Source organism: Lolium rigidum, chromosome 5, assembly GCF_022539505.1.
Source record: "Lolium rigidum isolate FL_2022 chromosome 5, APGP_CSIRO_Lrig_0.1, whole genome shotgun sequence".
Lineage (NCBI taxonomy): Eukaryota > Viridiplantae > Streptophyta > Magnoliopsida > Poales > Poaceae > Lolium > Lolium rigidum.
Window position 1 is genome coordinate 202,481,721 of NC_061512.1, and position 65,915 is coordinate 202,547,635.

Here is a 65,915-nt window from a genome sequence, read left to right on the forward strand (position 1 = left end):
GTTTCTACCACTTAGAACAAGCATGCAAGCTCACTAAACATGTTACCTACAGCAGCAAAATATTCAAGATATACTCAACCAAACAAAATTCTAATTGGATAATCAAAGGAGTCACATACCGGAGAGCAAATGTGCCAAATTTCAGACAGAAATCTGGGCTGAGCAAAGAGATCGAGAAATCACAAGTTCTTGAGCAGAAACGCGAGTGAGAGAAAGTGAGTACGAGTTTTTTCGGGAGAGAGAGTGCAGTGAGTGAAAGGGATGATGGAGTGGGGCAAGGAGGGGCCCACACACCAGGGTGGCGCGCCCCTTGCCGGCCGCGCCGGCCTGTGGGGTGCCACCAGGGTGCCCCACTGGTCATCCCGTGTGCTCCCGGTGCTCCTTCGAAAAATAAGACTACCGAGTATAATTTTTGTAAATTTTTGAGAACTTCGAAAAATGCACATTTCTGGGTGTTAAATTAATTATTACTGCGCACGAAAATGATTTCCAAAATCTTAAACAACTAAAGCATATTGCAAGACAAAAAGATGCTACAGCAAGTAAAACAAATGGAGGGAGAAAGAAAGAAAGAAAGAATTGTTGTTTAGCTCTCTTATGCATTAAAATATACTTGTTAACAAGGTTGATCAAGTCTTGTTACTGATACGTCTCCAACGTATCGATAATTTCTTATGTTCCATGCTACTTTATTGATGATACCTACATGTTTTATGCACATTATATGTCATATTTATGCATTTTCCGGAACTAACCTATTAACAAGATGCCGAAGAGCCAGTTCGTTGTTTTCGCTGTTTTTGGTTTCAGAAATCCTAGTAAAGAAATATTCTCGGAATTGGACGAAACTTTCGCCCGGGGTCCTATTTTTGCACGAAGCTTCCGGAAGACCGAAGACCTAACGAAGTGGGGCCACGAGGCGGCCAGGAGGGAGGCCGGCGCGGCCCGGGCCCCGGCCGCGCCGACCTACCCCCTGGGCCCCTCGTGTGGCCCCCGCGTTGACCCTCCGCCTACTTAAAGCTTCCGTCGCGAAACCCCCGCACCGAGAGCCACGATACGGAAAACCTTACGGAGACGCCGCCGCCGCGAATCCCATCTCGGGGGATTCCGGAGATCGCCTCCGGCACCCTGCCGGAGAGGGGATTCATCTCCCGGAGGACTCTACACCGCCATGGTCGCCTCCGGAGTGATGAGTGAGTAGTCCACCCCTGGACCATGGGTCCATAGCAGTAGCTAGATGGTCGTCTTCTCCTTGTTGTGCTTCATTGTTGGATCTTGTGAGCTGCCTAACATGATCAAGATCATCTATATGTAATTCTATATGTTGTGTTTGTCGGGATCCGATGGATAGAGAGTACTATGATTATGGTGATTATCAATCTATTGTTTATGTGTTGTTTATGATCTTGCATGCTCTCCGTTACTAGTAGAGGCTCTGGCCAAGTTTTTACTCTTAACTCCAAGAGGGAGTATTTATGCTCGATAGTGGGTTCATGCCTGCATTTACACCTGGGACAGTGACAGAAAGTTCTAAGGTTGTGTTGTGCTGTTGCCACTAGGGATAAAACATTGATGCTATGTCTAAGGATGTAGTTGTTGATTACATTACGCACCATACTTAATGCAATTGTCCGTTGCTTTGCAACTTAATACCGGAGGGGTTCGGACGATAACTCTGAAGGTGGACTTTTTAGGCATAGATGCAGTTGGATGGCGGTCTATGTACTTTGTCGTAATGCCCAATTAAATCTCACTATATTTATCATATCATGTATATGCATTGTTATGCCTTTCTCTATTTGTCAATTGCCCGACTGTAATTTGTTCACCCAACATGCTTTTATCTTATGGGAGAGACACCTCTAGTGAACTGTGGACCCCGGTCCTATTCTTTACATAGCATACAATCTACTTGTTTTACTGTTTTCTTTGCAAACATATTTCCACTCGATACGCTTAATCCTTTGTTACAGCAAGCCGGTGAGATTGACAACCTCACTGTTTCGTTGGGACAAAGTACTTGGGTTGTGTTGTGCAGGTTCCGCGTTGGCGCCGGAATCCCTGGTGTTGCGCCGCATCACATTTCGCGACCATCAACCTTCAACGTGCTTCTTGGCTCCTACTGGTTCGATTAAACCTTGGTTTCTTTCTGAGGAAAAACTTGCTACTGTGCGCATCATACCTTCCTCTTGGGGTTCCCAACGAACGTGTGAGTTACACGCCATCAAGCTCTTTTTCTGGCGCCGTTGCCGGGGAGATCAAGACACGCTGCAAGGGGAGTCTCCACTTCTCAATCTCTTTACTTTGTTTTTGTCTTGCTTTATTTTATTTACTACTTTGTTTGCTGCACCTAAACAAAACACAAAAAAATTAGTTGCTAGTTTTACTATATTTACCGTCTTGCTCTCTATATCGAAAACACAAAAAAATTAGTTACTTGCATTTACTTTATCTAGTTTATTTTACTTACTGTTGCTAAAATGGCCAACCATGAAAATACTAAGTTGTGTGACTTCACAAATGCAAATAATAATGATTTCCTATGCACACCTATTGCTCCACCTGCTACTACAGCAGAATTCTTTGAAATTAAACCTGCTTTACTGAATTTGGTCATGAGAGAACAATTTTCTGGTGCTAGTTCTGATGATGCTGCTGCCCATCTCAATAATTTTGTTGAACTTTGTGAAATGCAAAAGTATAAAGATGTAGATGGTGATATTATTAAATTGAAAGTGTTTCCTTTCTCATTAAGAGGAAGAGCAAAAGATTGGTTGCTATCTTTGCCTAAGAATAGTATTAATTCATGGACTAAATGTAAGGATGCTTTTATTGGTAGATATTATCCTCCCGCTAAAATTATATCTTTGAGAAGTAGCATAATGAATTTTAAGCAATTAGATACTGAACATGTTGCTCAAGCATGGGAGAGAATGAAAACTTTGGTAAAGAATTGCCCAACCCATGGACTGACTACTTGGATGATCATCCAAACCTTCTATGCAGGACTAAATTTTTCTTCGCGGAATTTATTGGATTCAGCTGCTGGAGGTACCTTTATGTCCATCACATTGGGGGCGGCTACAAAACTTCTTGATGATATGATGATAAATTACTCCGAATGGCACACGGAAAGAGCTCCACAAGGTAAGAAGGTAAATTCTGTTGAAGAAACCTCATCCTTGAGTGATAAGATTGATGTGATTATGTCTATGCTTGTGAATGGTAGATCTAATGTTGATCCAAATAATGTTCCTTTAGCTTCATTGGTTGCTCAAGAAGAAAATGTTGATGTGAATTTCATTAAAAATAATAATTTCAACAACAATGCTTATAGGAACAACTCTGGTAATAACTATAGGCCATATCCTTCTGCTAATGGTAATGGTTATGGTAATTCTTATGGGAATTCTTAAAATAATAATAGGAATGTACCCTCTGGTCTTGAAGCTATGCTTAAAAAATTTATTAGTACACAAACTGCTTTTAACAAATCTGTTGAGGAAAAGCTTGATAAAATTGATACTATCGCTTCTAGAGTTGATAGACTTGCCTCTGATGTTAATCTTCTAAAATTAAAAGTTATGCCTAATAATGATATTGATAATAAGATTACTACTACAGCAAATGCCATCCAAGTTAGAATTAATGAGAATATAAGATTAATGGCTGAACTGCGTGCTAGGTGGGATAGAGAAGAAAATGAAAAACTAGCTAAAGAGAATAATGTAGCTAAAGTTTGGACTATTACCACCACTAGTAATGCTAATTCTTCACATGTTGCTGCACCTCCTACTATCAATGGTAATATAATTGGTGTTGGCAATGTTTCTACTCCTAGTGCAAAGCGTACAAAACTGCCTGAAATTGCTAAAGCTGCTGAAATCGCTTGTGATAAAACTCGCTGAAATTTTTTCCAACCTTGGGAACAATGATCCCATTGCTGTAGCTCATAATGATTTAAATTTTGATGATTGCCACATCTCTGAAGTTATAAAGTTCTTACAAAAACTTGCTAAAAGTCCTAATGCTAGTGCTATAAATTTAGCCTTTACAAAACATATTACAAATGCTCTCATAAAAGCTAGAGAAGAGAAACTAAAACTTGAAACTTCTATTCCTAGAAAGTTAGAAGATGGTTGGGAGCCCATCATTAAAATGAAATTCAATGACTTTGAATGTAATGTTTTATGTGATCTTGGTGCAAGTATTTCGTTATGCCTAAAAAGATTTATGATATGCTTGACTTGCCACCATTGAAGAATTGTTATTTGGATGTTAATCTTGCCGATAATGTTAAAAAGAAACCTTTGGGGAGGATTGATAATGTGCATATTACGGTTAACAATAACCTTGTCCCCGTTGATTTTGTTATCTTGGATATCGAATGCAATGCATCTTGTCCTATTGTGTTGGGAAGACCTTTTCTTCGAACTGTTGGTGCTGTTATTGATATGAGGGAAGGTAATATTAAATATCAATTTCCTCTCAAGAAAGGTATGGAACACTTCCCTAGAAAGAGAATGAAGTTGCCTTTTGATTCTATTATTAGAACAAGCTATGATGTTGATTCTTCTACTCTCGATGTTACTTGATTTGCACTTTCTGCGCCTAGCTGAAAGGCGTTAAAGAAAAGCGCTTATGGGAGACAACCCATGTTTTTACCTACAGCAATTTTTTGTTTTGTTGAGTCTTGGAAGTTGTTTACTACTGTAGCAACCTCTCCTTATCATGTTTTTGTGCCAAGTAAAGTTTCTATGTTATAGTTGATGTTATATTTGGGATCGCTGCGCAGAAGCAGCATTGCTGTCTGTCACGAATCTGGGCACAGTTCTCTGTAGAAAATTCGAAAAAATCTGCAAATTTACGAGCGTGATCCTCAGATATGTACGCAACTTTTATTAGTTTTGAGTTTTTCCATTTGAGCAAGTCTGGTGCCATCTCTAAATTCGTCTTTACGGACTGTTCTGTTTTTGACAGATTCTGCCTTTTATTTCGCATTGCCTCTTTTGCTATGTTGGATTTATTTCTTTGATCCACTAATGTCCAGTAGCATTATGCAATGTCCAGAAGTGAAAATAATGATTGTGTCACCTCTGAATGTGTGAATTATTAATTGTGCACTAACCCTCTAATGAGTTTGCTTGAAGTTTGGTGTGAAGGAAGTTTTCAAGGGTCAAGAGAGGAGTATGATATACTATGATCAAGAGGAGTGAAAGCTCTAAGCTTGGGGATGCCCCCGTGGTTCACCCCTGCATATTTTAAGAAGACTCAAGCGTCTAAGCTTGGGGATGCCCAAGGCATCCCCTTCTTCATCGACAACATCATCAGGTTCCTCCCCTGAAACTATATTTTTATTCAATCACATCTTGTGTTCTTTACTTGGAGCGTCGGTTTGTTTTCGTTTTTGTTTTTGTTTGAATAAGATGGATCCTAGCATTCACTTTGTGGGAGAGAGACACGCTCCGCTGTTGCATATGGACACATGTGTCCTTAGGCTTTACTCATAATGTTCATGGCGAAGTTTCTTCTTCGTTAAATTGTTATATGGTTGGAATTGGAAAATGCTACATGTAGTAATTCTAAACTGTCTTGGATAATGTGATACTTGGTAATTGTTGTGCTCATGTTTAAGCTCTTGCATCATATGCTTTGCACCCATTAATGAAGAAATACATAGAGCTTGCTAAAATTTGATTTGCATATTTGGTTTCTCTAAGGTCTAGATAATATCTAGTATTGAGTTTTGAACAACAAGGAAGACAGTGTAGAGTCTTATAATGTTTACAATATGTCTTTTATGTGAGTCTTGCTGCACTTGTTCATCCTTGAGTTTGCTTCAAATAACCTTGCTAGCCTAAACATTGTATCGAGAGGGAATACTTCTCATGCATCCAAAATCCTTGAGCCAACTACTATGCCATTTGTGTCCACCATAACTACCTACTACATGGTATTTCTCCGCCATTCCAAAGTAAATTGCTTGAGTGCTACCTTTAAAATTCCATCATCCACCTATGCAATATATAGCTCATGGGACAAAATAGCCTTAAAAAAACTATCGTAGTATTGAATATGTACTTATGCACTATATCTTTTATTAAGTTGCTTGTTGTGCGATAACCATGCTTCTGGGGAACGCCATCAACTATTGTTGAATATCATGTGAGTTGCTATGCATGTCCGTCTTGTCTGAAGGTCTATCATTTTAGTGGTTGGAGCATGCAAAATTGTTAGAGAAGAACATTGGGCCGCTAACTAAAGCCATGAACCATGGTTGAAGTTTCAGTTTTGGACATATATCCTCAATCTCATATGAGAATAATAATCATTGCTACATGCTTATGCATTTAAGAGGAGTCCATTATCTGTTGTCCATGTTGTCCCGGTATGGATGTCTAAGTTGAGAATAATCAAAAGCGAGAAATCCGAAATGCGAGCTTTCTCCTTAGACCTTTGTACAGGCGGCATGGAGGTACCCCTTTGTGACACTTGGTTGAAACATGGCATGCGAAGATCCGGTAGTCCAAGTTAAGTAGGACGAGGTGCGGGCACTATTAGTATACTATGCATGAGGCTTGCAGCTTGTAAGATATAATTTTCATAACTCATATGCTTTATTACTACCGTTGACAAAATTGTTTCATGTTTTTAAAATAAAAGCTCTAGCACAAATACAGCAATCGATGCTTTCCTTTTGAAGGACCTTTGTTTTACTTTTATTGTTGAGTCAGTCTACCTATCTCCTTCCACCTAAGAAGCAAACACTTGTGTGAACTGTGTATTGATTCCTACATATTTGCATATTGCACTTGTTATATTACTTTATGTTGACAATATCCATGAGATATACATGTTACAAGTTGAAAGCAACCGCTGAAACTTAATCTTCCTATGTGTTGCTTCAACACCTTTACTTTGATTTATTGCTTTATGAGTTAACTCTTATGCGAGACTTATTGATGCTTGTCTTGAAGTACTATTCATGAAAAGTCTTTGTCATATGATTCACTTGTTTACTCATGTCATTACCTTTGCTTTGATCGCTGCATTCATTACATATGTTTACAAATAGTATGATCAAGATTATGATGGCATGTCACTTCAGAAATTATCTTTGTTATCGTTTTACCTCGCTCGGGACGAGCATAACTAAGCTTGGGGATGCTTGATACGTCTCCAACGTATCGATAATTTCTTATGTTCCATGCTACTTTATTGATGATACCTACATGTTTTATGCACATTATATGTCATATTTATGCATTTTCCGGAACTAACCTATTAACAAGATGCCGAAGAGCCGCTTGTCATGTTTCGCTGTTTTTGGTTTCGAAATCCTAGTAAAGAAATATTCTCGGAATTGGACGAAACTTTCGCCCAGTGGTCCTATTTTTGCACGAAGCTTCCGAAGACCGAAGACCTAACGAAGTGGGGCCACGAGGCGGCCGGAGGGAGGCCGGCGCGGCCCGAGCCCCGGCCGCGCCGACCTACCCCCCGGGCCCCTCGTGTGGCCCCCGCGTTGACCCTCCGCCTACTTAAAGCTTCCGTCGCGAAACCCCCAGTACCGAGAGCCACGATACGGAAAACCTTACGGAGACGCCGCCGCGCGAATCCCATCTCGGGGATTCTCGGAGATCGCCTCCGCACCCTGCCGGAGAGGGGATTCATCTCCCGGAGGACTCTACACCGCCATGGTCGCCTCCGGAGTGATGAGTGAGTAGTCCACCCCCGGACCATGGGTCCATAGCAGTAGCTAGATGGTCGTCTTCTCCTTGTTGTGCTTCATTGTTGGATCTTGTGAGCTGCCTAACATGATCAAGATCATCTATATGTAATTCTATATGTTGTGTTTGTCGGGATCCGATGGATAGAGAGTACTATGATTATGGTGATTATCAATCTATTGTTTATGTGTTGTTTATGATCTTGCATGCTCTCCGTTACTAGTAGAGGCTCGGCCAAGTTTTTACTCTTAACTCCAAGAGGGAGTATTTATGCTCGATAGTGGGTTCATGCCTCCATTTACACTGGGACAGTGACGTGAAAGTTCTAAGGTTGTGTTGTGCTCGTTGCCACTAGGGATAAAACATTGATGCTATGTCTAAGGATGTAGTTGTTGATTACATTACGCACCATACTTAATGCAATTGTCTGTTGCTTTGCAACTTAATACTGGAGGGGGTTCGGATGATAACCTGAAGGTGGACCTTTTAGGCATAGATGCAGTTGGATGGCGGTCTATGTACTTTGTCGTAATGCCCAATTAAATCTCACTATATTTATCATATCATGTATATGCATTGTTATGCCTTTCTCTATTTGTCAATTGCCCGACTGTAATTTGTTCACCCAACATGCTTTTATCTTATGGGAGAGACACCTCTAGTGAACTCGTGGACCCCGGTCCTATTCTTTACATAGCATACAATCTACTTGTTTTACTCGTTTTCTTTGCAAACATATTTCCACTCGATACGCTTAATCCTTTGTTACAGCAAGCCGGTGAGATTGACAACCTCACCTGTTTCGTTGGGACAAAGTACTTGGGTTGTGTTGTGCAGGTTCCGCGTTGGCGCCGGAATCCCGGTGTTGCGCCGCATCACATTTCGCGACCATCAACCTTCAACGTGCTTCTTGGCTCCTACTGGTTCGATTAAACCTTGGTTTCTTTCTGAGGGAAAACTTGCTACTGTGCGCATCATACCTTCCTCTTGGGGTTCCCAACGAACGTGTGAGTTACACGCCATCAGTTACCAAATAAATTTTATATGACATAAGAAGAAATAAACCTCAAATCAATCATGTTACCTTATATTAAATTGATACAGATCCAATCACAAGAGTTTGATATTCTTCTTTAGGCTCATATATAGGACAATCAATGGATCCCACTTTGATAGTTTTCACATTAAAAATTGTATTAACTCCATATACTTTATCAATCCTCTTGGGAAAATAGTCAGTATGTTCCTTGTCATCAACATTGAAAGTAAGCTTTCCTTTATTGCAATCAATAACAGCCCCTGCAGTATTAAGAAAGGGTCTTCCAAGAATAATGGACATATTATCATCTTCGGGCATTTCCAACACAACAAAATCAGTTAATATCAAGCAATATTGAGTAACTTGAACAGGAACATTTTCACATACACCAACAGGAATAGCGATAGATTTATCGACCATTTGCAAAGATATATCAGCTTGGTATCAACTTATCTAAATCAAGTCTCTTATAAAGAGAAAAAGGCATTACACTAACACCTGCTCCCAAATCACATAGAGCAGTTCTAACATAATTATTCTTGATGGAAGAAGGAATAGTCGGTATACCTGGGTCTCCCAGCTTCTTTGGAACCTTACCATTGAAGGAGTAATTAGCGAGCATAGTGGAAATCTCCTCATTGGGAATTTTCCTTTTGTTAGAGACAATATCTTTCATATACTTTGAATAAGGAGGCAATTTAATAGCATCAGTCAAAGGGATTTGCAAAAATAAAGGTTTGATCCAATCACAAAATTTATTATAATGTTCCTCCTCCTTTGATTTTAGTTTCTTAGCAGGAAAAGGCATTTGCTTTTGAACCCAAGGTTCTCTTTCATTACCATGTTTCTTTGTAATAAAATCTTCTTTAGTGTACTTTTTATTCTTATCATGTTTTTCAGGTTCTTTTTTCAATTTCTTCTTTATCAGGGGTATCATTCTTATCATTATCTTCATCATGTTCATTACCACTTTCAGTTTCAGCATCAGAAATAGAAATACTATTAGGATCATTAACAGGTTCAGAGGATTCTACAACAGTTTTATGTTTCTTCTTCTTTTTCTTAGAAGGACTACTAATTTCTTTAGTTTGTTGAGAATCTTGTTCAATTCTTTTGGGGTGCCCTTCAGCATATAGAGGATCCTGGGTAGAAACACCGCCTCTAGTTCTTACTTCATAAACTTGTTTCTCTTCATGATTATTTTTTAACAAGTCATTTTGCACTTTAGTAAGTTGATCAATTTGAGTTTGAATCATATCAAAATGTTTAACAAGCATCTTAACATCATTGGAGGTTCTCTCCACAATATCATGCAATTTACTAATAGCTTGAGAATTTTCCATTAGATGATTCTCTACTCTCATATTAAAATTACTTTGCTTAACAATATAATTATCAAATTCATCTAAACATTGATCAGGAGGTTTTGAATATGGAATATCTCCTCTATCAAAGCGTTGAAGAGAATGTACCTCGATTGTGGATGAAGGGGGAATTATCTTACATAGGTCTTCTATAGGAGGTAAATTCTTCACATCTTCAGATTTAATACCCCTCTCCATAAGAGATTTCTTGGCTTCCCTCATATCTTCATCATTTAATTCAATCATACCCCTCTTCTTCAATATTGGTGTCGGAGTTGGTTCAGGTGTAGACCAATCATCATGATTTTTGCTTATCTTTGCCAATAATTCTTCGGCTTCGTCCGGAGTTCTCTTCCTGAAAACACAATCAGCACAACTATCCAGGTATGCCGTAGACTCAATGGTTAGTCCACTATAAAATATATCAAGTAAATCATGCTTTTCCAAATCATGTCCAGGCCGAGCTCTAATAAGAGAGCAAAATCTTGCCCACGCTTCAGGCAATTTCTCTCCATCTTCTTGATCAAAACTATAAATTCTCTGCAGAGCCATATGTTGAGCACTAGCGGGAAAGTATTTCCGAAAGAAAACATCAACCAAACAACTTGGACTATTAATAGAATTAGGAGGCAAATTATTATACCAAATATTAGCATCATCCTTTAATGAGAAAGGGAAAATCTTAGCAACAAAATAAGTACGCATCTTAACATCATCAGAAAACAAGCTACTTAAAGTAGAAAGCTCATTCATATGTTCTACAACACTCTCTTTTCAGTACCACAAAAGGGTGTTTTCTCAACAATAGATATATGAGATAAATCAAGAGAAAAGTCATAATCCTTATCCTTAATGTTTATAGGAGATGTGGCAAATTTAGGATCAGGAGACAGTTTATATCTAACAGCATGTTGTGCAATAAGCTTTTTAAGGTTACTTGTACTAGTAGTAGGATTGCATTTATCAATAAAATCATCATCAAGTTCCACATAATCTTCATCAAGATCATCAATATCAGGTGAATTAACAGGTGTAACAGTATTTTCATTAGGAGTTTCAGTAATTTCAATTTGTCTAGACCTAGCAATTGTAGCATCTAGAAAAGGACCTAATGAACCAGCATTATCAAGCACAGTAGAAGCATCATCAAAATTATCAGAGGAATTTTCAGATTCAGCAGAAGTACCAACACGTGAAGTTTGTGGTGGTGAAACAAGTTGACCTATCACAGATGGTGAATCAAGAGCAGCAGAGGTACTCAGAGTTGTACCTTTTCTTGTAGTGGATGGTAATATGGCGACTTTAGTATCGCGAGGTTTACCCATGATAGATAATTTGCAGCGAACAATATCAATCCAAGTGAACTTCCAAATAAAGCTATACTCCCCGGCAACGGCGCCAGAAAATAGTCTTGATGACCCACAAGTATAGGGGATCGCAACAGTCTTCGAGGGAAGTATTACCCAATTTATTGATTCGACACAAGGGGAGACAAAGAATACTTGTAAGCCATAACAGCGGAGTTGTCAATTCAGCTGCACCTGGAACCAGACTTGCTCGCAAGAGTTTATCGATAGCGTACAGCTTTATAGCAGTAGGAATAGTGAAATAACAACGACGGTGAAATAAACACATGCAGTAGTGATTATAGTAAACGAGCAGGATTAAAATATCGTAGGCACGGAGACGGATGAACGGGCGTTGCATGGATGAGAGAATTCATGTAACAATCATGGTAGGGCATTTGCAGGTAATAATAAAGCGGTATCCAAGTACTAATCAATCAATAGGCATGCGTTCCATATATAGTCGTACGTGCTCGCAATGAGAAACTTGCACAACATCTTTTGTCCTACCAGCCGGTGGCAGCCGGGCCTCTAGGGAAACTACTGGAAATTAAGGTACTCCTTTTAATAAAGTACCGGAGCAAAGCATTAACACTCCGTGAACACATGTGATCCTCACATCACCGCCTTCCCCTCGGTTGTCCCAATTTCTGTCACTTTGGGGCCTCGGGTTCCGGACAACAACGTGTGTATACAACTTGCAGGTAAGATCAATAAACAATGCATATAATGATGAAACAATAACATGTTCAGATCTGAGATCATGGCACTCGGGCCCTAGTGACAAGCATTAAGCGTAACAAGTTGCAACAATATCATAAAAGTAACATCTATGGATACTAGGCACCATGCCCTAACAATCTTGTGACTATTACATGATCAATCTCATCCAATCCCTACCATCCCCTTCAGCCTACAGCGGGGGAATTACTCACACATGGATGGGGGAAACATGGCTGGTCGATGGAGAGATGTCGGTGGTGATGGCGGTGAAGATCCCCTCCAATTCCCCGTCCCGGCGGAGTGCCAGAACGGAGTTTCTGGTCCCGAGGCGGAGTTTCGGGATGGCGGCGGCGTACTGGATGGTCTCTGGAAATATCGACGTACCCCCTGGCGTTTTTAGGTCGAAAGACGTGTATAGTCCAAAGGAGAGCGTCGGGGGGCCGCCGAGGCGCCCACACAACAAGGCGGCGCCCCCCCTGGGCCGCGCCGGCCTAGTGTGTGGGGGCCTCGGGCCCCCACCTGGCTTGCCCTTCTGGCTCCGTCAGTATTCTGGGAAAATAGGGCCTTTCGCATAAATTCCGAGGATTTTCCTGAAAGTTGGATTTCTGCACAAAAACGAGACACCAGAGCAATTCTGCTGAAAACAGCGTTAGTCCGTGTTAGTTGTATCCAAAATACACAAATTAGAGGCAAAACAATAGCAAAAGTGTTCGGGAAAGTAGATACGTTTTGGACGTATCAGAGCTCTGACTGGGGGAACCCTTGATCGGTGGTGGCGGTCAAGACAGCGACGCAACACACCGCTCCCCTTCTCGAAGGCGACGTTGAGGTCTATGACCCTCCCTCACCCTCCCCTGCCCTTCTTCCGGATGAAAACCCAAATCCCTCGGATTGGGTTGCGGTGGCGTGATGGTGTCGTTTCCTCCTTGGAGGCGTCCCTTTGGAATAGGGTGGTGGTGAAGGAGCAATGCGGCGAGGGGTTTCTGGTGGCAGCATTTGTATTGAGGCGATGTGGCACCGTGTTTGTTCGGTTTCCTTGGCACGTTGTGCTCTATGTCCAAGTGTGGCCTGTGTCCATCGGTGATGCGGCACCCTCGATCCTGGGCGAGAGGGGACCCCCTCTTCGGCGGCAAGGCCGTGCTAGCTGACGTGAGGCTGAGGCATGTGTCCTTTCCTTTCGTGGCGGCTTAATTTGCTGCCATTATTCATGTTGTGTCTTCTTTCACCGATTTTAGACTAAAGCTTGCATCTTGATACACAGACTCATGGATGTCCAATTAACGAACAATGACGTGTTCGTTTGGAAGCTATCTCGGTTGTGTATACACTAAAATCTCTTTATTTAAATCATATGAATGGTCATACTACTTATTTCCGAAAATATATTTGGAAAATTAAGGACCCTATGAAAAGTAGGATTTTATGTGGCCCTTCATCAAAAAGTGGTTCTACCTAAAGATAATCTTGCAAAAGAAATTGGCAGCGCTATATGAAATGTTGTTTTGGTAATCAAGATGAAGAAAAACTATATAACATTTATTTTTTTATTGCCCACTTGCTAAATTTGTTTGGCATGTTGTTCATATAACATTAAGTATAATACCCCCTAGCTAATATGATGATTTTTTCGGAAATTGGGCGCTTGTGTTTATTATGGGATCTATGGAACACACACAATGATCTCATATTTAACATATTCAAACAAATTTTCTTTTTACAGGTTATCCCGCTGGTTTCGCATTGGATTCGTATGTGGCGATATCTCCAGCCAGAGGGGCTGCATCAGGCCATGGTTCTGGGTGCAACAGATTGGAAACGGTAGCACTGAAATTATGCAACCTGGGTGGATGATATCACTATAGTACTTTTCCATTTTCAAGTGGTTTCATGTTTCAACTCTTTGTGATCCATAAATTGTAAACGCTGGAACTGTTAATAATAAAATGAGGACATGCTCTCGTTTTGAAAAAAAAAACCCAACCCATCCGGCTGCTTCTACAATTCTCATCTCCTTGGTACTTGCTATCAATCAAATAATAAACATATTATAGCTTCCAGTTTCAGAAATTACAACCACGTTGCACAATGCAAAATTGAAAATCAATCAAACACGTTAGAATCTTCAAAAAAAAAAACAAATTTTGCTTACCCCATGCTTTTGACACTTGTAGAAGACCCACCAGTCGTGCTGGAGCATGAGTCTGCCACCATGAGACCATAGACGGGACAAGCGATGATTGGGATGAAGAGGCCATGGCGGTGTTGGGCAGAAAGGGAAGAGCTCGTGGTCAACATGATGAAAGCAGAACAACTCCGGTGGCAGCAGACCAACTCTGGTGGGACGCGGAAGGGACTGGCTGGACGACAAGGGTTTGTGATGCTAGAGGAGGAAAGGGAAATTTCCTCAAGGAGTGAAAGGGAACATAGATTTCCCGTTTTGTAAATAAACCCCTCATGTAGGTGTGCATGTTTCACTTAGCCGCAACGTGGCCTGACAAGCGGGGTCCAAATGATGCCACATCAGCGTACCATCGATGAGACAATGATCCATACTTAACTACCGCAAGTTTATATTCCTAAGGTGGGTATCTATATCAAAATCGCGTGTCAACCATTTTTTACTGATTGTAGAAGGGTTTATTTGCAAAATGTATTTATATTAATCGCCGACACTCTTTTCGAATCGGAGGGAGTACTTTTGATGAATTTGAATTTTTTTTCCCGAAAGGCCAAGTCTGAAATCGTTATAAAAGACTTCTCCACGGCAGCCAAAGTACCAACAAGACAAGCTAACGCACTGACTCATAAGTTATATCACAGATTTTGTGCCGAACTACCAAATAGTAGCAAGATCTTTTCAGAATAGTACACTGAGTTCCTTGTGAAAAGACATTTTCCATATGCGGTGTATCGAATCTTCAGAAGATTTTCATCGGACACACGAGAGAGTACTGTTCTGTGTCATTCCAGTGATGCGACTTTACACATCTACGGCAGTGCAGACAACCTAGTATTTCTTCGCTTTACCTGCAAATGGAGTCGGGATTAAGCATGGTTAATGTCTTTATCCAAATGAACATAATAGAGATAGATTCTTCGCCGAGACTACTTCAAAAAAGGTTTGATTATAAGAACCTTGTTTCTTTGTTGCTGTTGTTGGCATTATTAATTTAAAAATTTGCCGATGACCTTTTATGTAAAAATAAAAGTAAAAGTTGGGAAATGAATAATGTAGAGCTGCAATGGGAGAGGACCCCACAATTTGAAATTTAGCCGCACAAAAGTAAATGTTATCTTGCATTATGGACATGGTAGTCTGAGTATCTGAAAACATAGCAGCCCAAGTTTTCAATGCTTCATATTAAGCTTACAATCGGAAAGCTTAATATGAAGCATTGAAAACTTGGGCTGCTATGTTTTCAGATACTCAGACTACCATGTCCATAATGCAAGATAACATTCAATATAAGTAAACTTACAATAAAATCTTGTGTGAACCTCACTAGAAACTCTCAAAAATAACTGAAATTGACAAAGCCATACATTCGAGCACAAAATACAATAGAAACGTGTTACCTAAAACTAAGATGGTTTACCTTCATATAGAACCTTTGCATGACTTGAAGCTCTTGGGTAGTTTAGTAGCTTGTTCACTACACCCTCATTAGACATTGAGCATTTCTCACCATGACTTACAGATAATGTGCGAAGAAGCCTTGTCTTAGAAAGAATAAGCTCTATAAAACACAATTCATTTGAAAACCAATGAATACCAGTTATCTGCACAAACTGAAGTTTCGCACACATGCCATCAGTCCATTGTGCATTTTGAAACTCTCCATTTGCCTCATATTTTTGCCCCACACCATCATCGATCTTCATGCATAACATAAGTAAGAAGTCATTCATTGGAAATAGTCATTATATGATCTTCAAATAAGGAAGCGGACTTTTGGCTCTCGGGTGCAACGCACCCCCATAGACCAAAAAAATTATAGTAATTTTAAAAAGTAAAAAAAATTGAATCTTCCTGGAAACCAAGGATGATCAAGTTTGTACTCGTAAAAAAAAGTTTGGAAACAAAATAATTCCCATGGTCTCCAGGGCAAAAAAGACAAAATTATGACGAATATAAAGTGAATAGTACCTGGTCATGAGGTATTTCGAGTTCTTTTTTTACCCAGGATACAATAAAAGTGATTTCCTAGGGAAATATTTTGTTTCCAGTACAATATCTGATCATCTTTGATTCACAAAAAGTTTGTATTTTTTTTAAAAAAATTAATATATTAATTTATTTTTCCAAGTATAGAGGTGTGTGCCACCCGGGAGCCAATCTGTATTTCCCCTTCAAATAATGTACATACAAGTTATATGGTACGTCACCATTCAACATTACCATTATTTTGAGTCTTTCAAGGTTTGGAGCATTCCTCAATAAGCAGAAGGTTGACATAATGGAGGAAAGTTCCGAGAATTGTGTATACAGTTTTAAGCTCTTTAAGTTGCCAAAAGTGCATGGAAGTGCCTCTAGTATATTAGCCCCATTTAACTGAAAAAGATAAAAGACATAATGTGAGAAGTTTGAAACTTGAGGCAAATTTAGAACAGTTGAGCAAATGTTTGCATTCTTTATTCACGCGAGCAAAGCTATTATATTCATGAAAGAACTATATGAGTTTAGGATGTTAAAATTTACAAAGGCACTCAAGTCTCGGGACCCTAGAAACAAAAAAAGGTTAGTTAAACTACTTTCTTAAAAAGCAAGGTATTGTATTAGTTCGGTGCACATAGTTGTAATATTGGTAACAACAATCAACAATTACAAAAAATGTATCTGCAAATCCATATTAAATATGAATACAAAAGGATTTCTGGGAAACCGATATATGCTGGATTATTGAATATATGCAGCTCTATGACTAAATCTCATTTAGTTGGGGGCTTGGAGCTCAACACCAACCACTTTGTATCCTGATTGTCCCTAGCAGGTCAAATACTTCAGCAACCACGCATCATTTTAATTGGGCATCAAGGGAATATGCTGGGAAGGTAATGCACAACATATAAGAAAGAACGTACAACATATCTATGATGTTTATCTGAAAGGAAATTCGAATATATCTCTGATGATTCTAAAGAAAATAAGCATAATTAATTATCTACTCCGTATATTAATAAGATATGGTAAGTTAAGAGCATTGGCATGTACCGGCGAATGACGAGTGCATAGCACGAGCTTGGTAACACTCGCAAATCCGGCGAGGAATTTGGCGAAGTCTCGGTCCGGTAAATAATCCCGGATATCAATATCGGCAGAGTGCAGCGACGGGAGCTCCCCAATGTTCCAGCCTAGATCCCCAGCTGATCGAATGTTCAGGTCCCGGAGATTGGGCGCCTGAATCACCCACTCGGTGAAGTCACCCGCTATTTCCACGTCCCAAAGCAGCAGCTTCTCGACCGACGGCGAGGTCGCGATGATCTCCTCCAGCTGGTGGTACGCGCCGTTCTCCTGAAACCGGACGTTGATGAGAGCGAGGTTCCTCAGCTCCGGGAAACCCTCGAAGCCCGCGGGCAGGAGCGGGAGCGCGCAGCCGTAGAGGCGGAGGACGGTGAGCCGGCCGCAGGAGAAGACGGCGGAGGGGAGGGCGATGAGGCCGTCGACGGAGATGAGGTTGAAGACCTCGACGGCCCGGCGGGAGAGGACGATGAGCCAGTCGTCGATGCGGCCCGCGTGGAGCTGGTCGAGGTAGGCGTAGAAGCGGCGGACCCGGCCGGGGCAGCGGAGGAGGACGCTGTCGACGGCCCTCAGCCCCTTGGACGCGCCCCTGTGGCCCTTGGGGCGGGGGAAGTCGAGGTCGAGGGACGGGAGGGCCTCCCATCGGCGTCGCCAGGCGCGGGAGAGCGCCGACGTGCGCACGGCGTCGCGGAGGCCGACGCGGGTGAGGATGTCGTCGAGGACCCCCGTTGGCAGGGAGATCAGGGCGTCCGCCTCCGCCACCACCACAGCGACCTCAGTCAGCCGACGAGGCGTGCAAGGGCGGGGCGGCGCCGACATTTCTCCGTGACCTGCGTGGCGCTGTTCGATGGTTTTGAGGAAGGCCGATTTGGTGGCTTCGCCTCCTTTCGGCACAAAACCCCAAATGCTGATGCGAGTGGGTCAGGCAGTCCGCCCATTCACTTGACAAAAGAACTAAAATAACAACATGAGAAAAAAAAGTCTAATACTATTGCTTTTGCTTTTCAAGGCAAAGTAATAAAATGCGTGGCATACTAAAAGTATACTACTCCCTCCATTGCAATGAATAAATCACGCTTTTTTCATGTTTTTCTTTAATAAAAAATTATTATAAATACATAAGAATTGTTATTGTTCGTATAAAATTAGCTGGACTTCTAGTGCTATCTTGGTGGTGTTAGAACATCTCCAACAGATGCCCAAAAAAGTTTAGGTGCACTAAAAACGTCTTCTTTTTGGATACAGAGGTGGAAACCGGTGCTCCAGCTGGCACGGCAAAAAACAGCACGAGGTAAAAAAAATTCAAGCGTGCATCGCGAGTGGCATATTTGGCGCGTTCGTTCCATTGCGCGGCAAAACGACTCGTTGCATGGGGCAGTCGGGTTGAGCTTCCCCGATAGGTGCCTGTAGGGCTGAGTTTGCCCGATAAAGTCTGTCGGGTTAGCTGGTCTACTGAATTTTGACTAGTCGGGCTAGCCTAACCCGAAAAGTACTAATCGGGAAACAGTACCCCGATATCTTCTAATCGGGATACTAGTCCCCGACGGTGTATTATTTATGGAAAATTTTAAAATCGAATATTATTTCTGAAAATAAAGAAAAAATATATATTATTTTAAAAAAAATCGCAACATCGGCAAGAGTACCAACACCAGTTTACCAGGGAATAACAACCGACCAGCTTGTCGATGTCGCTAGAGAGCCAATAGTATGAATCATCATTGTCGAGGACATAGCAGCCGAGATAAAAACTGCGAGGATAATCCTCCTCACGGCAACCTTGAAAAAAGATCCAGAATTGATCTGGCGAAGCAAGATCTGAAGACCCATACATAGAGAATTGTAATCTTTTAACATCACCATTGATGTTGGGAAGGAGATTTTGTTGTCGAACGCAAGACCGAAGATCACCTATTGCAGACGATGTCATCTCTATTAAGGGGAAACCAACAAAAAGGCGGCTACCAAAATCCTAACATAATCTAATAAAAACACTATTTTTATTGAAAACTTCACGCATAGATCGGGTTTTCCACTCCTTCCAACCAGCCGGAGGAGGGGGAACCAATCTACGGAGGAGGCTGAAGTGGAGGCGGCTAGGGTTGAGGCGGCGGCTGTTTTCTTACGCGTGCATGTTTTTGGTTTCTCTCATGGTGATGAATGATAAGTTGATAACCCTATATCAGACCAGCGTGATGTTTGGACTTATACCTGGGGAGAATTGTATGCGCCGGCAAAAGTTGTATGCTCACATCCGTACTAACATTTCAGTGTCCCAAACGTTTTTCGGTGGCTTTTGGAAATATAGTTGTGTCATTATGACAAAACAGATGTTTGGTTTCTCTTGTTTTTTTTTGTTTACTCCTTAATCTGCTTTGTATGTTTTGCATGAGGGTTGTCTCTTCACCTTGTATTCTTTCGGTCATTATGGCTTTATTTATAAAGAGGTGTAAAAGCATATTTCAAGGAGGAGGGACGAGGGCATTTGTTATCTCAATTACAGCTTATTTGACTCCCAAGTCATGAGTAAATTCAGACACTGGAACTACGGAGTACGTTCTAAAAAAACGTAAGTGTTTGGCTCTCACATGAATCGTGAATTCCGAACTGGCTACCCCAGATATAACAATTGTTTGTCAGATTTTGGTTGATTTCCTGGAAATATTATGCCGTGGACGCAGGGATGAAATTATAAATGTTGAAGTTTTACAAGATGGAAACTCTAATTTAAATGTGACATCCAAACATAAAAATTAGAACTAGAATGCATTTAAAATAAAATTTCAATTCTACTAAAACAGGATTTGGTATTGAACTACATAGATAATTGTAGTGAACCACGAGGCCGGTAGGGACCATTAGACACCCAACTATCAAGTCAGGCAGATAGCCTTCTTATTAGAACATCCACTATCAAGTCAGGCACATTCAGTTTTGGAAAAATTTGCTACAGGATACTGTTATTTTCTGGCATTTGCTGAAACACACCGTTCGATTGTGTCTTTGCCAGGTACCATTACAACTTTGTGGCACATTTGCCAGAACACACCACCTAACTAAAAACGGAAAGTTTTGCTCTTTTTAGCCAGGTGGTGTGTTCTGGTAAATGTGTCACAAAATTGTAATGGTACCTAGCAAAGACATAATCGGATGGTGTGTTTCAGCAAATGCCAAAAAATAACGTCCTGTGGCACAAGAAGCATTAGCGTAAGTCTAACATCAACTAATTAATCAACCAGTCGTATATCATTAATAACGTCCAATGAGGACATAATACAACAGAATAATACCCAAGAAGCAAAAAAAAATACAAATGCGGAGATTGAGTAAACTGGAAGTAGAATAGCTCTGTCCTCTTACAAGAGAATTTTATTCTTTCTTTTTGGGTTAAAAAATTGCAGTCCCTCTGTTCATAATTCCTTCCTCACACTAAAACCTGACAGGAATTATGAAATGGAGGGAGTATTTATCTTGAGGATTCATGAGACAACAACTTCAAGTAGGTTTTACTCGCCAAAAGTTCTCGTTGGACCTGCAAGGAAAAAGGTGATAAACAAGTGAGATGACAGCGTTCCTTGCATTAACATATACACAAGATTTTATTTAACTATAGAAGATAACAAAATGGTGAAGATTCAGCTCGGTATAGATTCTTAAAATTCATATAGAAATTACACAAAATTATGCAGTACACCATGCGGCAATGAACTTTTAGTGTGAAACTTTGTAGAATGTGGTAAATAAAGAAAGACAAAGTAACCCTCAACGTGTTTTTTCGGGTATATCACAAATATGACGAAGTAATCGTAACAATAATATCATGTAATCCTTATAGAATGTTCGAACAAACTATAACGATGGTACAAGTAGAGTATATATGAATCAAGCTACATAAAAATGTAGGACTAGTTGGATACTTCTATAAATTACAGAAACAGCCGAATGAGAAAGGAGAAAGTTAATTAACCTGAGCCATCAGCTGTCATCATCCGTGGACTCCTCCAGATCAGTTTCAATCCCCATATCCATGTCATCATCAAGATCTAAACAAGTCAAGAACATCAATTAGGCAAAAGGAAAGCGAGTACAAGACCAGCGGCTTCTGCACTTAGGCCAGTACATGAACAAACATCTAGAAGTCACTTTACCTTCAAGGCCGACCTCGACATTAGGTGAAGCTTTGCTGTACTTCAATAACACGTCCAAAACCTCCTCTTTGGGTATTAAGCATTCCACATCAAGTCTAATACTCAGTCTGCGAAGAAGCCTTGCTTTAGAAAGGACAAGCTCTATGAAAGACATCTCATTAGAGTAGAAACCAATGTCCTTTATCTGCACTTCCTGAAGGTTGGCAAACATGCTCTCACTCCACTGTTTGTTTTGGAAATCTCCATTTGCTTCTACTATCTGTTTCTGATCACTACCTACCATGATCTTAAATGAGGGCAGAATAAAAGAAAAGAAGTTAGAATGAAGCAGAGACGATAACCCCTCTATTCCCTATGTCCCAAATTAATTGACTCAACTTTGTCTCCATACACCAAAATGATGTACAAAGAGATAGTTTCTAACCTGAATGCTCTAAGAGCTGTGGCGGCTAGGTCAGGAAGAAGGGAACGAGTCCCTTATAAAGCATCTTCAGAACACTCTCTAACATGGGCCACATGGGCCAAGTAGGTAAGTCACACAGCCAGGCCCAATACCTCTTCAACACTCCCCCTCAAGATGGGTGATAGATATCTATCATTCCCATCTTGTCACATGCCAAGTTGCATTCTCTGGTTCCCAAACCTTTGGTTAAGCAATCTGCAATTTGTTGCGCTGATCTGACATGCTCTATCTTGATGATCCCATCATCGAGTTTTTCTTTGATGAAGAATCTGTCTATCTCAATATGCTTTGTTCTGTCATGCTGCACTGGGTTATGTGCTAGGTTAATAGCAGACACATTTGTTACCCTCCAAAACCCCCCGACGGGCTTTGGTTAAGCAACACGAAGAGCCGGGAAGCTCCCAGGGCCGCTTAGTGGATCCCTGGCACCTCGCGTCGTCCCGCAAATCTTACGCGCGCGTCACGGCGGTTGCTAGGGCGTGCCACACGACCTAGACCTGGTCGGGGAAGGTGTTAGTGCTTCGATTGTTCCTGCATGGTAGACACGTGCACATTAAATACGAGCCTTATCGGCTCTCGGGTTTCCACTGTGGATCGGCTCAAAGAGCCGATCGCCCCATGGTCCTTGATGGATTAGCAATGGCATGGGGATCACGCTTGATCGAGGACAAAGCTAAAGCGATCCACGACGGTTTAGGGTTTTCACCGCATAATCGGAACGTCCTACGTGCGATCGGGCCTAGCGGCTACGAGAGGTGATGCAAACCACCCCTACGAGAGGCCTAAAAACCAACATACGTTGATTCCCGGAACATCCTCGCGAGGACGGTAAACAACGCCTAACGCACTACCGGATCGTCCGACCCCGACATAAGGCCTAACTATGCGGATATTAAACTAATCCTTGCGGATGCAAGGAGCAACTATAACGGATCGGATCTACTAAGCATGATCAAGCAAGATGCTGCCCTTACGTCTAGATAGACGTAAAGGGCAGCTAGGTGTCCAGGGACGGCATTGCCACGCAGATATGCACGTGAAAGCACCAATGCGAGCCCCTAAACACCTAAGGATAAATAGTACCGCTCGCCATCAACAAGGCTTCAGCACGAGCAGTACAAGGTTAACGAATAAACTTACGCTGCCTAGATCGCTAGATGCGATCTAGGCAGCATGGTGCTTACCCGGGAGAAACCCTCGAAGAGAAGTGGTGACGATGCGCCGTATTTTGTGTTTGTTGAACGATGATTGTCCTCCTTTTCCGATAACCCTAGATACATATTTATAGTCCAAGGGACTTTCTAATTGAGGCGTGCACCTAACCGTGCACGGGCCAGACTCTATCTCCTTAATCTAAATTACAACGCGATCTAATATGCTACAGATACATGGGCAACTTGGCCCAAACTCTCAGTGCAAGGCCGCTTCAAAGACGCTCCACATGTAATCTTTTAAGCCCATCTTCACTTACGGCCCATCTCCTGATTTGGCCAAAATCAGGTGATAACACATGCCCCCCTGGTTTTGGTAATGATAATATCAAAACCATCTGTCTTTTTTCCTCGAGGGGTCATGTCGTTGCAGAACCGTAGCAGTTTTCTTCGTGATGATGTCTTGCCTTCTCAACTTCTCTGCTTGATTTGACGGTTCTGGCACCACGTCCTCGGGAACTGCTTAGGCATCAAATCGCTATACCCCTTTTTATTTGGCCTCTTCCCGTGGTTTCTTTCTTCATCCCCCTGCTCCACAGTAGCCATCGGCAAACCGAAAAACCCTCCTCCGCCGCCATGTCTTCCTCTTCGTCTTCTCCTTCATCGGGTTTTTCCACCCAATCCTCCACCTCCCGTGAGCCAACGCCTGAACGGGACCCACAGGAGGTCCACGCGGCCAACATTCGCCGCGCCATAGCCAACGGGGACGAGTCGACCCACGACTCATTCGTCTGGTCAGAAGACGACCAGTCCTTAACGGACGGGGAGAGCGACCTTCGCTTCCTTGCCGTTGGGCAATCGGAGGAGGAAAGCGACGACGACGGCTTCTCTGGGACGGCTACTCCTCCGCCGAGGAGGTGAAGGAAGAGGAGGAGGACACCACCTCCTCCGACGAACCGCCGGCCAAGCGTCTCTCGCCCTCGGCCCGGCAACATCGGCGACTTCGACGGCGACTATGGCGACGCTAGCGAAGAAGATGAGGACAATGAAGGTCCCGCCGGTGGTCACTACGAGCGGTGACGACGAGCCGGCCGGGAGCAAGCGCCGGCGACGGCGACGGCGACGATGAAGGCAGCTGCGGCCCTTAGATAGGATAGAGCTAGGGGTAGTAGATGGGGCAATGTTCCCCCTAGCAATTCCTTTTGAGAGCAATCAGCTCTTTTATGTAAGAAACCCTTGTTTATCAATGAAAAATTCCCCATTTGATTTTACTGATTCCTTAGTGATGATTTAGCCGATTGCCCTTCGTACTGAGTCTGCCGATTGTCGATTCGGTAGATGCACAATGAGCCGATGGCAAAGCATCAGCTTTTCCAATAGATTGCAAAACAGGTCGATCCAATTACCTTCTCAGATATTAACTTGCAATCCATGAAATTCAGATCCAAACCTCCAACCGGACAGGTCCGACGTGCAGCTGTGAGACCCCTAGATCCTTAGACTTCGAAATCATCCGATTGTAGTGTTTGTCCTGACAGCAAAATCTCCTGGATTAATGCCTCCAGGAAAGCTCCTTAGTCCGCTGCTGACCACCTTGATTTTGAAGCCGTTACTCCTGTAAAACAGGTGTCACTCGTTCACAGCTTCCCTTGTTTCCTTGCAGCAACGGGCTGGTTCAGAGCCTGATCAACGATGATGGCTCCTTCTACAAACTCTTCCTGCCATCCTAATGGCTTTCCTCTGCCAGAGTCCTCCTGTTCCACATGGTCATGATGCAGAGATAGCCAATGCCAACACCACGGGCCCTTCAGAATGAGGAATTTTTTAGGGCTAGCTGCCCCACGAGCCTTGGTCCAGGCGAGCACAGAAGTGGACCAGCCACACGGGTCATCATCGGCTTTCCAACTGTAGCGCAACGTTAGCCGATTCTAACCGAATCGGATGTCAACAGCAGAGAACCTCCAAGGTGAGCTGCCCCCCGAGCCATTCCAGCTCTTCATCAAAACTTGGCAGGAAAGCTTACGCCCAAGGAGACAGTGCACTAGGACAGCTCTGGAAGGATCAGCAGCTCTCTCGAACTAAAAAGCCTCACACGCAGTGGCCCCTGAGCTTCTCCCTAGCTCCATTCTTGTGTCCTGCTGCTCCGATCAACTCACCACCTTGAGCAGACTAATGCAGTTTCTGGTGACGATGTCTGATGAAGCTGCCACCTTGGTCAGGCCCTAGGAAGAGACGCCACGGCCAATTGACTGTTCATTGGCTGAACCTGATCTGCATGCTTACGCAGGCGCTGCTAACCCCGAGGATTTGCCAATGGAGCCACCAACCATTCCACTGAGGGATTTCTTCAGTAGAACATCGCTATGTACCTCGGTGACTGCTCCATTAGGCTTCCGCCTGTAACAATACCTTGAGTCGATGGCCGTGCATCGGCTTTTAATCCTTAAGTCGATGTCTATGCATCGGCTTTGCTCAAAAATTTCTATATTTTCGATTTTTTGTGGCCGACTTGTTTATGTATCGGCCCCCATGCTTGAGCTGCTCTGCTGGATGTTTGACATTCGTTCCCAGCTCCGTATCCTCGTATTCATCCATCTATGTGCCCCCCGAGCCGATTCTGTCAAGTAATTGATGGCATCGGCTCTTCAGGCATCTGTTGGATCAATGCTGAACACAGACAAAAGAATGTTGAGGATAGTTTCGGCCGATTACCAGAATCGGCCTCCTTCTTTGTTGCAATGCTTGACGATGGTTTGCAACTTCTTGGATTTCCACTGTAGCTACGTGGCATGTTGGAGATAAGATCCTTTTCATTTTTTTTGAGGGCCGATCGCAGGGATCGGCCTTGCCACGTATGTCCAATGTCTTGGACTTGCTACTCCGTCCAGGTCACGGATATCATGTTCGCATTAGCCGATGTCTCTGCATCGGCATCAGCCGATGCCTGTGCATCGGCTTTCGCCTGTTTTGGGCGCCATACTTTCTTTGGCGGGCGCGCCTTCGTCTCCACTATTTGCTGAATCTTCACGGCCAGATCGGGCCGTGCTCTTCTCAACGTGTACGAGTGCGTGCCTCGGCTTCTTCCAAGTTTCGCGGCCGCTGCACCCGACGCTTCGAGAATGGCTGAGTCCATCGGGGCACCACCTTGGTCGGTGATACCTATCTTCTTCATCCGACTCCTCGAAGTCTTCTTCTTGAGATGACTCGGCTCGTTTATTACGAGGTGGGAGAGGTCCTAGACGCTCGAACACTGAAACTTCACTTGCCCTCCTTCTTCTTTGCTGTTTGCATTCTGGGCAGTTCTCGATTGTTGGCAATCGGCTCATTCCTGAGTCCCAGCAATGTTTGAAGAAGGGACAGCTCCAGTGCTTGTCCACGTTGTCTTGTTCCCTAGACCTCCCTCTAGCGCGACGTTCGTACCCGTCGTCGTTCCTGTCATGCTGACGATACCACCTGTTTTCCGCACCAGACCGACGATGTTTCTCATCGTCTTCGTCGTAGCGTTGACGTCGGTCGTACTGCTGCTCATATTTGTTGAGGAGATGCACGGATAATGGGCGCTGATACCGTATGCTTCTCACCTCCTCCTCGGTCAGGTACCGTCTATCGTCGTCTTGGGGCCGGTCGCGTGGAACGGCCTCCTCTTTATCTTTGCCACGAGAGTGGCTGCTCTCTGCTTTGTCCGCGCCATGGCGAATCACGAACCCTGCCATATTGACATCGAAAGAGAACCCTGGTTCTCTTATGGAGTGGCTTAGGTCCACCATGTTGACGTCTGGAAACGGACGCTGTCTACCTTCATGGCAAGCCGTCCGAAAGTTAATCGGCACTGATTCTATCGCCATCCGAATTTGTGCGCGCGATACTTTGCGGTCGTTGGTGGTGTGCGTGAACGAATGATGCCACTTGCGGTATGGCCTCTTGTTCATCTCTTGTGCCGTAGGGATCTTGTGGCCTTCGGGTAGCTTCAAGCTGTTTCTCTTTCGACGACGGATCGAAGATCCGTTCGGTCTTGGTCACGTCGAAGTCCAACCCTCTTGGAGGCCCTGGTGGATTCACCCATTGGCGGGACACGAGTGCCGGCGTCCGAGTCCACTCGGCTACCGCAACTTCCTGATCTTCCGCGGAATCTTCATCTTCATCGGCATTGACCAGGTTGATCGCGCGCTTGAACTTGTCTTGGTACAGTTCTGGATGGCGCTGCTCATATAAGGTCAGTCTATTGACCAGGTGCGTCAGCGAGTTGTACTCAACTTGGAACGTCAGATCCTTGAACGACGCTGCCAGGCCTGCCACGGCCAGCTCGACTGCCTCTTTCTCAGTTATATGAACCGAATAGCATCGGTTCTTGACAGTTCTGAAACGTTGAATGTACTCAGCCACTGTCTCTCCTCGCTTTTGCCGAACTCGTGCTAGTTCGGCAATACCGGCTTCGATAGTCTCCGAATGGTATTGGGTGTGGAACAGTTCCTCCAGTTGCTTCCATGATTGCACTGAATTTGGCTGCAAAGAGGTGTACCACCCAAAAGTCTGGACCGGTGAGGGATTGCGAGAAGCACCTCACCCGTAGCGATCCGATGCCGAAGCCATGCCCGAGCTGGGCCGGGTATCGGCTCACGTGCTCGATGGAGCTCGACCCTTCGACCCACCGAATTTGTTGAAGTCCGGAAGCCGGTACTTAGGCGGTAGTGGGATCAGGTCGAACTCATTGGGGTACGGCTTGGAATAGCCGATTATCTTCTTCTTCGGCAAGATGCCGAATTGATCTCTCAGGACTGCGCTGATCTGATCTGCGGTGGAGGTAGTGGCAGCTGAACTTTCATGGACTGGCGCAGTGGCATACTTGGCTAGCCACGCTTGTTTTCTCAGCTTCTGCTCCTAAACTCCCCGCTGCTGCAGTCGTTCTTCCTGCCGGAACAATTGCTCCTGCTCCGGCAATCCCTCCTGGTGGAGCCTGGATCGCTTGCGTCCAGTTGTTGCAGTCCGGCACAAACGTGCACACGTATCCGTGTGGGATTTCCTTGGGCGGGTCATGTAAGAATTGATAGTCGCCCGGGTCGCCCCCAACTTTGTAGACGACGTATGCCGGTGAGCCTTGTTGCTGTGGAGCCACCGTTGCGTACGGCAGAGGCGGCCTGGTGTGGAGTTGCATCTCTCCCTGGTGCGTCCCCCGAACAGGTTCTGAAGGGGAGTAACGACGCTCCATGATCTCTTGCACCACACGGAGCGCAACACGCTCCAAAGTGTTCACCAGGCTCTCAGAGTGCCGATGCAGTGAATGAGCCACCATGTAGTTGATCTCCTGACGCAGGGCTCTGGTACGTTCCTCTGAAGGGAGAGACAGATCCAACCCATCGAGGATGCCTTGTGGTGCGAATCCTTTGAACCTGACGCCGTGCGACCGGGTCTTCTCAAAGGAGCCGATGAGTTCGGCCTCGAGGATGACCTTCAGGTCATCGTACTTCTTCTTGTGTTCCGTGGGGAGATCCTCGTACGTGATCGGTTTCTCCGCCACCTCGGATGTCGATGCTGACATGGATGTTGACGTGGATGTTGCAGAAGAAGTCCCACCGGGCGTGCCAGAATGTGTTACCCTCCAAAACCCCCCGACGGGCTTTGGTTAAGCAACACGAAGAGCCGGGAAGCTCCCAGGGCCGCTTAGTGGATCCCTGGCACCTCGCGTCGTCCCGCAAATCTTCTGGCGCGCGTCTGGCGGTTGCTAGGGCGTGCCACCCGACCTAGACACGGTCGGGAAGGTGTTAGTGCTTCGATTGTTCTCGCATGGTAGACACGTGCACATTAAATACGAGCCTTATCGGCTCTCGGGTTTCCACGTGGATCGGCTCAAAGAGCCGATCACCCCATGGTCCTTGATGGATTAGCAATGGCATGGGGATCCCGCTTGATCGAGGACAAAGCTAAAGCGATCCACGACGGTTTAGGGTTTTCACCGCATAATCGGAACGTCCTACGTGCGATCGGGCCTAGCAGCTACGAGAGGTGATGCAAACCACCCCTACGAGAGGCCTAAAAACCAACATACGTTGATTCCGGAACATCCCTCGTAGGGACGGTAAACAACGCCTAACGCACTACCGGATCGTCCGACCCCAGCATAAGGCCTAACTATGCAGATATTAAACTAATCCTTGCAGATGCAAGGAGCAACTATAACGGATCGGATCTACTAAGCATGATCAAGCAAGATGCTGCCCTTACGTCTAGATAGACGTAAGGGCAGCTAGGTGTCTAGGGACGGCATTGCCACGCAGATATGCACGTGAAAGCACCAATGCGAGCCCCTAAACACCTAAGGATAAATAGTACCGCTCGCCATCAACAAGGCTTCGAGCACGAGCGGTACAAGGTTAACGAATAAACTTACGCTGCCTAGATCGCTAGATGCGATCTAGGCAGCATGATGCTTACCGGGAGAAACCCTCGAAGAGAAGGGGTGGCGATGCGCCGTATTTTGTGTTTGTTGAACGATGATTGTCCTCCTTTTCCGATAACCCTAGATACATATTTATAGTCCAAGGGACTTTCTAATTGAGGCGTGCACCTAACCGTGCACGGGCCAGACTCTATCTCCTTAATCTAAATTACAACGCGATCTAATATGCTACAGATACATGGGCAATTTGGCCCAAAATCTCAGTGCAAGGCCGCTTCAAAGACGCTCCACATGTAATCTTTTAAGCCCATCTTCACTTACGGCCCATCTCCTGATTTGGCCAAAATCAGGTGATAACAACATTGTCACACCATACATTTATGCAGCTATTCTTCAACACCTTTAGTTCACTTAACAGATTCCTTACCCACAACATTTCACTCAGCCCTTGAGACATGGCCCTATATTCGCTTCAGCTGTTGATTTGGAAACCACTTGTTGTTTCTTGCTCCTCCATGACACCAAGTTTCCTCCAAGGAAAACACAATACCACGAAGTTGATCTTCCGTCATCTAGGCAACTTGCCCAATCAGCATCACGAGTATCCATCGACATCAAGATGTCCGTTGCTCTTGAACCACAAGCCCTTTCCTGGAGTTCCTTTCAAGTATCGCAAGATTCCGTAGATCGCTTCAAGATGTTCACTTCTAGGCTCATGCATATATCTGCTCACTACACTCACTTGCAAAGGCAATGTCCGGTCGTGTATGACATAGATACAACAGACCTCCCAACTAGTCTCCGATATCTCCCTTTATCCACATGATCCCCTGATTGTCTTGTCACTTTATGATTTTGATCGATTGGGGTTGAAGGCGCACGACGGCCCGAGCATGCCAACATCACCGAGAAGATCCAAAGTATACTTTCTTTGAGACGAGCTATTCCTTTTGCTGACCTGGCCACTTCTATACCAAGAAAGTACTTTAGTCGGCCAAGATCCTTTACTTCAAAGGCCTTACTCAAACACTTCTTTAGCCTTGCTATCTCTCCTTCGTCATCCCCGAGTAATAATGATATCATCCACATACACCGCAAGAATAGTAATCTTTCCCTTAAAATGTCTATAAAACACTCGTATGGTCCCCATTGCATTGTCCGTATCCCATGTCACAAGCCGCACGCCTGAATTTTTCAAACCAAGCTCTCGGGACTGTTTCGGTCCATAAAGAGATTTTTTCGGTCTACATACCTTGCCTGTGGTTTCAGTGAAGAGAAGCCAGTGGAATTTCCATGTAAACTTCTTCATGCAGATCTCCATGTAGAAAAGCATTCTTAACATCAAGTTGGTGTAACGGCCACCCAAAATTTGTTGCACATGATATCAAAATCCTCACTGTGTTCATCTTCGCCACTGGTGCAAAGGTTTCATCATAATCGATGCCATAGGTCTGGGTGTACCCTCTTGCCACAAGTCTTGCCTTGTATCTTTCAATCTTTCCTTGTGCATTTTGTTTCACAGTGTAAACCCATTTACAATCGACTGACCCTTTTTCTCTGTTGGAAGAGTTACTAACTCCCAAGTTTTGTTCTTTCTCAATGCCTCGTAGTTCTTCCAACATGGCAGCACACCATTTTTTGTCCTCCTTTGCTACCTTCCGGTCGGTTGGAATAGATGCGGTCGTAGGGAAGCAACAAATGCTTTGTAGGAAGGAGACAGGGCTTCATATGACACAAAGTTGCCTATGTCGCATTCATCATACTTTTTATGTAGTCTCCCAACACAAGCCCGAGTTCCTTTCCTTAAAGCAATTGGTAGATCCATTTGTCCTTCTCCCATCGTTGTCGAGTCCCGGTCAACTTGACTTTCACTCGATGAAACGATCTCAGAGTTATCCTGATGTTCAACTTGTAACTCTTGTTGCTCCCCCGAACATGTTGCGCACCCACCTGTCTTCTACTATAAACTTGAAGATTTTGTTCCTCATTCAGCCTTCTCCATCTCTGCGGTAAATTCTGGCCTTCTCCACCTCCATCCTGTCTTCCTGGAATGAGACCCACTATTGGTTGAGGTTGTGGTTCTGAGATTGTCTCCCCCCATCGAGTTCACTCTCCCCTCTTGACCAGTCCCGTGAGCTGGAAAATGGTCAAGATCTTCGAATAATATGCTCGGATCAGTCTTCTCTCCATAAAATGGTTCGGATTCCCGAAAAGTGACATCCATGCTCACAAATGTTCTTCGTTCCGAAGGGCTCCAACACTTGTAACCTCTTTGTCCGGAAGAATACCCGAGAAAAATACATTTCGAGCTCGAGGATCCGGTTTGCTCACCGAGGGCTCGTGATCTCTAACAAAGCATGTGCATCCAAATAGTTTTGGAGGAACAACAAATGTATTATCCTTCGAATTAATTCACATGGTGATTTCATACTCGTCACCCTCAATGGCGTACGGTTGATCAAATAAGTTGCGATCGGGACAGCTTCACTCCGGAGAAATTTAGGCACGTTCATGGTGAACATTAAGGCCCGAGCAACCTCCGGTATGTGACGATTTTTCCTTTCAGCCACACCATTCTCGTTGAGGCGTATTTGGACATGATGTTTGATGCAAGATTCCCTGCTCGGACATGAAAGCACCAAATATTTTGTTAACATATTCCGTACCATTGTCGGTGCGAATAGCTTGTATTTGTACATTGAACCGATTCTGCACAAGAGCATAGAATTTTTTGAAACACGGGAACACTTCATCCTTGTGTCTCATGAGGTAGATCCAAGTCATCCGTGAGTAACAGTCAATAAAGGTTACAAAATACTTTGCGCCACTTATATATACCACTGGACATGTCCATACATCAGAATGAACCAACACAAACGGAGAGATACTTCTGATCCCCTTACTCACATAAGAGGTTCTAGTATGTTTGGCATACTCACAAGCATCACACTTGAGCTTGCTTCTGTCAACACCCCTCATTATATCAGGAAATATTTGATACATTTTGTCAAAAGAGACATGTCCCATTCGACGGTGATGGATTAGAGCTCTAGTCTCCTTGTCTTCGGTGACGACCACCGGTCCTTGATTCCCATCCTCGCTTGGCACGCTGCGGTCCATGTACCACGGTCCGCTATGCCCGGTCCCGATCCCAAGCTTCTCGCTCGTCACCCTCTCTCGTATCGAGCACATATATACGTTAATGGTCACTTGACGGTCAATCCGATCAACCGAGTGCACCGAGAGACACTAAGTTCACAGGAAAGGCAGGCACATATAACACCGATGATAGTTCAATAACGGGATTACATTTAAGCTGTCCCAACTCCTCTAATAGGTTGTCTCTGTGCCATCTGCCGTATGTATAGTTTCACGATGTGTAGGAGAATATTGAATATAGGACTCAAATTCCTTCGATTTCCAGTAACATGTTTGGATGCCCCTGAGTCTAATACCCGGCCTCTATTAATTGAATGTGCTGCTACGATGCATTTTCGGTATTACCTTTATTGGTGTCGACAAAGTTGGCGAAGTTGCCAAAGCTTGAAGTAGTAGCTTCGATCCCTCTCTAGGCTCTATGGTTACGGGTTGTTTGCCTTCACTTGATGCAGCCATATTTGCCCTATGAGCCCCTTCTCCATGCCAAGGACCGAGCAACCCGGCCACGGCCACCTCTCGTTGTTGTTGCCAACCCAACCACGACCACCTTCGTGGTTGTAGCCACCTCTGTGGTTGTAACCACCACCTCCGTAGTTGTATCCTCTTCCTCTTCCCCTTATTGATGAAGTACAAAATCTGCTCAAGTGCCACTGATTCTCCACGGGTAAAACAGGTCTCTTGTTTCATTCCTTGTTGTCATTGCAAAGGCAGATTGCGAGAGACCGTTCGCTACGTCCAGCAGATTTTAGACGGACCTCCTCTTGTGACATGGCTGAGATAGCTTCATCAAGGGAAGGAAGCTTGGGCTGGTGCAGTAAGGTAGCACGTCTGCTCTCAAAACAGGAGTTCAGCCCCTTCAGAAACTTCATCACACGGCGGCGTTCCACATATTGTTTAACGAGTCACCACACACTCGAATGAGGAAGCTCTAGGGGATCACGGTGATCCAAATCAGACCGGAGACGCCGCAACTCAGCCACATACACCATCGGGTCCTTCTCACCTTGACGCAAATCGTGCACGGCATCCTCAATCGCGCCATCGGCATCAGATTTCCCTTTCCCGAGTACAATTTCGACAAAGTACTCCAAACCTCCGCGGCATTTGGAAGCCCCTCAGCTGAAGCGGCAATAGAGGGGGTCAAAGAGTTCAGCAGCCAAGCAAAAATCAAGGAGTCTGTCGCACTCCATTTCTTCCAGTCTGCACTCCCCTTATCTTCCGGTTCAGCAGCACTTCCTTGAACATGCCCATCCAGGCCTTTTGTCCTCAGAATGAGCAATGCTCTCCTTGACCAACTCAGGTAGTTGCTCATCCCTTCTAACTTTACCTCATTTGGCATGAGCTCCACCTTCCGCACCATCTCTGCTTGTGAAACACGAGCAACACCCCCTTCGGCGAAGTGCTCTCGGCATTCTTGGCCACGAGAAGCCGGGCCAGCTTCTCAAGAGCCGTTGTGAGCTCGTCCCCCATCTTGCACGGCACCGGCGAGACACTCCTCCCACTTCCTCTCGAGCACACCACCACCACTGCGCAGTCCTCCCGGCTCCACCTTAGGCCACTGCCGTGCGGTCACCATCGCCACCTCCATCGCCCCTTGCTCGATACCATGATGTACAAAGAGATAGTTTCTAACTCTGAATGCTCTAAGAGCTGTGGCGGCTAGGTCAGGAAGAAGGGAACGAGTCCCGTATAAAGCATCTTCAGAACACTCTCTAACATGGGCCACATGGGCCAAGTAGGTAAGTCACACAGCCAGGCCCAATACCTCTTCAACACAAAATGTGGTGTATGGAGACAAAGTTGAGTCAATTAATTTGGGACAGAGGAGAGTAGTAAAGTAAGCACTACATCTGTTTCACCAACTGGTTAGTGAAGAGCTATTTAGATTTTCACTAAATTAAAGTTGTGAAAATATGGTGGAGCCTGTGATTCCCCGGTTAAAAGAAACATGTCAAAATGCTTTCATCAAGAAAAGAAATATCATGGATCGAGTGATGCTACTACATGAATCGACACCCCGTGTTCGCAAACCATTTTTCTTGTCACTAAAGGCCCTTTAAAGGTGAAGTGCCTGTTATAAAAAAAGTTAATTGGTTACCCAAATTTTGATAGGAATGTAACAAAAGTGAAAACTGGAAACGCTTACGACAGAAAATAGACAACGTCCAAAGTTGCATGCATATTGGAGGTCATTCATTTCAAAATAAAAAGTATTATCTATTTTTAAGGGAGAAAAACGTAAAGATGAACAAATTGCAAGGTGGCATTCACAATCACCTTGATTTTCAGTTCCTCCAGGTTTGGAGCATTCCTTAGTATGCAAAAACTTGACAGAATGTTGGGCATGTCAAGAAAGTGTGTTCTGAGTTTCAAAATCTTCAAGTTGTCAAATTGACAAGGTAGTGTCTCTAGTATAGCTTGCGCGTGTGGCTAGAAAAATCAATAACGTGATGTAAGGGCAGTGAAACTGGCATTTCTAGAATAATTTTTCTCCAAAAATATATTTATATGTTGACAAGAATAAATTTTGCATCATGGAATAGTATTTCACAATTTGAGCTAACAAAGATAAATGAACATGTAAAGGTTTGCGAGCACCAGTTCATGTCAGAGTAGCAGAAGAACATGTTAGAAAAGGAGCACATACCGGTATGCTATGGCACGTGTAAATCTCAAGCATCTTGGCATGACAAAGCTTGCCAAGCAGCATGCCAAAATCACGGCCAGAAAGATACTTTCCCAAGTCGATAAGAGCGTATTCCAGGAGCGGGAAATCACCAAGGATCCAGCCATAGTCGTCAGATGAAGCGAGGGTGAGGTGACGAAGGTTTGGCGCCTGGATCGCCCACAGATTCATCGTGTCGCTGAGGGTCCGGGCTTCACCAAGGTACAGATCCTCGATCAATGGTGATTTGGCTATGATGTCCTGGAGATGGTATTCGCCGCCCGCTGGTAATTCGACCATGAAGAGCTTGAGCTTGGTGAGGTTGGGGAAGCCCATGAAGCCATTGGGGAGACCCGGGACCCTGCACTCGCAGAGCTCGAGGGAGGTGAGGCTGGCCAATGCAAAGACGGAGACGTGGAGAGGGAAGATGTAGGCTCCGTCGAGGTACAGGTACTCGATTCTGCAGCTGGCAAGCTTGCGAAACCAGACCCCGAGGCTGCGTGCCGATCCCTTTCCAACAAGGGCTGAGAAGCGCCGGATGCGGCCAGGATAGCAGTGGAGGACTGCCTTGACGGCCTCGCGCGCGACGACCTGTTGTGCTGGCCAGGTAAGGTCGATGGAAGGTAGGGCCTTCCAGCGGTGGTGCCAGGAGCGGGACAACACCGAGGTGCGAACAATGTCACGGATGGGCAGGCGGGAGAGTATATCATCCAGCATCTGTGGAGGAAGGGACAACAAGGTGTCCATGGTATCCGCAGGTGCGGGTCTCTTCTCACGAGAGGGTGACGGAGCCATTGTCGGTGCAAATGATGGCAAGGAGCTACTAGTACTATGATTTGTATATAGTGAAGTGATAAAGGGTTCAAGCACAGTAACACCATGGCTCTTGCTGGCAGGACTGAATAGGTTGAGAATGTTTTAAAATCAAATAATGGAGGAGGGGTTTCTATGACAGGGTTTTTGCTAGTATGTACGCTTGTCCGTATATTTCCTTCCATACACCTTTCAAGCGGGGATGGGGAGGTTTTAGGACGAGTATAACGGGTGACTGTCGTGGGTTAACAGGATTCGACCACGCGCAGTCGCACACGAAGGAAAAGAGTCGACTTCTTTGTTGTCTACCCGCACGGCTTAATGTACAAGAAAATAAACACCACATTGAGATGAAAAAATCTACCTATTGTCATCTAAATGAATTTCTTTAAGCACACGAGCTGTTATGTGTTGTTTGTATGGAATGATCTAATTATTTGGATTAAAATTGGTCAGCCATTATCTGTATCACCAGCTGCCCAAAAGTAATTTGAATTTACTTATCTACCAATATAACAATTGACACAATTGGCATGTTTTAAATACAGCGATGGGTTGTCAACACATTAGTTTGGGCAACAGGAATGAATGAGCATTTGGTCGATTCCAGCAATAAGAAAGTGAAACTATATTTGGTTCAATTTGCTGCTATCTACGCGTCTGTGTAGTCACGTTTTCTTTGCATGTCTGTTATTTTTATTTCACGAATTGCGGCACATAAACATAAATTAACACTTGTAGTAGCACGAGTACAATACAGGCATTAGCTCACCTAATGGTCGCGGACTCGCGGGCCATTCGTCGTTGCTGCTGCCGTGCTGCTATAATCCTCCTGGCACTAGGCACTCATCGGCGCTGTCCGCGCCGCAACTGCTTGCTGGAGCGCCGACCAGCCGCCGCCCGCCGGAATCGCCATCCTGGCTCCCGCGCTTACTTTTCCGATTGCCGCCCTCGCCTGCCGGAGCCGGCGCCGCCCGCCCGCCATCTCCCATTCCGCTCCGCGCTGCGCCGCTCGGTTGCTCGAAGGTCGAAGCTAGGGTTGAGCCGGCGTCGCGTCTCGTGCGCCGTCACCGTGGCGTAAGCGGCCTGTGAGGCTGTGACCCACGCTGAAGGGGTGGACTGTGGCGGGAGCGCCACTACAGGCCTGCTTCAGCCCAACATGAAAGATTGCACATTTTCCAGATCTGCTAAACAAAATTATTCTCGGCTTCAATAAAAAAAGATATAAGGCGTGCCAGATAGAAAAAAAAAAGACAAGGCATGCATTTTTTGTGTGTCTAAATCAGACTTTTGTAAATTTAGGCCTAAGTTTTTTTTAAAAATGACAGTCCTAAGTCTCGGGTGACCAAGGACTAAGCTAGGTCTCGGTCGACGCTCCCATAGCATTCTACCTCTCTTCGGACGAGCCTCCGTAACCACCGCAGGTCTAACCACCATCCTTTCCTGCCCGCGGTCGGTGCACTACTGCAACGCTTGCTGCCCTGCCCTGTCCCAAGCTCCTCCTCCGCCGGTTCACCACCGCCCTCGGCCATCCTTAAGTCTGGGGAGAGGCCACAACCTCTTTGCAACTGGCACATCACCCCCAACCCCCAAGTTTTCTTGCTCCCTCCACCACCTCTGCTACCTCCAGCCGCGTCGCTGGTGGCTCCGGGTGGCTGTCCCTCTCCTAATTTGTTCGGTCACGAGGAAGAAAGAATGAGGGAGCATGAATCTTGGGGCATGATCTTGCAGTGGATGACCGAGCTAAACTATGTCTCGCGAGCTAGCAAAAGGGTAAAGAAATATATCAATATTTACAGTGTAAAATTAATATAACTTAAAATTTATATTTCAAGATATATGTAATGAGGTTGGTTGGGGAGGTAATGAATAGAACAATACGATCTGAAAAGTGCCTTGACCTGAGCACCTGTGGTTTGTCCTTTTCTCCTAATCAACGATCACATTTGTGAGTTTTAAAAATATGAAGAAACAAATCCATACATAAGTCAATGATGTAACCTGCCCTATTTTACACATCTTCTGTGGCACAGGTGCCCTAATTTACATCAATAAGAAAATTAAAAACTAACATGTAAAATTAAAACCCACTTTTTGGTGATGTATAATATTTACATGCACATCACCTGTTTTTGGTGGCATATAATACATCACCTGTTAGAGATGTTCTTATGTTTGACCTGATCTAAAATACTCAATTCGTTTATTTATGGTACTCATAGTGGAGTTCATGAGAAGACAAGTCACAACTACTCAGTTGCTCAGATAACCATTACCACTTGATATTCCATACAAGTCAACACCACAAACCTGGTAGAAGAGATAATTTAGGCCTCGTTCGTTTCTCTGGGACTGAATCCAGACTTGGATTCCACCCAGGCATGGATTGGGTTAATCCGAGTCCTCCACCCAAACCCCAACAACCCACGTTAATCCCTTCCCCATAATCCCTTGCATGTCTCGATCCATTCGGTTAATCTCTGCCAAGATTCCTGCGCCTTCGTCGCTCGCTTTTCTTGCATCATGTAAAATTTTCCATACGTCTGGTGGCGATGGAATTTTTCCAAACCTCGCTAGCACAAGATGGTGGGATGGGTTGGGCTAATATTCCCGTCTGGGTGTAACCGAAGGCAAATTATTCGGTGGGCTGGAAAAAATACAACGCCGGGCAGGAAAACCAGAACCAGGCCTCGATCCAGGCCAATCCATGACTCCTAGGGATTAAACGAACTAGGCCTTAAGGGTATATTTTAACCATAAAAATTGATTACACTCCACCACATAAGATTCATGTCCTGCCATATGGTAATGTTATCAGGATCTTGGGAACATGTTAAACATCATGATATTCTAGAACTTCCATCTACAGAACAAGTCAACACCACAAATCTGGTAGAAGAGATAATTTAACCATACAAATTGATTACGCTCCATCACATAAGATGCATGTCCTGCCATTGCCAGGTGCTAATGTTATCAGGATCATGGGAACAGGTTAAACATCATGATATTCTAAAACTTCCATCTACAGAACTTAGCCCCTCACTGCCTCACAGATGCCATAAGCTGTTGCAGGCAGATCGCGTACTGAACTGCGGTGTGCTGGTAAGAATATTGATCTGAAAGACCAAACTCTGAAAAATTAGACTCTACATGGATGAAACGGCCAGGCAGCGACTTCTTTGCAAGTGTTTCCTGCCATATGTCAAAGAAGTCTAGCATGATTGCCCTCGACTTTTCGATGGAAGATAGGGGACAATACTCTACCTGCATCCAAAGCAACCACCACAAAAGTTCAAGTCAGTCCCACAAGCAAAGAAAAGAGCTCAGAGAAAAACAACTATAAACAGGATTTCCTGGTTGCTTCTAAAAATTGTGTCAACCAGGAGAACGTTTGAAAATAAAATTGTAAGTGTAATATAGAAGTATCCACATTATCCATGCCACAGAAAGGCTCGTCTGCTTTGCTGGGTTTGCACGATTTGGTGCAGGGTCCCAGACCTAAAAGGCAAGCATTTTTTTTCCTGGTCAAAATATACTCAACAATTTTGAATATGCCGAAATTTCTTGTTCAAAGAAAAATTGAATATTGCTGATACCAGGAAATTTTATTACCGAGATTCGTTTTCCTGCTAACTTGAGTAACAGTTGACAAATGGAAAGCACTGATGGTTCACAAACGGAACAGTTACAAGCAGGTTAATATAATATATATACTAGAATTCATCTAGTAATTTTTTCTTCTTGCAATTAAGAAATTTGAGAAAATTACACAAAGGTGTAGACTATAACATATATTTACAAGTTAACGTATATGCTGAAATAACAGGATGGTCTTTGAACTATTGCCAGAAGGGATATCAAGAGCCTGAAAATTTTCAAGCTCAGAAGGTGGAATTCCAGGCTGCTTGGACTTGTATAAATATAAATCTAGAAATCAGGAATTAGGTTGAAAATGTAAGTACTCCATATTGAAACTCCCACTGTTCCACTAACAGTAATTACTCAAACCAAAATTATACAATAGTTTAACTGCATTTGGTTTGACTCTCGTCTTTTACTAAGAGAAGTAAGATAAACAAGTAGTCAATCATACGATTAAGGCCAACCAGGTATGGTTAGAAAAGGAAGCGAGAAAAATAAGTTAATAACAGTACCTCCATCATGATTCCTCTCAGTGTTTCAGAATTGTTAGGAACACATTTTGCTATCCTCAAGTAAAAATCACCCAATTGATACTGAAATCCCTATAAATGTGAACAGATATATAATTAATGTGTGAATCAACTGAACTTTCATATGAGACAACGCAACAAGTACAGTGTAATAACATAAGCACAATATAAATAAAATAGAAGACATAACTTATGAGTATGACTAAATATCTAGGATAAAATGATCAGGGGGTCTCAACCTATATTCTGAAAAACAAATCTAGGATAAAATGAAGGGTTAACATAGCACAGAAGATAAATACAAGCAATACCCAAGTAGCTTCACTGTGAGACTCAGTGATCAATTCTATGCCAATTTTCACACATCACTACGTACTCAAGGAGACCCACTTCCTGAAATTACAAAACCAAACTAGAAACTGGTAGAATCGATGTCTTGTCACTATTGTTCGCTAGAAAGATGTATTTTCCAACAGAGTTCAGGACTTCAGGACAATTGATCCAAATAAGTCCATATCTTTTGAGAAGTAATTTATTTCCTTTTGCAGAAAAAGATGCACGAATTCTGCCGATTAATTTTGAAAGAATAGAGTTACATGTGGGTAAACCACCCATTTTTGTTCCTTTTTTCCCTATGACCTAATATTTGAAAGAACTTGGGTAGGTGTCGCTGTTTATTTAATTTTATCCTGGACGGATTCATCACTGTAGCAACATTCCTCGCGGTGGTTGTCCACTTCACAAATCCCCCAAAAGAAGTTGAAGTTATATAACAAGAATTAAGTTCATTTCCAATTTCAAAAAAAGAGGAAACATATCTGTGGCAGCGTTCCTCGTAGTGGTAAGTTCACTTAGCAAGTCTTGCAAAGAACTTCAAATGTATTTAAAGAAAATGTAGCTACATCACGAAAACACAACCGAACTACTTGGACAACTAGTCACATTCATTTGTGAACAACTATATGATCAACGGAAGGGATAAAATATATGATGTTCAAGGGAATCACTACTTATTTTTGTCTTGCCACTTCACATAATGTTAGTTTTGTTCTACGTATCACAAGACCTGATCTTTTATTCCTCTAAGTGCCAAAGTGATAGTGGCAAATGAAGGCCTCCTCGAGGGATCTGTGTTACATGTTTGGTAGATCAGATTAACGAGACCACACTACAATGTGTGTCATTTTCTTGCCCTAGGTTTTCTATCTGCTACTTCCAACGCAGTCTGTACATATGATGCAACAATATAGATCGACAACAACTAAGATCAACAAAGAAGCTGGTTCATTCAAAAAAGGTAAGGTAATGTACCCTAACCTTTCTACCCCGTAGCTCGTGTAACTAAGCTTGCGAGCAGCGAACAAACAAGAGGTGAGAAACATGATGCACATGCCCCTAGCAGATATGTCCTCGATGTGCCTGCCTTTAGACACCAATGCGCTTTTGTGGTATGCAATTAACTAGTATTCCTACAGTACCAAGGCTATCGATTCCAGATGCCTCCTCTTCCTATTCGGTCATCATGTGGCTTGCCACGAAACCTAACCGCTTTACACTCAGCTTCCTTTCGGCCACAATTTGGACATAGTTAGAGGACGAATTTGATCAGGTTTGCTTGCTACATGAAGATAGCTATATAGTGAGGTGGCAACCACTATTATTAAGATCATAATGATGCTGAGATGTACCATATCATAACTAGGGGCACCAACCATTTGTGGGCTAAAGTAATTTTGCAATTATGGAAAGATGTAGGACCTTACCACAGTTTGACCTTGTTAATGTCTCTTGATCTTAGTTGGTATGCCAGTTAATTTCGAAAGAATAGAGTTACATGTGCAAGATCACAAAGGGTAAACCACCCATTTTTGTGACTTTCCCCTTTTCTGACCTAATATTTGAAAGAACTTGGGTAGGTGTCTTTTTTTATTTAATTTTATCATGGACGGATTCATCATTGTAGAGGGCATTCCTCGCGGTGGTTGTCCACTTCACAAATCCCCCAAAAGAAGTTGAGGTTATATAACAAGAAATAAGTTCATTTCCAATTTCAACAAACGAGGAAACATAACTGTGGCAGCTTTCCTCATCGTGGTAAGTTCACTTAGCAGATCTTGCAAAGAGCTTCAAATTCATTTAAAGCAAATGTAGCTTCACTTCCAATTTCAGCAGAAAAACACATCCTCAGCGGTCAGCTTGCTATGGGAATTGGTAAGATCAACAATTTAATCCTACTGGTTCAATTAAATAAACAAAAAAGTGATAACCCCCTAAATCCATTAGTGTGACATCAAGGAAGAAACTGGAAGGGGGGAAGGAAAGAAGCAAGGTGACCTCGAAGTTGAGGGTGACGCGGGCCTTGTAGGACTGGAGCTTCTCCATGACTTGGGGGAAGGCGGCGTCGGTCTGTAGGACGATGCGCTGGTTCCGGAGGATGGAGAAGTAAAGGCCGGGGCGCTCGTGGAGGGCAACGCCGAAGAGCTCGCGGGGCACGTCGGGGGCCTGCTGCTGCTGCTGCGCCCCGCTCGCGGCCGTCTCCCGCGCTATCGGGCGGTAGAAGAAGATGGAGGTCTTCCAGCGGCCGTCCTTGGTGCCGCCGAGGGACTCGGCGCAGCCGCAAGCCTCCGCCAGGATCTGGCTGTTGAGCGTCGCTCCAGGGTTCGGGTGCCAGTGCATCAGCCTGCGCAGCGGGAAGACGAGGTGAGATGGCGGCGGGACGCCGTGGGGGAAGAGGGCAAGGGAGAGGCGAGAGAGTACGGTACCACTTTGCGGGGGGCATGGCGGCGAGTCGGTCGAACGCCGGCGAGGTTGGGGGGAAGGCGGCGGTGCGGGCCGCCGGGCTTGGCAAGATAGTGGAAAGAGATTCTTTCTTTGCGCGATATTTAGGGCGCGTTTGGTAGGCTGCATGCCCGCTCCCATCGGCCCACAGGAACCGATTCTCAAAGCACCCTCGGGTCAGGCCCTGGAGAAACGTCCGGTTCAGCAGTTTCTAGCGAGCCACCCCGTTTCCGCAGAAGTGGAAGAACGCGGCGTCCTCGCAGAGCCACCGCGGGAGATGGCGGGAGCTTGCGCGGGACGGCGAAATCTCGGCGCCATGAATTCGATCACCGCGCTTGAATTTTCGTCACCGTATATAGGGGCCGCTCTCTCACCGGCAAATCTAAATCCCTCATTTCTCCCCATTTCGAGCTCATCCAGCATCCCCGATCTAGCGAGATGGCCGGCTCTACCTCACCCGCACGGTCGGCGAGGGTTGCGGCTGTGGAGACGGCTAGTGGCCACTAAGGATGGTCGTCTTCTATGTGTGCGTCGATGACTAAGGTTGTGGTAAGCTTCTGCAAACCCTAGCCTTAGATCTAGATCTTATGGGTACACAACCGGGGTCTGAACGAATCCATTGTAGGACATTCCTTCGTTGTCGGTGGAGGTTGTGGAGGTTTTCCATGTTCCATCTGACTCTACGACGGGGACGATGGTGCTGCCTGCATCTTCCACTGGGACGATGGTGCTGGCTGCATCTCCGCCAGGGTCCCCTGCTTCCCCTACCTCGGTGCTGCGTGTGGCTCCTTTGACTGTAAGACCGATCTTACCTACCTCGTTGTTCTTTGATGTGGTACTGGTAGTTCATAGATCTGCTAGTGCTTAAGGATTTCCATTTGGTAGTTCATTGATCTGGTAGTGTTTATCATGTAGGCGATCATACCTTTGGGCTCCCCGATCCGTCCGCGGCAAGTGTGAATGCTCGGCCATCTGCGATAGCAAGCAAACCGGCCATGGTTTGGAAACCCGAGCTATCAGAGTTTGTGCTGAACCGGTTGGTTCAGCTCGTCCGTAGCGGCGTCTGCTTCAACATGGGATTCAAGGAGGAGCAGATGAAGAAGGTAGCCGTGGATGTTCTTGCATTCGCCGGGGTACATGTCACCACTCTTCAGCTGTACAACCACATCATAAACTGGAGGACGAAGTGGAGCGTCATCACGAAGATGAAATCCGATCGCATTCGGAGTCGGAGCGAAGCTGGTTGCTGCTTCTACGGCGGTGATGAAGGGGCGGCGGACGAGTACATCCCGGTATGAATCCTCATTGAGCTCTTGCATAGATCTCAAAGTATATACATGTCAATGTCGTGTACGCTTACAGGTGTTCCTTGCCGATTGCAGCGGTACCCGAAGCACCGTCAGTACATCGGCACTCCGATCAGCAACTATGCTCAGATGAAGACGATCTTCACTCCCCGGTTCGTCTGCAAGGCGCAGCTGTTCCAGCTTAACTTGCTGGTCAGGGCTATCGACTTCATTGCAGACAATGAAGCCGAGTATGCCGTCTACCGTAAGCTGCAGCCACCGGAGATGAGGAGCTGGCTTAGGACCTGGCTCCGCAACCAATTTCCTGCTTAGTGTTTTGCTTCCTTCGTCATGATCCGTGATTTTGGGAGGTGATCTTGTATCCCTCTGATGTCTACTCACGCTTCTTTTCCTGTAGACAGTGTTGGGCCTCCAAGAGCAGAGGTTTGTAGAACAACAGCAAGTTTTCCCTTAAGTGGATCACCCAAGGTTTATCGAACTCGGGGAGGAAGAGGTCAAAGATATTCCTCTCAAGCAACCCTGCAATCACGATACAAGAAGTCTCTTGTGTCCCCAACACACCTAATACACTTGTCGGATGTATAGGTGCACTAGTTCGGCGAAGAGATAGTGAAATACAAGTAGTATGGATGTATATGAGTGGTAATAGCAATCTGAATAAAATATGGCAGCGAGTAAACATGCAACAGAACAGTAAATAAGCGGTGTTTGCAGTATTGGAAACAAGGCATAGGGATCATACTTTCACTAGTGGACACTCTCAACATTGATCGCATAATAAATAATAACTTCTCTCATTTGTGCTACATACACTCTTTTGTTGGATGACAAACACCATTCGTTGTGTAGGGCTACAAGATCACCTCAATGCCGGAGTTAACAAGCTCCACAACATTCGATGTTCATATTTAAATAACCTTAGAGCATAATAGATCTATGCAAAATAAACCAAGAACTAACATAGCATACACACTGTCCACATTACACTATGAAAGGAGGAATAGATCACATCAATACTATCATAATGACAATTAACTCCACAACCTACAAGAGGTCATGATCATAGCCTACGACAAGAACCACACGGTGCACACACTAGCACCTTTACACCATGCAGGAGGTATAGACTACTTTAATAACATCACATGAGTAGCACATAAACTAGTAGCGATACAAAGCTCATCATATGGATCTCAATCATGTAAAGCAGCTCATGAGATCATTGTATTGGAGTACAGAGAGAGATTAACCACATAGCTACGGTAGAGCCCTCAGCCCCGGGGGAGAACTACTCCCTCCTCATCATGGGAGACAGCGATGGCGATGAAGATGGCGGCGGTGTCGATGGAGATGGCTCCGGGGGCAATTCCCCGTCCCGGCAGGGTGCCGGAACAGAGACTTCTGTCCCCGAATTGGAGTTTCGCGATGGCGGCGGCGCCCCGATGTTTTCTGGAGTTTCGTCAATCTGTACGGTGTTTTTAGGTCACGAGGGGTTAAGTAGGCGAAGAGGCGGCGCGAGGGGGTGCCAGAGGTGGGCTCACCACCCCTGGGCGCGCCCCCCTGGCCGCGCCGCCAGGTGGTGTGGGGCCCCCCTGGCACCTCTCTGGTCCCCCTTCGGTGTCCTGGTCCGTCTCGGTGAATTACGATGCTTGGTCTTCGTTTCGTCGAATTCCGAGAATATTGCCCGAACTGCCTTTCTGGAACCAAAAACAACAGAAAACAGGAACTGGCACTTCGGCATCTCGTTAATAGGTTAGTTCCGTAAAATGCATCAAAACATCATAAAGTGTGATCAAATCATGTAAGTATTGTCATAAAACAAGCATGAAACATCAGAAATTATGGATACGTTTGAGACGTATCACCGTCCATTAGCTAGGACTTGCTATAACCTGATCCCTGGTTTGTAATGATGAACCTGTTCGAGGTGGTATATACTAACCCCTCGTGACGAACCTGTGATGCATCACGAAGTAGTTGCTTCGTTCGTGATGCATCACCCACTAAGTAGTAGTTGTTGTGTATTACCAGCATGTTTTCTGATGAACTGAATCTCATGTGTGCTGTTATTCAGTACTGGGTAACCTCACCACTCAAAGTGAAGGGGTTACCACAGCACTGAGCTATCTGTAACCAAACAGGCTGTGGGCTGCACGACCTGGGAAGAATAGGCTGGAAACGGGCAACCAAACGATGGGGTCTGGGTTCCTTCTCCGGCGCGCAAAAGGGTTTGCAACGCGCAATGCCCCCATCTCGCTGGCGCATGCATGCACGAAATCGGCCCAGGCAACCAAACGCGCCCTTAATGGATGTGGGTCGGAACTCTTGAAACAGGTCTACTCGGTGGGATCCAAGTAGGACGATATGTAAATTTATCGGCAATTCCTATTTAACGCTCGTTGCGCCCGTTAACGCGTACCCTCTCTGCCTTCTACCGCTTCATGTATTCTAGGCCGGCCCACAACAGCGGTTGGAGAGGAAGAGGACGACGTCCAACCTCGCAGAACACGCTCCCAACCTCACTGGAGACGGGAAGACTCGGTTGGTCGCGGCGCCTCAGCGGAGGCGAGGCCAGGACCTCAGGGAGACGGGGACGACGTGGCTGGTGATACGTCTCCGACGTATCGATAATTTCTTATGTTCCATGCTACATTATTGATGATATCTACATGTTTTATACACATTATATGTCAGATTTACGCATTTTCCGGCACTAACCTATTAACAAGATGCCGAAGAGCCGATTCTTTGTTCTGCTTGTTTTTGGTTTCGGAAATCCTAGTAAGGAAATATTCTCGAATTGGACGAAATCAACGCCCGGGGTCCTATTTTTGCACGAAGCTTCCGGAAGACCGAAGGGGAAAGGAAGTGGGGCCACGAGGCGCCGCCACACTAGGGCGGCGCGGCCCGGCCTTGGCCCGCGCGGCCCTGGTGTGTGGGGCCCTCGTGTGGCCCCCGCGTTGCCCTTCCGCCTACTTAAAGTCTTCGTCGCGAAACCCTCTGTACCGAGAGCCACGATACGGAAAACCTTACTGAGACGCCGCCGCCGCGAATCCCATCTCGGGGGATTCAGGAGATCGCCTCCGGCACCCTGCCGGAGAGGGGAATCATCTCCCGGAGGACTCTTCATCGCCATGATCGCCTCCGGAGTGATGTGTGAGTAGTTCACCCCTGGACTATGAGTCCATAGCAGTAGCTAGATGGTCGTCTTCTCCTTGTGTGCTTCATTGTTGGATCTTGTGAGCTGCCTAATGATACGTCTCCAACGTATCGATAATTTCTTATGTTCCATGCTACATTATTGATGATATCTACATGTTTTATACACATTATATGTCGTATTTACGCATTTTCTGGAACTAACCTATTAACAAGATGCCGAAGAGCCAGTTGCTGTTTTCTGCTGTTTTTGGTTTCGTAAATCCTAGTAAGGAAATATTCTCGAATTGGACGAAATCAACGCCCAGGGTCCTATTTTTGCACGAAGCTTCCAGAAGTCCGAAGAGGAGACGAAGTGGGGCCACGAGGCGCCGCCACATTAGGGCGGCGCGGCCTAGCCTTGGCCCGCGCCGGCCTGGTGTGTGGGGCCCTCGTGTGGCCCCCCGCGTTGCCCTTCCGCCAACTTAAAGCTTCCGTCGCGAAACCCCCAGTACCGAGAGCCACGATACGGAAAACCTTCCAGAGACGCCGCCGCCGCGAATGCCATCTCGGGGGATTCAGGAGATCGCCTCCGGCACCCTGCCGGAGAGGGGAATCATCTCCCGGAGGACTCTTCATCGCCATGATCGCCTCCGAAGTGATGAGTGAGTAGTTCACCCCTGGACTATGGGTCCATAGCAGTAGCTAGATGGTCGTCTTCTCCTAATTGTGCTTCATTGTTGGATCTTGTGAGCTGCCTAACATGATCAAGATCATCTATCTGTAATACTATATGTTGTGTTTGTCGGGATCCGATGGATAGAGAATACTATGTTATGGTGATTATCAATCTATTATTTATGTGTTGTTTATGATCTTGCATGCTCTCCGTTATTAGTAGAGGCTCGGCCAAGTTTTTGCTCTTAACTCCAAGAGGGGGTATTTATGCTCGATAGTGGGTTCATGCCTCCATTGATACCGGGACGGTGACAGAAAGTTCTAAGGTTGTGGATGTGCTGTTGCCACTAGGGATAAAACATTGATGCTATGTCTAAGGATGTAGTTGTTGATTACATTACGCACCATACTTAATGCAATTGTTTGTTGCTTACAACTTAATACTGGAAGGGGTTCGGATGATAACCTGAAGGTGGACTTTTTAGGCATAGATGCATGCTGGATGGCGGTCTATGTACTTTGTCGTAATGCCCTGATTAAATCTCACTATATTTATCATATCATGTATATGCATTGTTATGCCCTTCTCTATTTGTCAATTGCCCGACTGTAATTTGTTCACCCAACATGCTTTAATCTTATGGGAGAGACACTAGTGAACTGTGGACCCCGGTCCTATTCTTTACATCTCATACAATCTACTGCAATTGTTCTTTACTGTTTTCTTCGCAAACAATCATCTTCCACACAATACGGTTAATCCTTTGTTACAGCAAGCCGGTGAGATTGACAACCTCATCTGTTTCGTTGGGGCAAAGTACTTTGGTTGTGTTGTGCGGGTTCCACGTTGGCGCCGGAATCTCCGGTGTTGCGCCGCATCACATTTCGCCACCATCAACCTTCAACGTGCTTCTTGGCTCCTCCTGGTTCGATTAAACCTTGGTTTCTTTACGAGGGAAAAATTGCCACCGTGCGCATCATACCTTCCTCTTGGGGTTCCCAACGGACGTGTACATCTACACGCATCAAGCCTCGTTTTCACGGCGCCGTTGCCGGGGAGATCAAGACACGCTGCAAGGGGAGTCTCCACTTCCCAATCTCTTTACTTTTTTTTTGTCTTGCTTTATTTTATTTACTACTTTGTTTGCTGCACCTAAACAAAACACAAAAAAATTAGTTGCTAGTTTTACTTTATTTACTGTCTTGTTCTTTATATCAAAAACACAAAAAATTAGTTACTTGCATTTAATTTATTTTGTTATCATGTTTGGTCCTATACTTGTTTTTATTTTCACTAGTTAGGCATAATGGAAAACAACAAAAAAATTAGAGATCTTTATGAAATTTATCTTGAATTAGGACATGATGTGTTTGAAGAGAAAATTAAAAAACCCATGGAACTTTGTTTGCAAAATAGTTGTAGCAAGGTTATTAGCATGAACTATTTGAACACCATTATTGCTAAAGCTATGGAAGAATTTAAGCTTGGGGAAGCTGGTTGTGATATTTTTAGTCCCCCAAGCATGGAGGAGAAAATTTACTTTGATGATACTTTACCTCCTATATATGATGCTTGCAATGATGAATATGATATTTTCAGTCCACCTACTATTGAGGAGAAAATTAATTATGATTACAATATGCCTCCTATGTATGATGATTATGGTGATGAGAATAATAATGATAGCTATTTTATTGAATTTGCTCCCACTACAACTAATAAAATTGATTATGCTTATGTGGAGAGTAATAATTTTATGCATGTAGCTCATGACAAGAATGTTGTATGTGATAGTTATATTGTTGAGTTTGTTCATGATGCTACTGAAAGTTATTATGAGAGAGGGAAACATGGTTATATGCATCTTAATAATATTAAGTTTCCCTCTTTATGTTGAGAATCTTGAAATTGCGCTTATGTTGCTTTTCTATGCTTGCCACTTTGTTCTTCATGAATTTATTTGTGTACAAGATTCCTTTTCATAGGAAGTGGGTTAGGCTTAAATGTGATTTGAATTTGCTCCTTGATGCTCTCTTTTGCTTCAACTCTTGTTTCTTGCGAGAGTATCATTAAAATTGCTGAGCCCATCTTAATGGCTATAAAGAAAGAACTTCTTGGGAGATAACCCATGTGTTTATTTTACCACAGTAATTTTTGTTTTGTTGAGTCTTGGAAGTTGTTTACTACTGTAGCAACCTCTCATTATCATGTTTTTGTGCCAAGTAAAGTTTCTATGCTAAAGTTGATGTTATATTTGGGATCGCTGCGCAGAAACAGCATTGCTGTCTGTCACGAATTCTGGAATAAGTCTCTGTAGAAAATTCGAAAAAATCTGTAAAATTACGAGCGTGATCCTCAGATATGTATGCAACTTTCATTAGTTTTGAGTTTTTCCATTTGAGCAAGTCTAGTGCACCTTTCAGGTTCGTCTTTACGGACTGTTCTGTTTTTGACAGATTCTGCCTTTTATTTCGCATTGCCGTATTTGCTATGTTGGATGAATTTCTTTGATCCATCAATGTCCAGTAGCTTTGTGCAATGTCCAGAAGTGTTAATAATGATTGTGTCACCTCTGAATATGTGAATTTTAATTGTGCACTAACCCTCTAATGAGTTTGCTTGAAGTTTGGTGTGAAGAAAGTTTTCAAGGGTCAAGAGAGGAGTATGATATACTATGATCAAGAGGAGTGAAAGCTCTAATCTTGGGGATGCCCCCGTGGTTCACCCCTGTATATTTTAAGAAGACTCAAGCGTCTAAGCTTGGGGATGCCCAAGGCATCCCCTTCTTCATCGACAACATCATCAGGTTCCTCCCCTGGAACTATATTTTTATTCAGTCACATCTTGTGTTCTTTACTTGGAGCGTCGGTTTGTTTTTGTTTTTGTTTTTGTTTGAATAAAATGGATTCTAGCATTCACTTTGTGGGAGAGAGACACGCTCCTCTGTTGCATATGGACAAATATGTCCTTAGGTTTTACTCATAATGTTCAAGGCGAAGGTTGAAACTTCTTCGTTAAATTGTTATATGGTTGGAATTGGGAAATGCTACATGTAGTAATTTTAAAATGTCTTGGATAATGTGATACTTGGCAATTGTTGTGCTCATGTTTAAGCTCTTGCATCATATACTTTGCACTCATTAATGAAGAAATACATAGAGCTTGCTAAAATTTGGTTTGCATATTTGGTCTCTCTAAGGTCTAGATAATTTCTAGTATTGAGTTTTGAACAACAAGGAAGACGGTGTAGAGTCTTATAATGTTTACAATATGTCTTTTATGTGAGTTTTTGCTGCACCGGTTCATCCTTGAGTTTGCTTCAAATAACCTTGCTAGCCTAAACCTTGTATCGAGAGGGAATACTTCTCATGCATCCAAAATCCTTGAGCCAACCACTATGCCATTTGTGTCCACCATACCTACCTACTACATGGTATTTCTCCGCCATTCCAAAGTAAATTGCTTGAGTTCTACCTTTAAAATTCCATCATTCGCCTTTACAATATATAGCTCATGGGACAAAATAGCCTTAAAAACTATCGTAGTATTGAATATGTACTTATGCACTTTATCTCTTATTAAGTTGCTTGTTGTGCGATAACCATGCTTCTGGGGACGCCATCAACTATTCTTTGTTGAATATCATGTGAGTTGCTATGCATGTTCGTCTTGTCTGAAGTAAGAGAGATCTACCACCTTAATGGTTGGAGCATGCATATTGTTAGAGAAGAACATTGGGCCGCTAACTAAAGCCATGAATCATGGTGGAAGTTTCAGTTTTGGACATATATCCTCAATCTCATATGAAAATAATAATTGTTGCCACATGCTTATGCATTAAAGAGGAGTCCATTATCTGTTGTCCATGTTGTCCCGGTATGGATGTCTAAGTTGAGAATAATCAAAAGCGAGAAATCCAAAATGCGAGCTTTCTCCTTAGACCTTTGTACAGGCGGCATGGAGGTACCCCTTTGTGACACTTGGTTGAAACATGTGTATTGCAATGATCCGGTAGTCCAAGCTAAGTAGGACAAGGTGCGGGCACTATTAGTATACTATGCATGAGACTTGCAACTTGTAAGATATAATTTACATAACTCATATGCTTTATTACTACCGTTGACAAAATTGTTTCATTTTTTTTCAAAATAAAAGCTCTAGCACAAATACGGCAATCGATGCTTTCCTCTTTGAAGGACCTTTCTTTTACTTTTATTGTTGAGTCAGTTTACCTATCTCTCTCCACCTCAAGAAGCAAACACTCGTGTGAACTGTGCATTGATTCCTACATACTTGCATATTGCACTTGTTATATTACTCTATGTTGACACTATCCATGAGATATACATGTTATAAGTTGAAAGCAACCGCTGAAACTTAATCTTCCTTTGTGTTGCTTCAATACCTCTACTTTGAATTTATTGCTTTATGAGTTAACTCTTATGCAAGACTTATTGATGCTTGTCTTGAAGTACTATTCATGAAAAGTCTTTGCTTTATGATTCATTTGTTTTCTCATGTCATTACCATTGTTTTGATCACTGCATTCATTACATATGTTTACAATAGTATGATCAAGATTATGATGGCATGTCACTCCAGAAATTATCCTTGTTATCGTTTGCTCGCTCGGGACGAGCGAACTAAGCTTGGGGATGCTGATACGTCTCCAACGTATCGATAATTTCTTATGTTCCATGCTACATTATTGATGATATCTACATGCTTTATACACATTATATGTCGTATTTACGCATTTTCTGGAACTAACCTATTAACAAGATGCCAAAGAGCCAGTTGTTGTTTTCTGCTGTTTTTGGTTTCAGAAATCCTAGTAAGGAAATATTCTCGGAATTGGACGAAATCAACGCCGAGGGTCCTATTTTTGCACGAAGCTTCCAGAAGTCCGAAGAGGAGACGAAGTGGGGCCACGAGGCGCCGCCACATTAGGGCGGCGCGGCCTGGCCTTGGCCCGCGCCGGCCTGGTGTGTGGGGCCCTCGTGTGGCCCCCCACGTTGCCCTTCCGCCTACTTAAAGCTTCCGTCGCGAAACCCCCAGTACCGAGAGCCACGATACGGAAAACCTTCCAGAGACGCCGCCGCCGCGAATCCCATCTCGGGGGATTCAGGAGATCGCCTCCGGCACCCTGCCGGAGAGGGGAATCATCTCCCGGAGGACTCTTCATCGCCATGATCGCCTCCGGAGTGATGAGTGAGTAGTTCACCCTTGGACTATGGGTCCATAGCAGTAGCTAGATGGTCGTCTTCTCCTAATTGTGCTTCATTGTTGGATCTTGTGAGCTGCCTAACATGATCAAGATCATCTATCTGTAATACTATATGTTGTGTTTGTTGGGATCCGATGGATAGAGAATACTATGTTATGGTGATTATCAATCTATTATTTATGTGTTGTTTATGATCTACTGCAATTGTTCTTTACTGTTTTCTTCGCAAACAATCATCTTCCACACAATACGGTTAATCCTTTGTTACAGCAAGCCGGTGAGATTGACAACCTCACTGTTTCGTTGGGGCAAAGTACTTTGGTTGTGTTGTGCAGGTTCCACGTTGGCGCCGGAATCCCTGGTGTTGCGCCGCATCACAATTCGCCACCATCAACCTTAAACGTGCTTCTTGGCTCCTCCTGGTTCGATTAAACCTTGGTTTCTTTCTGAGGGAAAACTTGCCACTGTGCGCATCATACCTTCCTCTTGGGGTTCCCAACGGACGTGTACATCTACGCGCATCACCTAACATGATCAAGATCATCTATCTGTAATACTATATGTTGTGTTTGTCGGGATCCGATGGATAGAGAATACTATGTTATGGTGATTATCAATCTATTATTTATGTGTTGTTTATGATCTTGCATGATCTCCGTTATTAGTAGAGGCTCTGGCCAAGTTTTTGCTCTTAACTCCAAGAGGAAGTATTTATGCTCGATAGTGGGTTCATGCCTCCATTGATATCTGGGACAGTGACAGAAAGTTCTAAGGTTGTGGATGTGTTGTTGCCACTAGGGATAAAACATTGATGCTATGTCTAAGGATGTAGTTGTTGATTACATTACGCACCATACTTAATGCAATTGTCTGTTGCTTGCAACTTAATACTGGAAGGGGTTCGGATGATAACCTCGAAGGTGGACTTTTTAGGCATAGATGCATGTCTGGATGGCGGTCTATGTACTTTGTCGTAATGCCCAATTAAATCTCACTATATTTATCATATCATGTATATGCATTGTTATGCCCTTTTCTATTTGTCAATTGCCCGACTGTAATTTGTTCACCCAACATGCTTTTATCTTATGGGAGAGACACCTCTAGTGAACTCGTGGACCCCGGTCCTATTCTTTACATCGCATACAATCTATCGCAATACTTGCTTTACTTGTTTTCTTCGCAAACAATCATCTTCCACACAATACGGTTAATCCTTTGTTACAGCAAGCCGGTGAGATTGACAACCTCACTCGTTTCGTTGGGGCAAAGTACTTTGGTTGTGTTGTGCAGGTTCCACGTTGGCGCCGGAATCCCCGGTGTTGCGCCGCATCACATTTCGCCACCATCAACCTTCAACGTGCTTCTTGGCTCCTCCTGGTTCGATTAAACCTTGGTTTCTTTCTGAGGGAAAACTTGCCACTGTGCGCATCATACCTTCCTCTTGGGGTTCCCAACGGACATGTACATCTACGCGCATCAAGCCTGTTTTCTGGCGCCGTTGCCGGGGATGAGCATGATATTTTTAGTCCCCCAAGCATTGAGGAGAAAATTTTCTTTGATGATACTTTGCCTCCTATATATGATGATTATAATGATAGTGGTCTTTTGGTGCCGCCTACTATGGAGAGTAAATTTTATTATGATTATACTATGCCTCCTACACTTGATGAGAATAATAATGATAGCTACTTTGTTGAATTTGCTCCCACTACAACTAATAAAATTGATTATGCTTATGTGGAGAGTAATAATTTTATGCATATGGCTCATGACAAGAATGTTTTATGTGATAGTTATATTGTTGAGTTTGTTCATGATGCTACTGAAATTTATTATGAGAGAGGGAAATATGGTTATATGCATCTTAATAATATTAAGTTTCCGCTCTTTATGTTGAGAATCTTGAAATTGCGCTTGTGTTGCCTTCCTATGCTTGCCACTTTGATCTTCATGAACTTGTTTATTTACAAGATTCCTATGCATAGGAAGCATGTTAGAGTTAAATGTGTTTTGAATTTGCCTCTTGATGCTCTCTTTTGCCTCAACTCTTATTTCTTGCGAGTGCATCATTAAAAGTGCTGAGCCCATCTTAATGGCTATAAAGAAAGAACTTCTTGGGAGATAACCCATGTGTTTATTTTACTACAGCAATTTTTGTTTTGTTGAGTCTTGGAAGTTGTTTACTACTGTAGCAACCTCTCCTTATCATGTTTTTGTGCCAAGTAAAGTCTCTATGGTAAAGTTGATGCTAGATTTGGATTGCTGCGCAGAAACAGCATTGCTGTCTGTCACGAATTTGAGCAGAAGTCTCTGTAAAAAAATCAAAAAAATCTGCAAATTTACGTGTGTGATCCTCAGATATGTACGCAACTTTCATTAGTTTTGTGTTTTTCCGTTTGAGCAAGTTAAGTGCCCAGTCCAGATGCATCTTTACGGACTGTTCTGTTTTTGACAGATTCTGCCTTTTATTTCGTATTGCCGCTTTTGCTTTGTTGAACGGGTTTCTTTGTTCCATTAACTTTCAGAAGTTTTGTGCAATGTCCAAAAGTGTTGAGAATGATTGTGTCACCTCTGAACATGTGAATTTTGATTATGCACTAACCCTCTAATGAGTTTGCTTGAAGTTTGGTGTGGCAGAAGTTTTCAAGGGTCAATAGAAGAGGGTGATATACTGTGATCAAGAAGAGTGAAAGGTCTAAGCTTGGGGATGCCCCGGTGGTTCATCCCTGCATATTTTAAGAAGACTCAAGCATCTAAGCTTGGGGATGCCCAAGGCATCCCCTTCTTCATCGACAACTTATCAGGTTTCTTCTAGTGAAACTATATTTTTATTCCGTCACATCTTATGTACTTTACTTGGAGCGTCTGTTTGTTTTTATTTTTGTTTTGTTTGAATAAGTTCATCCTTGTGTGGGAGAGAGACACGCTCCGCTGGTTCATATGAACACATGTGTTCTTAGCTTTTAATGTTCATGGCGAAGGTTGAAACTGCTTCGTTAATTGTTTATGGTTGGAAACAGAAAATGCTACATGTAGTAATTGGCAAAATGTCTTGGATAATGTGATACTTGGCAATTGTTGTGCTCATGTTTAAGCTCTTGCATCATATACTTTGCACCCATTAATGAAGAAATATATAGAGCTTGCTAAAATTTGGTTTGCATAATTGGTCTCTCTCTAAAGTCTAGATAATTTCTAGTATTGAGTTTTGAACAACAAGGAAGACGGTGTAAAGTCTTATAATGTTTACAATATGTCTTTTATGTGAGTTTTTCTGCACCGGTTCATCCTTGTGTTTGTTTCAAGTAACCTTGCTAGCCTAAACCTTGTATCGAGAGGGAATACTTCTCATGCATCCAAAATCCTTGAGCCAACCACTATGCCATTTGTGTCCACCATACCTACCTACTACATGGTATTTCTCCGCCATTCCAAAGTAAATTGCTTGAGTGCTGCCTTTAAAATTTCCACTCTTTACCTTTGCAATATATAGCTCATGGGACAAATAGCTTAAAAACTATTATGGTGATGAATATGTAGTTATGTGTCATAATTCTTATAAGTTGCTTGTTGAGCGGTAACCATGTTTCTGGGGACGCCATCAACTCTTTGTTGAATATCATGTGATTTGCTATGCATGTCCGTCTTGTCTGAAGTAAGAGAGATCTACCACCTTAATGGTTAGAGCATGCATATTGTTAGAGAAGAACATTGGGCCGCTAACTAAAGCCATGAATCATGGTGGAAATTTCAGTTTTGGACATATATCCTCAATCTCATATGAGAACACTAATTGTTGCCACATGCTTATGCATTAAAGAGGAGTCCATTATCTCGTTGTCCATGTTGTCCCGGTATGGATGTCTAAGTTGAGAATAATCAAAAGCGAGAAATCCAAAATGCGAGCTTTCTCCTTAGACCTTTGTACAGAGCGGCATGGAGGTACCCCTTTGTGACACTTGGTTAAAACATGTGTATTGCGATGATCCGATAGTCCAAGCTAATTAGGACAAGGTGCGGGCACTATTAGTATACTATGCATGAGGCTTGCAACTTGTAAGATATAATTTACGTAATACATATGCTTTATTACTACCGTTGACAAAATTGTTTCATGTTTTCAAAATAAAAGCTCTAGCACAAATATAGCAATCGATGCTTTCCTCTTTGAAGGACCATTCTTTTACTTTTATTGTTGAGTCAGCTCACCTATCTCTCTCCACCTCAAGAAGCAAACACTTGTGTGAATCGTGCATTGATTCCTACATACTTGCATATTGCACTTGTTATATTACTTTACATTGACAATATCCATGAGATATACATGTTATAAGTTGAAAGCAACCGCTGAAACTTAATCTTCCTTTGTGTTGCTTCAATACCACTACTTTGAATTATTGCTTTACGAGCTAACTCTTATGCAAGACTTATTGATGCTTGTCTTGAAGTACTATTCATGAAAAGTCTTTGCTTTATGATTCATTTGTTTACTCATGTCATTACCATTGTTTGGATCGCTGCATTCATCTCATATGCTTACAATAGTATGATCAAGATTATGATGGCATGTCACTCCAGAAATTATCCTTGTTATCGTTTACCTGCTCGGGACGAGCAGAACTAAGCTTGGGGATGCTGATACGTCTCCGACGTATCGATGATTTCTTATGTTCCATGCTACATTATTGATGATATCTACATGTTTTATACACATTATATGTCGTATTTACGCATTTTCTGGCACTAACCTATTAACAAGATGCCGAAGAGCCAGCTTGTCGTTTTCTGCCGTTTTGGTTTCAGAAATCCTAGTAAGGAAATATTCTCGAATTGACGAAATCAACGCCCGAGGTCCTATTTTTGCACGAAGCTTCCGTAAGACCGAAGGGGAAAGGAAGTGGGGCCACGAGGCGCCGCCACACTAGGGCGGCGCGGCCCGGCCTTGGCCCGCGCGGCCCCGGTGTGTGGGGCCCTCGTGTGCCTCTCTCGCGTTGCCCTTCCGCCTACTTAAAGTCTTCGTCGCGAAACCCTTCGTACCGAGAGCCACGATACGGAAAACCTTACCGAGACGCCGCCGCGAATCCCATCTCGGGGATTCAGAGATCGCCTCCGCACCTCGCCGGAGAGGGGAATCATCTCCGGAGGACTCTTCATCGCCATGATCGCCTCCGGAGTGATGAGTGAGTAGTTCACCCTGGACTATGGGTCCATAGCAGTAGCTAGATGGTCGTCTTCTCCTTATGTGCTTCATTGTTGGATCTTGTGAGCTGCCTAACATGATCAAGATCATCTATCTGTAATACTATATGTTGTGTTTGTCGGGATCCGATGGATAGAGAATACTATGTTATGGTGATTATCAATCTATTATTTATGTGTTGTTTATGATCTTGCATGCTCTCCGTTATTAGTAGAGGCTCGGCCAGTTTTTGCTCTTAACTCCAAGAGGAAGTATTTATGCTCGATAGTGGGTTCATGCCTCCATTGATATCCGGGACAAGTGACGTAAAGTTCTAAGGTTGTGGATGTGCTGTTGCCACTAGGGATAAAACATTGATGCTATGTCTAAGGATGTAGTTGTTGATTACATTACGCACCATACTTAATGCAATTGTGTGTTGCTTGCAACTTAATACTGGAGGGGTTCGGATGATAACCTGAAGGTGGACTTTTTAGGCATAGATGCATGCTGGATGGCGGTCTATGTACTTTTTCGTAATGCCCAATTAAATCTCACTATATTTATCATATCATGTATATGCATTGTTATGCCCTTTTCTATTTGTCAATTGCCCGACTGTAATTTATTCACCCAACATGCTTTTATCTTATGGGAGAGACACCTCTAGTGAACCGTGGACCCCGGTCCTATTCTTTACATCGCATACAATCTACTGCAATACTTGCTTTACTGTTTTCTTCGCAAACAATCATCTTCCACACAATACGGTTAATCCTTTGTTACAGCAAGCCGGTGAGATTGACAACCTCACTGTTTCGTTGGGGCAAAGTACTTTGGTTGTGTTGTGTGATGCGCGTAAATGTACACGTCCGTTGGGAACCCCAAGAGGAAGGTATGATGCGCACAGTGGCAAGTTTTCCCTCAGAAAGAAACCAAGGTTTAATCGAACCAGGAGGAGCCAAGAAGCACGTTGAAGGTTGATGGTCGCGAAATGTGATGCGGCGCAACACCAGGGATTCCGGCGCCAACGCGGAACCCGCACAACACAACCCATGTACTTTGCCCCAACGAAACAGCTGAGGTTGTCAATCTCACCGGCTTGTCTGTAACAAAGGATTAAACGTATCGAGTGGAAGATGTTTGCAAAGAAAATAGTAAACACAATTGCGTAGATTGTATGCTATGTAAAGAATAGGACCGGGGTCCACAGCTCACTAGAGGTGTCTCTCCCATAAGATAAAAGCATGTTGGGTGAACAAATTACAGTCGGGCAATTGACAAATAGAGAAGGGCATAACAATGCATATACATGATATGATAAATATAGTGAGATTTAATTGGGCATTACGACAAAGTACATAGACCGCCATCCAACCGCATCTATGCCTAAAAAGTCCACCTTCGAGGTTATCATCCGAACCCCATTCAGCATTAAGTTGCTAAGCAACAGACAATTGCATTAAGTATGGTGCGTAATGTAATCAACAACTACATCCTTAGACATAGCATCAATGTTTTATCCCTAGTGGCAACAAGCACATCACAACCTTAGAACCTATCGTCACGATCCCAGGTGTCAATGAAGGCATGAACCCACTATCGAGCATAAATACCCCCTCTTGGAGTTAAGAGCAAAAACTTGGCCAGAGCCTCTACTAATAACGGAGAGCATGCAAGATCATAAACAACACATAAACAATAGATTGATAATCACCATAACATAGTATTCTCTATCCATCGGATCCCGACAAACACAACATATAGTATTACGTATAGATGATCTTGATCATGTTAGGCAGCTCACAAGATCCAACAATGAAGCACAACGAGGAGAAGACGACCATCTAGCTACCGCTATGGACCCATGGTCCAGGGGTGAACTACTCACTCATCACTCCGGAGGCGATCATGGCGATGAAGAGTCCTCCGGGAGATGAATCCCCTCTCCGGCAGGGTGCCGGAGGCGATCTCCTGAATCCCCCGAGATGGGATTCGCGGCGGCGGCGTCTCTGGAAGGTTTTCCGTATCGTGGCTCTCGGTACTGGGGTTTTCGTCACGGAGACTTTAAGTAGGCGGAAGGGCAACGCGGGGGGCCACACGAGGGGCCCAGGGGGCAGGCCGGCGCGGCCAAGGCCTGGGCCGCGCCGCCCTAGCCCCTGGCTGCCTCGTGGCCCCACTTCGTTATCTCTTCGGTCTTCTGGAAGCTTCGTGCAAAAATAGGACCCCGGGCGAAAGTTTCGTCCAATTCCGAGAATATTTCCTTACTAGGATTTCGAAACCAAAAACAGCAGAAAACAAAGAATCGGCTCTTCGACATCTTGTTAATAGGTTAGTTCCGTAAAATGCATAAATATGACATATAATGTGCATAAAACATGTAGGTATCATCAATAAAGTAGCATGGAACATAAGAAATTATCGATACGTTGGAGACGTATCAGCATCCCCAAGCTTAGTTTCGCTCGTCCCGAGCGGTGTAAAACGATAACAAAGATAATTTCGAAGTGACATGCCATCATAATCTTGATCATACTATTTGTAAACATATGTAATGAATGCAGCGATCAAAACAAAGGTAATGACATGAGTAAACAAGTGAATCATATGACAAAGACTTTTCATGAATAGTACTTCAAGACAAGCATCAATAAGTCTTGCATAAGAGTTAACTCATAAAGCAATAAATCAAAGTAAAGGTGTTGAAGCAACACAAAGGAAGATTAAGTTTCAGCGGTTGCTTTCAACTTATAACATGTATATCTCATGGATATTGTCAACATAAAGTAATATAACAACCGCAATATGCAAGTATGTAGGAATCAATGCACAGTTCACACAAGTGTTTGCTTCTTAAGGTGGAGGGAGATAGGTAAACTGACTCAACAATAAAAGTAAAAGAAAGGTCCTTCAAGAGGAAAACATCGATTGCTGTATTTGTGCTAGAGCTTTTTATTTTGAAAACATGAAACAATTTTGTCAACGGTAGTAATAAAGCATATGAGTTATGTAAATTATATCTTACAAGTTGCAAGCCTCATGCATAGTGTACTAATAGTGCCCGCACCTCGTCCTACTTAGCTTGGACTACCGGATCTTTGCATGCCATGTTTCAACCAAGTGTCACAAAGGGGTACCTCCATGCCGCCTGTACAAAGGTCTAAGGAGAATGCTCGCATTTTGGATTTCTCGCGTTTGATTATTCTCAACTTAGACATCCATACCGGGACAACATGGACAACAGATAATGGACTCCTCTTAAATGCATAAGCATGTAGCAATGATTATTATTCTCATATGAGATTGAGGATATATGTCCAAAACTCGAAACTTCAACCATAATTCATGGCTTTAGTTAGCGGCCCAATGTTCTTCTCTAACAATTTTGCATGCTCCAACCACTAAAATGATAGATCCTTCGATACAAGACGGACATGCATAGCAACTCACATGATATTCAACAATAGTTGATGGCGTTCCCCGTAAGCATGGTTATCGCACAACAAGCAACTTAATAAAAGATAAAGTGCATAAGTACATATTCAATACTACGATAGTTTTTAAGGCTATTTTGTCCCATGAGCTATATATTGCAAAGGTGAATGATGGAATTTTAAAGGTAGCACTCAAGCAATTTACTTTGGAATGGTGGAGAAATACCATGTAGTAGGTAGGTATGGTGGACACAAATGGCATAGTAGTTGGCTCAAGGATTTTGGATGCATGAGAAGTATTCCCTCTCGATACAAGGTTTAGGCTAGCAAGGTTATTTGAAGCAAACTCAAGGATGAACAGGTGCAGCAAAACTCACATAAAAGACATATTGTAAACATTATAAGACTCTACACCGTCTTCCTTGTTGTTCAAAACTCAATACTAGATATTATCTAGACCTTAGAGAGACCAAATATGCAAATCAAATTTTAGCAAGCTCTATGTATTTCTTCATTAATGGGTGCAAAGCATATGATGCAAGAGCTTAAACATGAGAACAACAATTGCCAAGTATCACATTATCCAAGACATTTTAGAATTACTACATGTAGCATTTTCCAATTCCAACCATATAACAATTTAACGAAGAAGAAACTTCGCCTTGAACATTATGAGTAAAGCCTAAGGACATATTTGTCCATATGCAACAGCGGAGCGTGTCTCTCTCCCACAAAGTGAATGCTAGGATCCATTTTATTCAAACAAAAACAAAAACAAAAACAAACCGACGCTCCAAGTAAAGAACACAAGATGTGATTTAATAAAAATATAGTTTCAGGGGAGGAACCTGATGATGTTGTCGATGAAGAAGGGGATGCCTTGGGCATCCCCAAGCTTAGACGCTTGAGTCTTCTTAAAATATGCAGGGGTGAACCACGGGGGCATTCCCAAGCTTAGAGCTTTCACTCCTCTTGATCATAGTATATCATACTCCTCTCTTGACCCTTAAAAACTTCCTTCACACCAAACTTCAAGCAAACTCATTAGAGGGTTAGTGCACAATTAATAATTCACATGTTCAGAGGCAGCACAATCATTCTTTACACTTCTGGACATTGCATAAAGCTACTGGACATTAATGGATCAAAGAAATAAATCCAACATAGCAAAAGAGGCAATGCGAAATAAAAGGCAGAATCTGTCAAAAACAGAACAGTCCGTAAAGACGAATTTAATGCTGGCACCAGACTTGCTCAAATGGAAAAACTCAAAACTAATGAAAGTTGCGTACATATCTGAGGATCACGCTCATAAATTGGCAGATTTTTTCGAATTTGCTACAGGGAACTGTGCCCAGATTCGTGACAGACAGCAATGCTGTTTCTGCGCAGCGATCCCAAATATAACATCAACTTTGACATAGAAACTTTACTTGGCACAAAAACATGATAAGGAGAGGTTGCTACAGTAGTAAACAACTTCCAAGACTCAACAAAACAAAAAATTGCTGTAGTAAAAACATGGGTTGTCTCCCATAAGCGCTTTTTCTTTAACGCCTTTCAGCTAGGCGCAGAAAGTGCAAATCAAGTAACATCGAGAGATGAAGCATCAACATTATAACCAGGGGTATTGGGAGTTTTCTCAACCAAGCATAGTATATTTGATATATAAGTTTTAGCGTCTCCCTTTTCATTAGTCTTAGGCTTGCTACTCTCATCGAACAAATTTTCGGGAACAAGCCAAGCATAGTTATTTTCTAATGCATCATTCATAGCTAGGAGTTTACATGGTATTGGTGCTTTGATTTCCCCACCATCACTAATGTTATTAGTGTACCTTATTCTATCCATGTCCATTTTTTCAAGGAGGCCAATAAAATTGGTATGAGAACCTAGCATATTAAATTTAGCAAAAACCTTTCTAGCCTCTTTTGCTAGACCACCAAATTCTCTAAGAAGAGTTTCTAAAACAAAATCTTTCTTTTCCCCTTCTTCCATATCACCAAGTGTAAGAAACATGTGTTGGATTATAGGATTGAGATTAACAAATTTAGTTTCCAACATGCGAACTAAAGCAAGCAGCAGCAATTTCATAGGTAGGTGCAAGTTCTACCAAGTGTCTATCTTCAAAATCTTCAAGTAATACTAACATGATTGAAAAATTCTTCTATATTATTTCTCCCAACTATGGACCCACGTCCTACCGGTATGTCTTTTGTGGTAAAATTAAAAGGAAACATGGTGCAATAAGCAAAAAGTAAACTAGGCAACAAAGTAAAGACAAGTAACTAATTTTTTTGTGTTTTCGATATAGTGAGCAAGACAATAAATAAAGTAAAACTAGCAACTAATTTTTTTGTATTTTGATTTAGTGCAGCAAACAAGGTAGTAAATAAAATAAAGCAAGACAAAAACAAAGTAAAGAGATTGAGAAGTGGAGACTCCCCTTGCAGCGTGTCTTGATCTCCCCGGCAACGGCGCCGTAAAACAGGCTTGATGCGCGTAAATGTACACGTCCGTTGGGAACCCCAAGAGGAAGGTATGATGCGCACAAGTGGCAAGTTTTCCTCGGAAAGAAACCAAGGTTTAATCGAACCAGGAGGAGCCAAGAAGCACGTTGAAGGTTGATGGTCGCGAAATGTGATGCGGCGCAACACCAGGGATTCCGGCGCCAACGCGGAACCCGCACAACACAACCCAAGTACTTTGCCCCAACGAAACAAGTGAGGTTGTCAATCTCACCGGCTTGCCGTAACAAAGGATTAAACGTATCGAGTGGAAGATGTTTGCAAAGAAAACAAGTAAACACAATTGCAGTAGATTGTATGCTATGTAAAGAATAGGACCGGGGTCCACAGCTCACTAGAGGTGTCTCTCCCATAAGATAAAAGCATGTTGGGTGAACAAATTACAGTCGGGCAATTGACAAATAGAGAAGGGCATAACAATGCATATACATGATATGATAAATATAGTGAGATTTAATTGGGCATTACGACAAAGTACATAGACCGCCATCCAACCGCATCTATGCCTAAAAAGTCCACCTTCGAGGTTATCATCCGAACCCCATTCGGCATTAAGTTGCTAAGCAACATGACAATTGCATTAAGTATGGTGCGTAATGTAATCAACAACTACATCCTTAGACATAGCATCAATGTTTTATCCCTAGTGGCAACAAGACATCACAACCTTAGAACCTACTCGTCACGATCCCAGGTGTCAATGAAGGCATGAACCCACTATCGAGCATAAATACCCCTCTTGGAGTTAAGAGCAAAAACTTGGCCAGAGCCTCTACTAATAACGGAGAGCATGCAAGATCATAAACAACACATAAACAATAGATTGATAATCACCATAACATAGTATTCTCTATCCATCGGATCCCGACAAACACAACATATAGTATTACGGATAGATGATCTTGATCATGTTAGGCAGCTCACAAGATCCAACAATGAAGCACAACGAGGAGAAGACGACCATCTAGCTATCGCTATGGACCCATGGTCCAGGGGTGAACTACTCACTCATCACTCCGGAGGCGATCATGGCGATGAAGAGTCCTCCGGGAGATGAATCCCCTCTCCGGCAGGGTGCCGGAGGCGATCTCCCGAATCCCCCGAGATGGGATTCGCGGCGGCGGCGTCTCCGGAAGGTTTTCCGTATCGTGGCTCTCGGCACCGGGGTTTTCGTCACGGAGACTTTAAGTAGGCGGAAGGGCAACGCGGGGGCCACACGAGGGGCCCAGGGGCAGG

General features: G+C 43.7%; 3 protein-coding genes across 5 annotated transcripts; all 3 read right to left on the reverse strand.

The window, feature by feature from the left end:
- Positions 1-15,701: 15,701 nt before the first annotated feature.
- On the reverse strand, positions 15,702-18,257 carry LOC124656952 (F-box/FBD/LRR-repeat protein At1g13570-like). Its single transcript, XM_047195599.1, has 4 exons — positions 17,412-18,257; positions 16,599-16,751; positions 15,796-16,075; positions 15,702-15,721 (listed from the first exon to the last, which is right to left on the reverse strand). The coding sequence occupies exons 1-4, from the start codon at positions 18,255-18,257 to the stop codon at positions 15,702-15,704; spliced, it is 1,299 nt and encodes a 432-aa protein (XP_047051555.1).
- Positions 18,258-20,759: 2,502 nt separating this feature from the next.
- Positions 20,760-35,180, reverse strand: LOC124654672. Of its 3 annotated transcripts, none has more exons than XR_006988416.1 (4): positions 35,031-35,180; positions 21,587-21,727; positions 21,406-21,481; positions 20,760-20,970 (listed from the first exon to the last, which is right to left on the reverse strand). XR_006988416.1 is itself a non-coding variant. In XM_047193668.1 (4 exons), exons 1-3 carry the CDS (start codon positions 35,097-35,099, stop codon positions 21,414-21,416), a joined length of 423 nt encoding a protein of 140 aa, XP_047049624.1. In that variant the 5' UTR covers positions 35,100-35,180; the 3' UTR covers positions 20,760-20,970; positions 21,406-21,413. The 3 variants fall into 3 exon arrangements, 1 of the variants encoding a protein (XP_047049624.1); XR_006988415.1 differs by having other exon boundaries at positions 21,587-21,862; XM_047193668.1 differs by having other exon boundaries at positions 21,587-21,872.
- Positions 35,181-39,040: 3,860 nt separating this feature from the next.
- On the reverse strand, positions 39,041-43,228 carry LOC124654426 (mediator of RNA polymerase II transcription subunit 20a-like). Its single transcript, XM_047193428.1, has 4 exons — positions 43,169-43,228; positions 42,741-43,086; positions 40,389-40,478; positions 39,041-39,498 (listed from the first exon to the last, which is right to left on the reverse strand). Exons 1-4 carry the CDS (start codon positions 43,183-43,185, stop codon positions 39,274-39,276), a joined length of 678 nt encoding a protein of 225 aa, XP_047049384.1. The 5' UTR covers positions 43,186-43,228; the 3' UTR covers positions 39,041-39,273.
- Between the last annotated feature and the right edge of the window lie 22,687 nt (positions 43,229-65,915).

What these genes read in the sequence shown, in the direction of transcription:
- LOC124654672 (XM_047193668.1), bottom strand. Translation starts at nt 35,099, where the DNA reads ATGCCCAACATTCTGTCAAGTTTTTGCATACTAAGGAATGCTCCAAAC. An exon ending in TGGAGGAACTGAAAATCAAG is followed by an intron (nt 21,873 to 35,030) that starts GTGATTGTGAAT and finishes CCCTCATTTAAG; the next exon opens with ATCATGGTAGGTAGTGATCA. An exon ending in TGTCGAGGTCGGCCTTGAAG is followed by an intron (nt 21,482 to 21,586) that starts GTAAAGTGACTT and finishes TGACTTGTTTAG; the next exon opens with ATCTTGATGATGACATGGAT.
- LOC124656952 (XM_047195599.1), bottom strand. Translation starts at nt 18,257, where the DNA reads ATGTCGGCGCCGCCCCGCCCTTGCACGCCTCGTCGGCTGACTGAGGTC. An exon ending in TATGCACTCGTCATTCGCCG is followed by an intron (nt 16,752 to 17,411) that starts GTACATGCCAAT and finishes TATCTTTTTCAG; the next exon opens with TTAAATGGGGCTAATATACT. An exon ending in TTGAAAGACTCAAAATAATG is followed by an intron (nt 16,076 to 16,598) that starts GTAATGTTGAAT and finishes TTATGCATGAAG; the next exon opens with ATCGATGATGGTGTGGGGCA.
- LOC124654426 (XM_047193428.1), bottom strand. An exon ending in GCGTCACCCTCAACTTCGAG is followed by an intron (nt 40,479 to 42,740) that starts GTCACCTTGCTT and finishes TCACATTTATAG; the next exon opens with GGATTTCAGTATCAATTGGG. An exon ending in TGAGAGGAATCATGATGGAG is followed by an intron (nt 39,499 to 40,388) that starts GTACTGTTATTA and finishes CTTTGGATGCAG; the next exon opens with GTAGAGTATTGTCCCCTATC.